The sequence below is a fragment of the Ammodytes marinus genome, assembly GCF_949987685.1.
Source record: "Ammodytes marinus genome assembly, chromosome: 10".
Taxonomy (NCBI): domain Eukaryota; kingdom Metazoa; phylum Chordata; class Actinopteri; order Uranoscopiformes; family Ammodytidae; genus Ammodytes; species Ammodytes marinus.
Window position 1 is genome coordinate 3,607,170 of NC_137214.1, and position 72,089 is coordinate 3,679,258.

The window sequence follows — 72,089 nt, forward strand, 5'->3', positions numbered from 1 at the left end:
GTCGTAGCTCCAGTTTGACCCTAACGCCAGCCTGCAGCTTTAAGACCGTCAATCACTTCCTTCACCATGGCAACCTGTCCTGACAACCAGTCAAAGCCCACCTATGGTATTTTCTTTGTAAGCCTATACCCTTGATTGCACCCAATTGACAATGAAAAATGTCAAATGAAAAAGTACAGAGATTTATGTTCACAAGAAATGGTAACCCAAAGATCATATTACAACTATGACATTAATCTGTTTCCAACAAACACTTACTTATTTATTTCATCATAACATTGCGCCATGATTTTGCATCTTGCTTTTATATCCGTCGCATCCCTGTTTGTTTTCATATAGAGGCTCTGTTGATGTGACGTCACTTCAGGTTCGCATTGGATTATGGGTCAGAATCGGCCAAATAGCATGCTGTTTTCAACACTCAAAATCTTGGCTGGATGTAGTAGACATCCGGATTTTTCTAACCATCCTAAATCTGGCCACAAGAATCGGGACATACTAAATCTTTTTCATACCATACTAAATAGTAGAAAGTATTCTTTTCACTAGTGGTGTAGCTGGCATCTTCAAAAATAAGTGATCTACTCCACTAAAAATACATATCTTCTCAACCTCTTGTGACCAAAATGATGGTTGGACCAAGACAAATCAATGCAGGAATAGTTTTCCTCAAAAAGTAGCATATTTCTTTTAAAGAGAGCAGATAACCAAACTTTAGGAGTGATTCATCTACTTCTGCATATGGAAAAAATTGTTTAAATTGACATAAACGTTTGTGTCCAATCACTGTTACTGAGTATTGAGCTATTCTCATATCATCCATTTATAAAATACACAACGAGATATAACCTTGAAAACCTTAGCTACGTATGCCAACAGGCTGCTAGCAGTGGCTCCCTGGTTGTTTAAACCTGCTCATTGAGCATATTTTACACAACATTGTTCATTATTCTATACTTTGACACCCCCTCCAATACTTATTGCAGAAGTATGACATGTTTTTGTCTCAACTTACTTCCCTGCACTTCATGAATCTAAGCACAATGCACCCTCCTAACCTCTCGTATTTTTTCCTTTCTCTGCCTCTCTCTCTCTCTCTCTCTCTCTCTCTCTCTCTCTGTTTGCACATGTTGCCCTGAAAAAAAGGTCTCGCTATTTTTCAGTGAATAGGAAACTACAATCTAAAACCACACACCACTTTTTTCTGCTGTTTAATTCCCAAACATGACAAAGAAAATTGTGAATACTTCTGATTCAGCCTGAGCTGGCATGGTGCCTGACCCCTGCAGCATTTCGGCTTATCGTTCACTCTTGTTTTTCGCCCCTTCAACCATCCTTCTCTCCCCAACCTTAATCCTTCATTCTTTCCCCTGCGTGCCTGGCCTGTGTGTCTGTGGCACTAGCTCTCTCTCTCTCTTTACCTCACCATCTCTGGCACTACATTGCTCTGCCTGTGTGTCTGCCGGAGGCTAGGAGGAAAAAGAGAGGTTTTAATTAGGTGAACACACACCTAGCTTCAGGGGGAGAACCAGAGATGCCAGGCTGACACTTGGGTGCCCCTGACCCAGGCGAGGAGTGTGGCGATCAGGGTGGATCATCTCATCTTCTATTCCCTGGAGGCCTTGGCACCGCGGCCTCGGCACGGTTCCCAGATCTCTCCGTCTTGTTTGTGTCAGAGCTCCAGTGAAGATTCCCATCAGCAGAGGTAATGCTGGTCTAATAGGGCACTCCGATCCTGCACCGCTGATGAGGACGGGATCCAACGACGCACACATCGCCATTGCTTTCCACTGCGTGTGCGTGTTTGCATGTCTGTGTGTGAGAGTGTGTGTGCGTGTGTGTTTGCATGTGTGTGTGTGTTTATGCCTACAACATACAATTAAAATAAATACACTCATAACTGTTAACCAATTTAAAATTATTATTTTGAATCAGCCCCTCTACACTTGTAACTGTTTTAATTAGGCTATTATGTCTCTCATTCAATTGATCTGAATGTTTTAAATTGTTGTTGTCTGTGTGTGTGTGTGTGTGTGTGTGTGTGTGTGTGTGTGTAAACTTGTTATGTATTCTCATTGTATATTGTGTATCTGTACAAACTCGACGTCATTGTAAAAGAGGGTCACCCCTCAATTGATCTTTCGAGGTTAAATAAAGGAAAATGAACAAATGAATGAAATGAAAATGCGTATGCTTGTCTGTCTTCGAAACATCCATCAGGGAGCACCCCCCCCCCCCCCCCCCCCCTCTCCTCCTGCACACTCTTCTTTTTTTCTATTTTTCCGCTCTCACTTCCTGGGACTTCCAAAAACAGTCCCAGACTATAATCCCACCAGTCACCCTGAGTTTGTATTACATAAGCAGAGTCAAAGACTCAAGTGAGGAGTGTGTGGAGCTGTGGGCTAAGTCTGTTTGCTTTTACCTTAGATACCCCATAGTGATAGTCAAGGGGGAACACTTACATTGTAACCTGCGGTGCTGTTGAAGAGTACTTATATTTTTCTCTCTCATCTTCCTTGCCTTATTCTTGCTCTTCCTTGCTCTCTCTCCCTATCCGTCTTCATTAGCATCACAGTATGGATGTATTTATGCTTCTTGGATAGAGGAGGATGGCCTGTCTCGGGGCCAGTGTGATCAAATGAAAACCTGACAAACACACACACAGCCAGGTCAATATGTGACTCCACTCCACACACACACACACACACACACACACACACACACACACACACACACGCACACACACACACACACACACACACACACACACACACACACACACACACACACACACACACACACACACACACACACACACACACACACACAGAGCTTAGGGGTTTTGTATCTAATGAGGACACTGGTCTGGAGCAGGGTTATCATAACAAGCTCATAGCAGAGTGTGTGAACTCACCTACACACAGCTTCTACACACTGTCCGTATCAAGTGAAAAGGTCCTTTGAAGCAGTAAAGGTATACCATTATCTGGCCTTCAAACTGAAGGTTGGAAAAAAGATGTCAGAAAGATGAAGTAAAGATAAGGTAAGCAAGATCAAGAGATGTGTAAGCAGCACTTTCATATCATGACTCCTGGGAACCTTCTACTTTCTGTTCATGTCAAAGGCTATCAGAGGAGGTCCTTCATGCACACACCAACCTGCTGCAATAATTATGAAACCCAACCATCAAAACTGGGAGTTTTTTTCTGGCCTTGAGAGCTGACAATACAAAGCAATCTCCTGTTACTGATTGCTTTAAGGGGCTGGCTCCTGCTTTGCATGTAAAGGATTGTGTGGCATTCTTCTCAGCTGTTCCCACAAATATTACTTTGTTTTTGGAGAATAATTTTCTTAAAATGGAGACAACAAACGTGGATGGAAAAAAAGTAGCTAGAATATGAATTTATAGTGGGATGATTCACAATGTCACCACCACCCACAGCTACAGACATCCCAGGAGCCAACGCAAAATCCCTTAAGTCATTGTTACACTATATGCAAACTCTGCCCTCTGCCTCACCATTCATTAAGTGGAAGTGTTAATTGTTTATTTAATGGCTTCTCCTATGACCTAAGAGTGACACTGTGGGAGACAGAGGCTAAGGATGGCTCACGTCACCCCCTGTTAGAGAGCCGGACAGGGAAAGTCAATCTCCCTGACCTGGCAGCTGGGAGGCTTAACGAAAGGGACCAGGCGTATGGGTCAGCCCACACTGGCAGTCAGCAGAGTGTATGCATTAAGTCAAACATGGGATCATGTCCTAGTACTTAACAGTCATTGGTCTGATGAGGTCATTTTTGCAGGTATTGTGTAGGGAGGTCAAAATTAATGTACAAGTATTGGACTTTTCCTCTACATCCTGGTCTTGGATGCTGTAGGCGTCACCTTCTTAAAATAATGGCCCTAGTTTTTAGCTTTTATTTTGACAAATTATTTGCCAATCATCAAGTCAACAATTGATGATGCTGGCCACTTCTGGTTAAATCACCTAAATCCCTCAGTCGAAGAGATCATGCGATCCTACCCATGTAGTAAAATGTCTTATGTCAAGAGTGTGAATTAGGCTGTTTTATTTTTGTTCAAGTCGAAGGCGAAAAAAATTACTTAGGCCATTATTTTTCAGAGGGTGAAGATAGTGAACGTTACGGAAAGGCTTTGGCCTGCCACCAGTGGGAAAATGTGTTATTATCCAAAACACTGAGTTGGTGTGTCGGAGCAGTGACATATTGTTGGCCCTACCTCTTTAACTGTCTCCTCCACTATCTCCTAATTCTGTTTTTTTAAATAATCAGCTATAGATCCCTTCGTCTTTGGAAGACGATAGCTGGATTGATAGGACTTAAGCTGGTGAAGAGAAATAAACAGCCAAAAGATCATCATGCACTAACAAAAATGCAAATATGTGCTTTTAAGAGTTCTGATGTAAGCTTATTAAATCCTCCTCCTGGAAGGATTTGAACACAAAGATAAAGTAATTTCAAGTCATGCAGCGAAACAAGTTTCGGACAGAATTGGAGGAGTGCTGGTTGCGATCCCGGTCCATAAACACTGTGTCATGTCTGACCTTTTCCCTCCATCACTGTCACTGCCACTCATGTCTCCATATGGAGTATAAGCATTGTTCACCCGGCAAAGCTTCTAAATGAACAGCAAGACGTGTTGTGTTGTGTTGACAAACCGCGGTGAAAACAACCTTTTAGAATGAAAATCAAACTGCCATTTCCTGCTGTCGACACTGATTCATCGGCACCCTGTCAGTGCAAAAACACTTTACCTGCACACTGTTGATGTTGGTTTGAGATATAAACAAAAGTGAGAACCTGGTGAAGAAAAATACCTTTTTCCTAAATGTATGCCACCAAAAGTCTACTACTTTGTACTTTGCTACACATATTCTAACCCTATCAAGAATCAAGAAAACAAATGACAATTTGGCAATAAGATAGCAAAGACCATCGCACACATTAATCACAAATTGTATCTACAACCCAAATTCCCGAAAAAGTTGTGACTTTATGTAAATATGTGAATACAACAGAATGTGTTAATTTCCTAATCCTCTTCGACATGTATTCAATAAATAAAAATAGAAACAAATCATTGTATTTGTTTAAACTCGATATTTTTTTGTGAATATACAATTTGAAAATTGCAACAAGTTTGAAAACAGTTGGGACAGGGGCATTACAATATTGGGAAAGCTGTAGAATACCTGTTTGGACTCACCTACACATGTTTACTGGTAACAGGTGATATTATCATGAATGGATATAAAGGGGCATCCTGTAAAGTTTCAGCCTTCACAAGCAATATTGGGGTGAGGCTCACCACTGTGTGAAGAACTGCAGAGGAAAACAGTCCAACAGTTTAAAACCAACATTCATGCAAAGAATGTAAGGAGTTCACACCATGTACAATCCATAATGTAATTAAAATACTTAGAGAATCCGGAGATATCTTTGCACGTAAGGGGCAAGGTCCAACATTAAAATGTAATGTCCATGACCTCAGGTGGCACTGCATTAAAAACTGACATGATTTTATAAAGGATATCACTACATGGAACACTTCAGAAAACCATTGTTGGTTAACAAAGTTTGTCGCTACATCCACAAATGCAAGATAAGACTCCACCATGCAAAGTGAAAGCCATATATCAACAACATCCACAAATGCTGCAGACTTCTTTGGGCCTGGGCTCATCTGAATCATGGATGTTGTGTCCTCCGGGCTCCAGAGGAAAAGGACCATCCAGAATGTAACCAATACAAAGTTGAAAAGCCAGCGTGTGTGATGGTATGGGCGTGGGTTAGTGCCCATCGCATGGGTAACTTGCACATCTATGAAGGCACCATTAATGCTGAAAAGTATATACAGGTTTTGAGCAACAGCCATCCATACATAGTCTATTTCAGGGACATACCTTCTTATTTAAGCAAGACAATATCGAGCCACATACTGCATGTATTAATCAAGCCCAAACAACCGCGAGTTCTACCAGCATCCATTGCGGAAGTGAAAAATATTGCAGTAGCAATGGGTGGCCACTACGAGGTGGTACCAAAAGTGAGCAATTTTTCATTGACTCACTTGTTAAACAGGCCGTTTTCACAGTCTTATTAAACCTATTCACGGCCTAGTCCCAAAAACCCTTCTAGTCTATATGTTTAGGTCATGTCTCCATGACAACACTGAGGGGGGGGGGGATTCTTTTCTAGCAGGCTAGTTTTTATTATTTTGGAGGTTAAAATGTATGAATAATTAGGGACGCGATCTCTTGAGTGACAGCTACCCGCCCGTTGTTCCTCACCTCATCTCGGAAGTATACTGTACGTCAACTAGAAGGGCGTATCTCCCTCCCCCCGACGTCACATCAATGCCCTTTTTTTCGGCAAGAGGAGTGAGGTGGAGTGAAAATCTCAGAAGATGCCGACGCGCATAAGTCAGGAGAATTGGATGCAGTTGGAATAACTGAGGTGAACCCGGATGCTACATCCATTTTATATACAATCTATGGTATTAATACAGGTTGGCTTCGTAGGAACAAAGTGCGGGCACTAGACTGGCCTGTCTGCAGTACATACCTGTCTCCCATTGAAAAATGTGGTGCATTATGAAGCACAAAATGTCACAATGGAGACCCCGGAATGTTGAGCATCTGAAGTTGTATTTCGGGCAAGAATGGGAAATAATTTGACAAAAATTAATGTCCTCAGTTCCAAAACGCCTACTCAGTGTGGTTAAATGAAAGGGTGATGTAACACAGCGGTAAACATGCCCCTGTCCCAACCTCTTTGAAATGTGTTGCAATTTTAAAATGTTATATTTTTGTATCTTTACGAAAAAACAATAAAGTTTATCAGTTTAAAGAAATACATTTGATGAATTGTTACTGTCATGTATTCGATACATATCGAAAAAGGATTAGGAAATCATCACATTATGTTTTATTCACATTTGACCTAACGTCCCAACTTTTTAGTGAACATAATATAAGGGTTAAGATGCTATAAAATATTAACACAGTGTAGTGAATATGTACATGGGTTCATTCATTCATTAAGACTTTTGACTCTGGGGTGAATTTCCTGTTTCTGACTCTGCAGCAAAGTGTTGGTGTGACCCCCTCCCCCAACATTCCTCTGTTTTAGCCAAAGCTGTTATCTGTGTTTTCACACCTATCGGTTCCTCTGCTCTGTCCTGACCCAAGACAGGATGTCCCACATGACTCCTGTCTCTTCTGCCATTGGTCAGAAGTCTTTTGCTGTTTTTGATAACAGCGAGTGAGCTAAACAGCTCACCCTCTTTTCTCCACGCACCACCCAACAGACTGGGGGTGCCAGTCTACTCTTTTCTCTTCCACCCACCATCGGTGGTGGAACACTCAAGCTCAGCCTACCGGAAAAGGAGGCTAAGTCTCTCTTCTCCTCGCAACCTCAAGGAAGGAGGTCTGCTCTCTGCTCTTCTTCATGCACCATCCGAGGTGCTGAAGCTCTCTTCTCCTCTCCTCCACCAAGGGAGGTTGGAGGACGCTCAGCTTGGCCTACCAACAAAGGAGGCTAGCACGCTCTCTCCTGCCTTGCTAACCACCCCAGACCGGGGGTAGCTCAACCTTCTGGACCCCGACTCTCTGTTCTCCCTGATCCAAGCCCTACAGCACGGCCTGTCTACACAGCCGTGAAGGTCCTCTCAACCAAAGAGGAACAAGGATCCAACCGGCTGCTCCAAGCAACCCAAAGAGGAACCAGGAGAACCTGGGAACGAACCAAGCTCCCACAAAGGCCAGACCCTTTAAGAGGAAGAAGAACTACCAGAGACAACAACGCCAGTTAGCCCACCGCTACTGAAGAACCAAAGGACCAGTTCATCCGAACTGAATCAAGACCGACCCTGCCAAGCAAAATCCCTGTTCCATGCCAAAGGGTTCAGAACCTCTCACACTGCAACAAACGCTGTGTATCATCATCTGGTATCGTATGAACTTCTGGGCAGTTAGCTTAGCTTAGCAGGAACAGATGGCTTAAAGGACTGTTAACTTGGAAATGTATATTTACTGATTTTGAACTGTTCATTGTTACTTTGTAATTGGGTTTACAATACGGTGATATTACATTGAACTTATTGGTTAGATACCCAAACATTTATGTTGATTTGAATTAACCTTAGGGGAACACACAAGCCCCTTTTACACAGAGATTGCGGCATATTGACGGAACAACATCACTCCAATATGCCGGCTTTGCTTGCTTCTGTGTTATTTACACAGAACCAAGCAACGCCGGCCTGCTGGCGCATCAGTAGCTCCTTTTACACAGCGTTCCGGAATGAAAGAGGTGCTTGTAAACAGCGTCAGGTGTGACGTAAACATTTAGCGCCGCGCCGGTCAGCTGCTTTACAACAACAACACTGAATTGAGAGCAGATGAGTGCTGGAGCTTGCAGTAAGAGGGCCGTATTTTACTGTCCCCACGATGTGCCAGTTGATCTCGCTACGCGCTGAGTCCAACATCACTGGGACAGTTAACCAAACTGACTAAATCAATCCGACCGCTTCACCTCTGTGTGTGTGTGTGTGTGTGTGTGACACAGGTTGGTTGTGAGCGAGTCTCTTTGTGAGGGCAGCGATCTGCCAATCAGACATAAACATACACATACACACAGTGTGTGAAGTCACGTTACTGTAGACAGAAATAAAGTGTGGATATACGCTCAGACTTAGGATAATAATAGCGGCAGCGGAATGTGTTAGCAAAACAATAGCTCTGTGGCTAACAGCTGAGCCGGAGCCTTCAGTCAGCTCGCGGTCGTTCTCTGCATGTCACTCCCCTCTCTGCCCCATTTCAACTATGTCTCTACACTATCACTGGACGGCCACTGGATTTGGAATATTTCGGATTTACCTAACCAGTGACTCTAAGACAGGCTCCACATTCCAGCGCCTAGTCTCTTCAAAACAAATTCATTATCTCGATTCGGCTCTCCAAACCGACCTTGGAGGTATTATCTCTTCTCTCCCCGGGATGTTTATGCAGAAAGACGTTCTACCCCCACAGCTCCTGACATAATCTCCTGTGAACTCTATCTCTGGCTGGCCTCGCAGTTGTCTCCTTGGACTCGCTATACCATCTGGCGCCTGAAGACTCCCGTTATGTCTGGACAGATTTAGATAAACGGAACACACATACACACACGTAGACACATAGCACACACGACCCCTGACCACACAAGCCTTCTTGTCTCCTTTACCCCTCTCCCTCCCTCGTTGCAGAATGGATGCCGCGGGTGAGGCGCCTGCTGGCTGCGTACGCCCCCTGGTGCCTGGGCTGTGACACCTACCGTCCCACAAACCCCTAACCCGTACCTCTGTGCTTATCAACGTGTTCTATTTGTCTGTGGCGTTATCATGTGCTTATTATGCCAAGGTAGTTTTTTGTACTAATCACACACTTCGCACCCATAAGGAGCGGAGTGTGAGAGTAGCATTTTTTTTAACCTGTCTTTCCCTGACGTTCTCTTTATCATTCCTACTTTAAGGGGCGCAGCGCACGCTAGACGACTCTTCAGTGTATCCCTCCTGTCTCCCATGTTTGGTTACTGTCACTCAATGTCTCTTGGCGGGGTATAACTGTAAACAGATTATCGTTGTTCTGAAACATGTACAATGACAAAATAAATCATCTTGAAATAAATCATCTTGAATCAATAAAGCATGAAAAAAAGCCAAAAAAAATATCTTTAAAAAAAATCTACTTGAACTTTGACAATAGCCAATTGACACAGCCTTTGGGGGTAAGAACACTCTCTTGTTCTGTTTTTCTTTCATATTTCCTAAGTGCGGGACTGAAAAAAACAAGAGAAAGATACTCCACATGGCTCCATGATTGCAATGGCTAGAAATATGTTATCATTGCAATCTTAAGCTATGAAACACACACACCCACCCACACACACACACACACACACACACACACACACACACACACACACACACACACACACACACACACACACACACACACACACACACACACACACACACACGCACACACACACACACACACAAGAGTATAGTTCAGGACAAAGTGAATGGTATTAAACCCAATAGCACTAATAATGCTCTTCAAACAAAAGCAAATAGGAAAAGAAAGCCTTGGTAAAGAGAATCCAAATCCAACCTAATGAATTCAAACGTGTGTCTGGTCAACCCTACTGTAGTCATGTACGGCACAATGATTGTTTGTCTCAAGGTGCTAAGGAGGGGTTTGAACACTTAGAGACAATTGTCGAATCCTCTGACCTCAGTCGCCAGATAATGAAGTTCTTATCTTTGTTTAGTTTTTTTTCAATAAAAGCAGATATAGCATATAGCATATTCTATATGAATGTGGTTTTAATTGAGTTTTGCCGTCAAAGGCAACCCTGGGGCTGAATTCTTTCTGCAATAACCGTAACACAGATCCAACTGCGCTATAATAAACAGAAGGCTACCATGACCAGAGCAACGATAAAAGACACGGTTCTAAATCCTCTCAAGCTTAAACAAAAGAACACATAGGCTACATTTAGCCAAAGAGCACATCTGCATTTACACAAGAGCCTGACAAAATACAGACTGAAGGGTGAAACAGCAGCCTTATTTCACAGACAAACATTGTTTTTTTCAGTGTCCACTTAAAGAGATGTAGTACAACATTTTGCATTCACTTTTATAAATTAAACATTAAAAAAATAAACATTTTTTTTCCTGCATCTTATGACACAACAAGGCCCCTTAATCAAAGAAGGGACTAGATGTTACAACTTAAAAATACTACATTCAAGTGCTCCTCAGAGAATCCGCGATGCATTTCCAATGAGAATGTGTTCCGACTTTGAAGATATGTTTTTTAAAGTATGTGTATATTATTGTTCAGAGCGTTTAAACAATATATTGATAGCTGTTTATTGAGTTACATTATGGAAGTCATTTCCCCCTGTATCCTACCATTGACACCTGAAGGGGCTGAACTGGGGCTATGAGACCACAGAGATGGGACATTGCAGATGAACATTCAATACCTGGGAATTATTATTTTAGATGCTACTGCTGACTATCTGTGTAACAATTTGGCTACAATATAGCAAATGTATACTACATCAAGTAGGTTTCCACCAACTCCTGCTCATTATCTTTCACACACTAGATAACTCGCAGTGGCGTCAGTGTCACTCAGTGCGTTCACTCATAATCGGGTAAATAAACAAATAAGACTTCGACAGGACTTGTAAAATGCATGTAAACACCTTTATTTGTCTACTTAGCACACAAATCATCACATTAACGGACATGCAAAGTCGGATAAGAACACCTGGATACCTCGTTCATAGTCGGCATTCCACGTGCATGTATACAGGATCACATATCGCACATCAGAGTTTGTGTTCTGCGCTTGCTCGGAATCCCTGCCAAGGATTTCACAAGGAAGTGGAAGGAGCCGACGTAATAAATAGTAGTGTTGTTGCCGGAAGGGAACCGGACGTGGCTCTAAAACAACTTGTTGAAAGGGTTACAGCGCCACCTAGCATAGCGGAGTCAGCTATGCTTCGGCCATTTATCCGATTCTTTGAAAGGCCATGTATACTCAGACAAGTGACACGGTCAGTTCGAGTGGCAAAATCGGTATATGGCTTAATTCAATCAAGTTGTCCCATGGAAACGCACTGATTACAAGATGTAAACATTTTGAATATTTATATCAACTTTACTCTGTTTTAAAAGCCCTTCAAGAATCAGATGACTTATTGTCATGAACATACTAAGCTTTTTTTTGTAAATGGTAAAAATTAAACCTACACAGAAGCACTGCTTGAATGAAGTAAGCAAGCTGAGCACTGGCATTAAACTCAGAGCTGCCGCTCACATTATCAAAGGCAACTTTTTGGATTCAGTGCGTGACTTAGGTTGCTGCGGTGTGATTAATTTGTAGGATTTATTGGACGCCAAACCCCTGAGCCCTCCATTTTTCAAAGGCTCTTAAAACAAAGGCTCTTGTTCAAAAGTCATTATCAAGGCGTCAAACTGATTGTCAGTAACCCAGCTGCTGCAATTCTAATGACTATTCACTGTTTAGCAAAGTGAATTTAGAAAACTTGTGTATTATAGCCACCTGTGTCCAGCTTGGCTATTAGGGGTGTGCGGAGACGTCATTATCTGTATCTGTATCTGTTCAACCAACAAAATTATCTGTATCTGTATCTGTATCCGGATACACAACAAGAAGTGGGCGTGGCGTATACCGGAAGTTTCTTTTACATTATAGCCTACATTAAAGGAAGTCACACCTAAATTGATTTTCTAAACTAATATTCATTGTCAATGCAATTGTTGTCCCTTCAAAGCATCACATTGATGTAATGTTGACATATAAGTCAAAAAGTCAGATATATTTCTACCTTTTCATCTCTCTCTCTCTCTCTCTCTTCTTTGTTCTCAGAATACGAAGAAATTCAGGGAACGAAAATATTGATAAATAACAGCCCAAATATGTGCATAGGCTACTCACTGTTAGTAAATGAGGGCCAGTGTTTTACTTTTAACTTAATTAAGGTATCCCTTTAACTGGGGGAAATACAGCTGTATTTCATGATTATTTTTTTATCTCTATCTCTCCCCCTCCCTCTTTTTTTACTTTTGTTTTACTAAACTAAGATTTAGGAACAATATATGTATCAACGTACCAATCTCATAAACCCTAAATAATATGTTAGCCTTTCCACAAAGCCACATTTTAATGTGTCAAGTTTGCAGTTTCCGATTTTATTGTATAGGTCCTGAAGTAGGCCTAGCCGTATACGCATTGATTGACAGCTGAACAAGTACAGGTCCTAAACATCAGTTTGATGGAAACGTTGTGGTGTTTGAAAGAGTTTAAGCAGTAGGCCTAGTGAATGTAAATACATCGGGGAAGGGCTGACGGTGACTCGGGGTGCAGCATATTCCATCGGTTCGTCTCTTCTCCGCCACGGCAGCGGAGGAAACTCACATAAAAACGGCAGCGAATGCGACAGGTAGAACCCTCTATTCAAGGGAAAGGGCGAACGCGCTGCGTTTATCAGTGGATAAAAAGAGAGAGACCACGGGTCACGGGACGCGCCAGGTCCTCTCATGTCCACCGCAGAACAGCTGTTAGTGTCATTCTACCTGTTGTGTCATTGAGGCGGAACGCGCTGCGCCAATTAGGCGCATAATATTTAAAAAAAAATCCCCGAATAATAACGGGACTATTCGGAAATGATCCGTATCCGTATATAACTCATTATCCGTGCTTATCCGAATACATATTCGGATTCGGGCTCATCCCTATTGGCTATACACATATAGATAATACACACACTGTATATTTACCGGTATATGCATATTATAGAGATATAAACACAATAGCTAATTGAAACATGTGCACACACACACACACACACACACACACACACACACACAGTAGCAGGTGCTCTCTGTTGGATGTGGATGAAGACAGATGAGTGCTGATCATTCTCATTAGAGCAGTGATGAGCTCCCGCGAAGACATACACCTGGACCAGCGCACACTTGGGGAGACAAAAAGAGTGTGTGTGTGTGTGTGTGTATGTGTGTGTATATGTGTGTGTGTGTGTGCTTAAATCAGACAAGGCAAAGGAAAAGATTACAGAGGCAAAGAGACAGACATAAAAGAGAGCGAGGAAGAGAAAGGCTAACTGCATGGGAGCCGCCCAGCACATAGACACATGCAGAAAGGAGATAAAGCAAAACTCTTTATCAAATAGCACATATGTAGTAGATAGAAGAAAGCGTTCTACCGATAATGGGCCATGGTTAGTCCGCTTCATCTTTCTTCCTCATTGCATGATATATTTCCTATCACTATCGCTACATGTGGCTTCATTCTACAACCTGCAGCCTTTCTCTCTCCACGGGAATACACACACACACACACACTCACACGCACACTCATTTAACGCCTATGAACCTGTTTTCTGAAAAGGCACCGACAACTGCATTGAAAACCCCTGTTTAGCATATACGTCATTGAAGCTTATCTCTGCGGTATAATGGTCACAGTGGGCATGGCTTGGTTTGTTTTCCAGAAATACTATGCAGTGGGAGGAAAAACTAAATTGTGGACACCATCTGATCCAATCCCTAACCTTACTTAATGAAATATAATGTCCCATGTCAGCCGTTGCATTGAATGATATACCATTTATAATAATAACGATGCATACTGTGTGTGAACTTGTAGAGCGACATGCTTTTCCCCCCTGTCTGTTGGAGATGATATCAGACATGCATGTTGTTGTAGCATGTAGTATAATACAGGAGGCAGATTGTACATCCCCCTCACACGTACATCTTCCTCCTGTGTGTGTGTGTGTGTGTGTGTGTGTGTGTGTGTGTGTTTGCCAGATTGATAAGAGTGGGCGGGACAAGGTCGGATACAGGTAAACCTCAATGCTTTGTTGATTGACGGATGCTGTCATCCAATTCCATTATCTTTGTTCCTACACACCTTGGAAAGTTACTAATTTAATCTTGGCCTCTGATAGGATGTAATTTGGTTGAAAATAGGGACCTTTATTATTAATTCCAGTCTAATTCCCAGCCACTGATGGGTAGAGGAACTTTCAATACAGGGAGAAATTACAAAGGCAAGGTGGAAACAGTGGATAGGACCGAACAGAGATGCATGGGAGCATGGATGCGGAAAGCTGACATTGTTAGCTTCAGTATAGCCTGGATACAGAAACAAACACACACACACACACACACACACACACACACACACACACACACACACACACACACACACACACACACACACACACACACCCACAGACACAGGCCTCAATGTGCCAGACGGCATTTATGCAATGCAGCGGTGGAAAGTAACAATACACTACAGTACATTTACTTACAGTTACAATAATTCACACAAAAAAGCATAGAGAGAAAGTGTAACGTAAAGTAAAATTTGAATGCTTCCTCCACCACTGATACAGTCCGCAGACATATCGACACACACACAAACACACACACACACACACCCACCAACAAGCAACATTTTTACTCATATATTGAGCTGCAATCTGTAGACTGGACGTTATCTGGTGACCATATAGATGTCAGCACAACACATAACTTGAGAACATCATCCAAAACGCTAAGGGTTCCCGAGAGAGAGAGAGAGAGAGAGAGAGAGAGAGAGAGAGAGAGAGAGAGAGAGAGAGATATAACACCCTTCTCACAGTGAGAAGACTATTCCCCCTCTTCCCTCCTGCTATAGGGCCCTGCTATTTCTGCCTTCAGTTAGTACACACCAAAAGACTGAAACAGCTATTTAAGGGCTGACATGTCACACATATATATTAAATAGCATGCATCACTATCACTACTGTTTATTATGCATTATTATGTTAGATAGCAGTTATGCTAGCATTGCTCTCCTGTGTTTCGGTGTATGTTTGTACTTCCATATAGCTCTCTTTTCAAAGGAAACAGCAGTAAGGGGAGTAATATTTGAAGGACACATCTACAATCTTGTGGTTCATACCTGCCCCCTTGCCGGTCTTTAACTAATACTTCAACCATTCTTTTTTCTTCTGCTCCGATAATGACAATTGGTTGGTGTATACAAGCTGTTAGGGATTTCTGAATTTGGTTATTTAAAGTAATACTTTAAACAGTAATCTACCACTTTTACTGCTTTGCCCAAAATATCAAATACTTCAGAAAAAAATTAGATGCTTTTGAAGAAACTCTCCCTATACCGCCTCACCTCCACCATGCCCCCTAACCACGTCTCTCCCCCCTGCCCCGGGACACTCCTCTCTCTCCCCCCGTCACATCCAGCCTTCCGGGGATAAAGAGAAATAGAGGATCAGTTGTGCTCAGTGACCTTTGGAGGTGGCCTTCAATCTAAAGGTAAAGGCAGGAGGAGGCAGAGCTTAGAGGAGATTTACAGGGGGCTGCTGCCTACGGGAGAGAGAGAAGAGAGATTTCCTCCCCATGTCAATCCTCCAGAGGGAAAAGAAAAGAAGGGGAGAGAAGAGAGAAATGTATTTCCTGAGACAAATGCGATAGATAAAGAGCAAAAGAAGAACGGTGAGCAGAGGAGAGGAGAGAAGAAGTATATACCTGCTGGTCACAGTGGGGCAGTGGTCAATTTGCAGCACAACTGGAGGGCTGTGTCCACTGAGAGGAGATGACAGATGCATAGATACAGTATAGGATTAGAGAGATGCTAGTGGAGAGGAAGCATATCATGAAAGGAAACGGGGAAACAATATATAAAGAATATCCTTAAAAGACACGCTGCAAAGTGCGCACACAGAGAACTGAACAACAGAGGTTGGACTTTGTTTGGTTGTGTGTGTGCACATTTTGATTTTGTTGTGTGTGTGTGTGTGTGTGTGTGTGTGTGTGTGTGTGTGTGTGTGTGTGTGTGTGAAAATCAGGCAGCCTGTCCCGGCCTGCAAAAAAAAAAAGGAAATGTGTTGCAGACGAGCTGATGACTGATAATTGTGACACTGAGTGATGGCTCTCATCAGCAAAAAAGTATCTTCCAAATCAATTGACCCCCCCCCCCCCCCACTCCTCCTCATGAAATGCCACCACATTGTAGAGTGGGGCATGACTAGCCTGAATTACAATCATTGACCTTGACAGGCTTGCGGTAGACAAAGTGCAGCGATAAGAACCGCAGGCGGAGAAACACATTCTCAGCATTGGGCCAGATGAATAGGTGATGCCTGTCAGCTGATCTCATCTGGGCTTTGTCTAAAGAGGCAAATGTGCTGCCTGTGTGTGTAATTGTTTATGGTACAAAACCAATATTTGTCTTTTACACAAATATACAGATGACTTAACATCATTGTAATTTTACTTTTCATAAAAAGTGTGTTTTTATTCTGCGCCAAGAACTATTTAGGTAAATGTAATAATTTTTTCTTAATAGGGTGCTTTCAATGGTTGTGTTCCGAATCGCATACTTTCTACTATATAGTATGTAGAATTTTTTTTTAGGATGTCCCGATTCTTGTGGCCAGATTTAGGATGGTTAGAAGTACCCGGATGTCCTACTTCATGCGGCCAAGATTGTTAGTGTAGAAAACTGCATCCTATTTGGGCGATTCTGACCCACAATCCAGTGCGCACGTGAAGTGACGTCACATCGACGAAGCCTCCATATGAAAACAAACGGGGATGCGACGGATATAAAAGCAAGAGGCAAGATTAAGGCGCAATGTTATGATGAAATAAGAGAGTAAAGTATGTCCCAATAGTATGCATACTGCATCCTAACTAGATTCTTTTTATTGTCGTATGTAGAATAGAAAAAAGAAAGAGTATGCGATTCGGAACGCGACCAATGTTTACGGCTTTTTTTCTTAAATTTTGAAGCTTAAAAAATGTAATATAAAAATAATCATATAAGCTTTGCCTCACCTTTATGTGCTGAATAATAGTATTCAAATGTAGGTTTAGAAAAACCAACATGTTGACAGTGAACGTCGTCCAGCTGTTTAGCTGAGCACAAGCAAAATACACATTCACAGAATTTAACAGGAAGCCCAGTCTCCTCTCTCAGTCTCCATGCGCCTGCTCCTTTTTAATAAACATTACGTAACAATATGTGAATTTGTTCATAAACAGGAGTGGCTGGCATTATCCACTTCACATCTTCTAGGAGCTTGTCTATGTTCCCACAGCCCGATGGTCCCACATTTCAAGTAATCTAACTATATAATGGAGAAAAGTATGTCTGTGTGTGTGTGCCACTCCTATTCTAACCTCTCCCTGTCCCCTTACCCTAACCGGCCAGCTGAGATGCCTCAACCTAGTCACCATTTTCAGGAGCATAGGGATGTGGGACCATTGAGCTGTGGGAACATAGGGATGCCCCCCCTCCTCCCAAATCTTCCAATGTAACAGAAGCTTGCTATTTATTGGCAGCTCTCCTTATCTCAATGATAATTGCTAATGTTAACATGGGAATAGAATATGAACTTTGCTACAAATTTGTTTAGTTTAGCCCGTATTTGACAGCAGGCGTATGGGTATGTGAGCTCACCCGCCAGCCCTCGCACTTGCATGTAACCGAGGTAATCGCTTCGTCGCGGGTACGGCAGCAGAGGGCAAGGCATAATAATAGTCCATCACAAAGCAATACAATGGCAATGCAGAAAACAACAATATGAGTTCAGCAATAAGCTATGAACACCAACAGGCTACTTCTTCTACCACTTGTTTTGAGCTCAGTTGTCGAGTGACTTGCTCTGAGGTGTTGTCCGCTCCTCCACGTACTTCACCCAGAATTTCTGAAAGTTAGAGGGGGAAGCAGGGGGGAGAACTCCCACTCCTCACCGACAGGCGACTGATACACTCGGGCGTTACTTTGTTATTTGTAAGTACATAACTCAAAAATATCAATAACAACACATGGTTATGTCATTTTGTGAAGTTTTAATGCAACATCTTTACATATTATACTTTAAACAAAGACATTGCAAACACAGGGGCGGCAGTGGCGAAGTGGGTAGGGAGTTTGCCTCTGGAGTGCAGGGTCGGAGGTTCGATTCCCCGCCTACCCACATGTCGAAGTGTCCCTGGGCAAGACACTGAACCCCAAATTGCTCCCGATGGTTCAGACAGCGCCTTGCATGGCAGCTACTGCCATCGGTGTTTGAGTGTATGTATAAAAATGTGTATTGTGAAGCGCCTTGTGACCCTGGTCTGTGAAGGCCGCTATATAAATAAAAGCGTACTTACTTACACACATACAGTATATATTATTTTTAAGGTCTTAAAATTAAATTGTATTGTTTCCCTTTGTTATGTAGGCCATAACGTTCTAAACAGTGTAATTTCCGATGGCTATTATCTATCTTCACAGGTATCAATGAGATGCTTTTGTGAAAATCTATTATGCTTGGTATCCTAAGGAACGCTGGCCTTGAGGTATAATAAAGCCTGTTACATACTCCGTGAGAAAGAAAAGAACAAAGTCTCGGTGACAGAGCTGCGAGAAGCAAATTACTTGTTCAGCTGTTCTCGCAGCTTGTTCTCGACACATCGTCCGGGCCAAACTTTCTTCTCGCAGCTTGTCCGAGAACTATTGTGTGATTGGTCAGTCTGAAGTCAATGAGGAAAACAGCTAGCGCTAGTTTGGCACTTGAGTTCTTGTGAAGTATGAAATGTCCAGACCAGAGAACTTAGTTCTTGTTCTTGCAGCTCTGTCAGCGAGAAGTTTGTTCTTTCTTCTTGCGGAGTATGTAACAGCCTTAACACACTGAGTACAGGGCAAATCCTGTTTAATGTTACATTATTGTCAAACAGCAGACATGGGGGACTTGAGTCACATGACTTGACTCGAGTCAGACTCGAGTCGCAAATTTGAGGACTTGAGACTTGCTTGACTAACACTGATAAAAGACTCGACTTGACTTTGACTTGGTCTTCATGACTTGAGACTTGACTTAGACTTGGGACAGAAGACTCGAAATGACTTGAATTTTTAAAAGTTAGATTACGTTAGAAATTATGTTTTATTTTGAAACATGATCGGGTGATTTTACAGTGCAATGCACGCAGTGCGCTGCACGGACAAACAGCGTCAGCAGGTCAAAACAGGAGCAGCAGTCATGGAGGCGGCTAGACCTTTCTTTATATGTCCATGGGCTAGACCAAGAGTAATTCACGTGAGCCTCCCACACGCTTATAACCCAATCACAGTAAATATGTAGCGCCTTCTTCCCTTCCCTTTTCACGTTGTAACGGCCCCGGGAAGTCTTGTAAAAGAGAACGAAATTAACGAGCATTTCCTGCAGCGCTGCTGCCTTGATAACGCACGCTTCCTTATCGAGCGCCCTACCTCCACGGACTGTAGGCTTTATATAAGCATCTCTGTGAGACAAAACAGCGGTTATGAATATGATGCAGTTCAACCTTCCACGTTCACCGGCTCCTTCCGACAGCTCACAGCCGCCGCACCGACAGCACAGCAAACTGCCCGTTATGACAGTTCGCCCCCCAGTATGAAAAATAAATTAATCGGGATAAATCAAAATGTGATCCTGCCATGAAATAAAAGGTGATATGATATTTTTACCATAGCGCAGATCCTTGCCCTGTTTTATTCTAAATGCATTATGGGCATTAAGTGTCTGTTTTGTGTAAGTAGGCTATCTGTTACTATTTGCCTTTCTTGTTTTCCATGTTAAAAGTAAGCTACTTGAAAATTTAAAGTAGCTTAAATGTGGTTGAAAGAAAAGGAAATGTGCGGTGTTGATCATATGTGATAGATAAGGGGTCGCTATTGCGATGCAGACATTATGAGATTCGGACCTTTGCTGTAAGAAAATGTTGTCAACTGGACCCATTTCAATTTTAGTTGAAGACCCCTCGGTCAGACCAAGAATAATTCAATTGTAGTTCAAGGATGATGTTGTCGATGACGGTATGAAGAAGAGAACTGTGAAATGCAGGTCTTTTAAATGTAGAAACTGGGTTAGATAATATGATTTTTGTATGACTTGACTTGTGACTTGCTTGACCTGAGCAATGACTTGACTTGTGACTTGCTTGATTCTCACCACAGTGACTTGGACTTGCTTGAGACTTGAAGGTTATGACTTGAGACTTGCTTGTGACTTGCACATTAGTGACTTACCCCCACCTCTGTCAAACAGTGAGAAGAAACTCAAGACACAATGCATATGCTGCCACACGAAAGACGTAAAGGGTTGAGAGTTGTACTATGATAATCAGCGACAGACATTTGCCAGAGAATCAAATGTACATTGGTCTGTAGTGTATAGAGCATATCTGACTTCATTAATGAGAAGACATTATCTAATTTGCAGAAACATCTAAATCAGCAAAATCTTCCAAGAGGTGCTCATTGTTTTCTGTTGTATCTCTGGTGGCTCAAATGTGGTGTATTTGCCTTTGACTTTTTCTGATGAAAAATACACATGGTTGGAAAGACAGCTAACTACAGAGAGAAAGAGAGAGAGTGGCAGAGTTTGTGGATTATAACACTCTGGAGAGGCCTAATCAAAAGTAAAATGGCCGGCTTAAGGAGAAGGAAACACAAAGAAAGCTCCATAATTACCAACAGCCACTCTAGGCACACAACCATTTAATTGGCAGTTAGGTTGTTCTGTGAAAAGGCACAAAAGAACCAGAGATAATTTATTAATGGGGCCCTATTAAGTCTGAGGATCTGGCATTTAGGGCCTTGCATGGAGCCTAACACAAAAAATATAGACACAACACACAAAGAAAAGCCTACACAGAGAGACGTACACACACACACACACACACACACACACACACACACACACACAGAGCTTAGCAAGACATACCCTGGCTGTCCATTGTCCACTCTCTCACACACACAAATATGTCTGTTTCTCTAAACAGCCTTCACAGGCACTATTCACTGCTATGAAAGAAGTGCGTTTGCTTCCACTAGTTCCGCTGTGCTGTCTCTCTGCCCGTTACAACAGATACCCACAGCTTCTATTTCTGCTGGATGCCGGAGCTCGCCGCATCAATTCAGCACAGAACACATCGAGAGAGACAGGAACACAGAATTTTCAGAATAAGACACACCGTGTTCACTGCAGGTAATACTCTCAAAACAGAGACAAACACAAGCATGTATTGTCCACTGTTCGGAGGGGAACAATAACCTTCCGTCAATTTGTTGTTGTGTAAATACCACATACAGAATCATTATCAAGCGCGATCGGGAACTCCTTGGTCTCGCGACTCCAGCTGTCCGGTGGCGTTGGCCGTGCCCGCTTTGAAAACGGAGCCGGTGGGTGATGACGGACGTGGACGCACGAAAACCGATGCTGTGCAGTAACTTTATTCTAATACAAAGCAGCTGCAGTTTGTGTAATTTCAGATGCTTATAACTGTTTCCGCACGGGCATGTGTGAGCCTCAATATCACATCTATTGAACAGCAGCACACGTCAAAACTGACGCTAGATCAAATATAGCGTCATCATTTGAAGCTTAGGCCCTGACAAAGCGGCACTATTGACGAGTTGGTAGTTTGAATCTGCCGTACAGAGAAGGTATTTATAGGATTTTTTTTTTAAATATGTATTTAGTTGACTCAACAGTGGCAACACAGTTGAATAGATCCCCCAGCTGCTGATCTCATAGTACGTGAATGTGCCCCTGACATGTGGGATGTAGCAAAGTAACTATCAAGTCACCTTCAGTAATGACCTTTCGTTCTTTTACTGAAAGCTAACTAAGAGTTGCTATAGTAGAGCTTAGAGTCTTTACATGGGGAGATGTAACAGCAATCTCACAAAAACCCAAGCAGACACACAACACACACACGGCAGCTCCTGTCTGGTTTAGCAGCTGCGCCTGGTCAGTGCCGTGGGCAGAATCTGTAAAAATGACACTTGAGGACATTCTCTTGACACTTCACTGTGTTATCTCAGAACGCCACCATGTTGATTCAGCTTCAGAAACAGGCGGAGGACAAGGAGGAAGGAAGAGTCTGGGAGGAAATGAAGTGTGATGGGGCGCCGCTATACAGTACATACAGAGAGAGAGAAAAAAAAACATCCTTAACACATTATTTGTTGCCCTTTAATTAGTTTGGCATAAACACCTTAGGGGTATACTACGAAGGGAGATTAAGGGCTGAGCGAGGTCTGTTGAGTCTAAAGCCAACAGTATTTTAAGTATCACGAAAGGTGGCTCTCTTTCTACCTGGCTAGATCACCGTGGTAACAGAGGCTGCACGGCTAACCTGCCCAGACCAGTTTTTGTTCCAGAGTTTGAGTTTAAATTCGGCTCTTAGAGCGCTGCCCTTTGAGGAAACTACACCTTTTTAAATCCCGCGGTCCTGACTATATTGTCTGAGCGATACATTCTCACGGAGGAAACTCGTTAAATAAGTAAACTTATTGATTAGTAAGTTAATGAACGAAACGAAGCCGTGACATAAGACTTACAGCAGAGTGAACTGTAACATCGCGCAGCGGCTTTTTGCCACAATCATACAGTTATTGATGCAGAAAATGTAAAATAGCCTAGTATGTAGCGCCACTCTATGCTCTCTCCTCAAATGATTTTAGCTGGCGATCTACACACACTGGCTCTTAATGAAGCGTTATATAAAATCACAAGTTGCAACATTATTTCACTGTAGGCTTCTTTCTTTTCATCAGTATCGATTACAGTGGGGACGTGACAGGTGACAGCTGTCACAGTTCGGACATCGCTGCAGACTCGCAGGTTAAGCTTCTCACAGTAGATTCATATTTGTCCGGAAAATACAGACTACAGGTTTTGTATCTAGGCTATTTATTTAATTGGTATTTATAAGATTAAGATTAAGGGCTATTAGCCTAAATAAAAATAAAAATTGTATTATGTGGCCCAAAACTAAAGTGATTTTCCACATATGCTATTCATTAGGGGACAGTGTCGGACTTAAATCACATTATTAAGTGTAGGACTATCAATTTGGCTAAATGGTGTAGTGTTTTAATCCGAGTTCAACCTTTAATTGCTTTATAATGTCACGTTACGCACTGCGAGAACGATCTGTAAAATAAATGAATCAATTCAGTAGCCCAATTTTCTGACAGCATTCCACTCTCCTTATTTGCAGTAAGAGTTTTTTTTTCGGCTCTCTGTTTTCTGCTGTTCTGTGATCATTCAGACTGACACTCTTCCTCTTTAGTTAAGTCAGCGACACACTTTTTTTTTACTCAGCTGCTCTCAATCAGTCCGTTTGTGTAAAGTTAGCGGCACAAGATCAGTCCATTTTGTTCAGAAGCAGAGTCAAATGACGGGTCAAACGCCTCCTTTCATGGGGACGCGCACAGAGCCTGAAGCCGAAACACTCGTTCAACATACAAGGTTGAAAGACAATATTTGATTACATTTTTAAGATTAGGGTTTGGAAAACAACAGAGTTTAGTGCAGGATAAAAAGAGGGGAAAAACTTTTGCTGAAGTCCCCAAAGTGACATTATCATGCCTTCATTCACTCCTCCTGGTCTCTTACTGTACAGTCAGTCAGCAATTATTTCAATTATAAAAGAAATTATTTGCAAATAAGGAATCCTGCTCATATTCAGAAATTATCCCTGCGTTCCAAATCACATATAGTCTTTCTTTTTACTACACATACTTAAGAACAGAAGAGTGTTAGGGCCACGGGAGAGGGTTATACAGATAAGGAAGATTTTCTTTTCATTATGTCGAGAAATGTCCACAATAAAGACGAATACTCCAAAATGCTATTGGAGTTAGTTGGGGGCATTTATGTATTTTCAGCATACTACAATTGACTTGCATGTATTGGGACATCCTAAATCTTTTTCTGGTGTACTAAATAGTAGGGAAGTATGGGTATTGGAACGCAGGGTATATTTTTGTATTGCTCTCAACAAGCCATAATTATAGCAAACTTCTTGGCCAAACACACCAGCAGGACGTTATCTCTTGTGAAAACATTTATCTTGGTTAATCATCTCCACTGTGTTGTGTGCAGCTCAGCAATCTAAGGAGTTAGCTGCTTTTGGATTAGGGCCCTCCTGCTGTGTTCCAGTTTTATCACAACCACCACACTAGATCCTGGGTACGGTCCATGGGGTGTTAGCCCGAGCACTGAGTTCAACCCATTGCTTTTTGTTGGGTAAGTGACAATATCTGTAGCTCTGAGCAACACATCCGTCTCGATACATACATCTGATAGGGTCTTAATCTCATAGCATTTCAAGCCATTTCATTCATTGACATTGCTATTTATATACATTCAAAAAGTCATCTGTGCGGCACTAGCAAATATGTTGACCTGTCCTCCATCTCCAGCACCGAATGGCTTGTACTTAATCATGGTTTTCCTTATAAGGATATATATATATATATATATATATATATATATATATATATATATATATATATATATATATATATATATATATATATATATATATATATATATATATATATATATATATATATATATATATATATAGAGGCCACACCTCACTGGGGAAGAGAAAATGTCCGCCGCAGGATTCAGACATGTCATGGAGCCTGTCAGAGAGGTTAATGGTGGGGATGGCTGTCATTTTCCCCAGGCTTAGATGGAGATAGGTCATACACACATATTCTTTCTGACCACACAAGCTTGCTCGCTCGCTCTCACGCACACACGCACATGCAGACACACATACACACACACATGCACACACAACCGCATGGATACACGCGCTGGTGCAAAACGATGGATTGTCAGGGAAGTGAGTGAGTGATGCATGTTACCCTGAGTGTTTCTGACAAGCCTGAGCAGTTCAGGGAAAACAAGGCCATGCTGCATGATTGCTAACTGACATATGAATATGGCACAGGCGGGACTGGATTGCTGGTTGGCTGATGAGTACTCGCCGTGCGTGTGTGTGTGTGCGTGTGTGAGTGTAAGTGTGTGACAATGCACCACCACCTGCCTGCTACATACCCTCAGTATTCTCCCCAAAGGCACTCAACCGCAGTCCTTTGGGGCTTCCCACAACGCACGTCCGTATAATTGGCCCCTTTATTGCTCTTCAAAGTATACTGTATATCAGAGGGAGTTCATGTTTGAATATGCGCATGTGTATTACCGAGACCTGCTGCTGCTGATCATGTGTCGAGAGGGGATAATTATAATTTTTCATATGGCTGCAGTACCCCCCCCCCCCCCCCCCCCCCACACACACACACATACTTTTCCCCTCAAGTTCATTTATTTTAAGCCTACATGACCACTGCTGTGTTGTATGTTGAAATATCTCTCTTGGCCAGTATCTCCTCATTAATCTGTGGAAAGACCTGCACCCCTCCCCTCTCCTGCCATCACTCATCCCTTTACTCCCACTCCTTCATCTCTCTGCTGCTGTTAGGGCTGCTGTGTGTGTGTGTATGTGTGTGTGAGTGAGTGTGCGTCCATGCTTGCGTGTATGTGTGTGTGTCCCCACATGTCTGCAGAGTGGATGGAGACCAGCTGTAGTAGCTGTCAATCACATTGCCAGGAGATGAGATCTGGATGTTCAGAGCACACGCCTATCTGCTTCTCTGCAGATATGAGGGCTGCAGGGCGGGGAGGCTGTGTGTGTGTGTGTGTGTGTGTGTGTGTGTGTGTGTGTGTGTGTGTGTGTGTGTGTGTGTGTGTTCCCATAAAGCTTTAATCTCATATATAAATCAGGTCTAGGTTGTAGAAGGAAAATTCACCTCAACTCAATTGGACGTCGTTCAATAAGATTCGATTTTTTGCCCATTTGAATTCTCCCATTGTTTATTTATCACAAAATATAAGTTGCATTATGAATACTTTTTTAATACTTGATGTACAGCTGCATCTACTGACATTTTATCAGGATTGTGATATTATCATAAATTGTTAACATCTTGTTTCATCCTCACACAGATTATCAGGGGGACATTTTCATTGAAATAAGGTTTACTCTGTAACAGATGCAACTTGAAATGAAGCAATGTACAATACTTGTGGTAACTAGAACCACCAGCTGGCGGGTATATTTCTCCGTGAGGCATACAACTGCTGAATGTCGAAAGTGCAGGGGTGGTAGGTCAATGTTACATATAATGATAACCATAATGCCTCTAATAGTGTGCACACAAGATTTGAAGTCAAATGTGATCAGTTTATCCTTGAGTCATGTATGGCGCTCACAACACAGAAGGTCACAGCGACCCTGACCATGGACCTCCAAAATCTGAAGAGCTCAAGTCCAAGTGTGAGTTTGTGCAAAGGTTGAAGAAAATCCCCCGTTCGGTAGATTTTGCGTTTACCGTTGACCTCCAAAATCTTATCAGTTCATCCTTGAATTAGATTGGACATTTGGGCAAACTTTGAAGAAAATCCCTCAAAAGTATTCATGAGATATCGCGTTCACAAGAATGGCCCCGGCCTTCGGCTATCACCCTCGCTTATAAAAAGTAGGCTACTCTTGTGAATGTAAATTATCATTTTTTTGAAATACAAAAAAAGAAAGACTTTCTCATAGTAATGATTGTCAATTTGTTTGTCAACTCCATCTCTGGTGTTGAGTTAGGTAAATTAAGTTTACTTTATTAGTCAATAACTACATGGACATTTGTATTTTCCCATATCGAGTGTGTGAGGGCTGAAATGTAGTTGTATTGATTGTTAAAAACTCAGCTCTATCATAATAGTTGCTTGGATTAACAGGAAGAGAATGAGCCAATTCATGTCTGTTCTGTTATTTAATAATCTGTGAACTAGATTTCAGGGCAAACATCCCTTTTTAAAGACAGGGCCTCAAAATCAGATAATAATCAGGACTTTCAACATGCAAAAACACAAAACATATTAATAGTCAAGACCAATTGCCATAAATTGTGCCTGGGGCTCTTGGTAGCCCTTAACGGTCTGGGGCCTTGGGCTAGATACCCGGTTGTTAAATATGGCCTTGGTGAGATATGATAGCACATTATAAACCCACCTCATCACCAATCAGCTCCCGGTATAATCAAAATGTAAATTGATTGGGCTCATAATGAGGGGTTTGCCTTTACATCTAATGAGAAGTACTCAGAAGTTGAACCGTGGTTCGAGAATCTTTTCATTAACATAAATATATTCAAATCAATTAATGGCTTGGATAGGATATGTTACAAACAGACAAATGGGAAAACAAACGGGAAAAACATTCCCTGCGTTCCAAATCACAGAAGAGTTTTAGGGCGACAGGAGAGAGAAAAAAATCAGATAAGGAAGTTATTTTTTCATTGTGTCGAGAAATGCGAAGAATAAAGACGAATACTCCAAAATGCTATTGGAGTAAGTGGGGCATTTATGTATTTTCAGCATACATCAATTGACGTGCATGTATTGGGACATCCTAAATATTTTTCTGGCATACTAAATAGTGGGGAAGTATGGGGATTGGAAAGCAGGGATTGCTTCAGTGACAGTCTGACATTGAAACAATGGCGGATGTTGAGAATCACCTTCAATTCTTCTTAGGAGTCGCTGACAGGACGTTAACCCTTGATTTTAAGTTGGCATGAAGATATTTGTAATATAACTACTGAAAGTCATTGGATGGTCTATGCATGAGCCTTAAAGCAACACTGCCTCACCGAGTCATGCTGCAGGGTTAGTGAAGTGTAGCAGAGCAGGTTTAAACGGGTTAACATATCTTTAATGGCATATAATCGCATTGACACCAGTGCCAAACCTGTCAGCTATCACAATGAAAACTCTTCAAATATAATACATATTGGTATTACTTTAGAAAGAGATTAACTCAAACCCAGATGTGACCCCATCCCTCACTCTGAACCACAGTGTGTGTGTGTGTGTGTGTGTGTGTGTGTGTGTGGGTTGTGTGTGTGTGTGCATGTGCTACCATTCATACAATATGCGTGTGTAATGTCAATCCGCTCTATTCACCCTACACTTATCCTTCATCCCCTCTGCACCCAGATTTAACTGTTGAACAACCCTCCTTCTCCCAGCCGCACCATACCAACCCCTCCTCACACACTTTTTTACACCCCAGCACTTAGCCAACCCCATAGATCACACACATCATAGGTTATCTTTCACAAAATGCCCGGCCTTCCACGCTACTGTCTCCAGCTATTGCTTCACAGTGCCAAATTGGAGCAAGTTAAAAGAACATGTGAGATCTTTTGAAGAAGAGAAGCATGACATAAACATAGCTGGGGATGAGAGAGAAGTGGAGGGGTGTTACATGCCTCCCTCCTTCCCCCCTTCACTTCCATTCCCGACATGTGCATAACTCTGTCTCAGAGGAAGCTCTGCTGCTCTTAGATGTTTGTGATTTGCATGGATTTGAAGCAGAGATGGGTTTGGATTTCCAGGACACTCATGACTGAACGTGACCATAGAAGCATGCTGGCTTAAAAAGGCTGGCTCTTTGATAAGATGAGGTGAGGGGAAGAAGAGAAGCAATGTGATTAGAGGCAGAAGTCTCTAGGCCAGGGCTATTCAATAGGCGGCCCGGAAGGAATATTTACTGGCCCCCGCCTTGACTACCGACCGACCCCAAAAAAAAAAACATCGTCGTTGAAGATGTGTAAGTGATGATCACCTGAGTTTGTTTTGTGTGTGTATATATATATATATATATATATATATATATATATTGTTGTAAAGGGCCGTTGGTTAGTTACTACAGCTGTTCACGTGAGCAGCCAGTGTTAAGGTATGGTCATGCTCTCGGTGCATGCACTCCTCTCGTGCATCTAATTAGAGAGCGAGCGGGTGATGTAGTTGCCTAGGGAACAGTGTGACAGCGGACTTCAGCGCGAACGGCCTGGGAGAGTTGGCCGTGTGTTTTATCTGTTGATTATTCCGGTATTGTGTGCGTTCATATACCTGTAAGTACTTTTTCCCTTTATGCTTATGTAAGGGCATTTTATGATGACTCAACAAAAATATAAACGCAACACTTTTGTTTTTGCTCCCATTTTTCATGAGATGGACTTAAAGATCTAAAATTCATTCCAGATACACAATTGTACCATTTCTCTCAAACATTGTTCACAAATCTATCTAAATGTGTGATAGTGAGCACTTCTGCTTTGCTGAGATAATCCATCCCACCTCACAGGTGTGCCACATCAAGATGCTGATCTGACATCATGATTAGTGCACAGGTGTGCCTTAGACTGTCCACAATAAAAGGCCACTCTGAAATGTGCATTTTTGTTGCTTTATTGGGGGTCTGGGGACTCCAGTCAGTATCTGGTGTGACCACCATTTGCCTCATGCAGTGCAACACATCTTCTTCGCATAGAGTTTATCAGATTGTCAATTGTGGCCTGTGGAATGTTGGTCCACCCCTCTTCAATGGCTGTGCGAAGTTGCTGGAGACGGCTTATGGTGGAGAAATGAACATTCAATGCACGAGCAACAGATCTGGTTGACATTCCTGCTGTCAGCATGCCAATTGCACGCTCCCTCAATGCTTGTGGCTTCTGTGGCATTTTGCTGTGAGACAAAACTGCACGTTTCAGGGTGGCCTTTTATTGTGGACAGTCTAAGGCACACCTGTGCACTAGTCATGATGTCAGATCAGCATCTTGATGTGGCACACCTGTGAGGTGGGATGGATTATCTCAGCAAAGCAGAAGTGCTCACTATCACACATTTACAGATTTGTGAACAATGTTTGAGAGAAATGGTACAATTGTGTATCTGGAATGAATTTTAGATCTTTAAGTCCATCTCATGAAAAATGGGAGCAAAAACAAAAGTGTTGCGTTTATATTTTTGTTGAGTGTATATCGCCATTACTAGCGGTTTTTTGTTCTTTATAATATGTTAATGGAATGCCAGCGTCGGAACGCCATTATGTAACATATGAACGTGACGCATATTATTTATGAGCCTGTTCTGTTGTCTTCTACTACTAGTTAAGTATCTCCCCCTGCTGGTAGGATGTTTAATTGCTGCCCATACAGTCTTTGGTGCTGCCACATAGTGAAATTCATTGCACTATTAGATCATAATAATTTCACATGATCGATCATCGATTAATCATGCCCATCCCTAGTGTGCTTTAAAAGAAATGTATGGTTATCATGAATGTGAAAATTACATGATTATTTGTTTTCCTTGTTTTTACCTCTGAATGAAATCCAGGGTAGAAGCTGCCTCGGGCTGGTATTCAATATTGAAGACATAATAAGACCCAAAGAGGACCGCCAGGGCAGAAGTGAAGTCCATCTGGAGGTTGGTTGGTGTTATAAACACCTTGCCCTCCAAGGCCAGCATCCATTGCTTCGCTGAGAGAATGGAATCTCCTAGCAGAGATATGTATGTGTTAAACTTAAAGCGACCCTTACCTTTGTTGCATTTTTACACTTTTTTTGGATGAGGTTAAAATGGTATTTATAAGGTAATTACACTCTAGAATACATTATAGACCCACCAGGAGTAAAAACAAATGATTATTTCAATCTCATAATATTATGTGAAAAATTCAACCAATCAAATCGTTCGGTCCGAACGATTTGATTGGCCGACAGATCTGTCTGTTTGCCGTCTGCTTCTGTATGGCGCAGTCGGCGTGCGTCATCAAGGCACGTCCTCAACTAGAGGGTTTGTTTTGATTCCACGGCAGCATGGACCAGCACGGCAGACAGTAGCGAGTAGCGAGTGACGATGGCAGACCAAAGTGAGTCACCGCGTACTACTACTGACAAAGCGGCTCCGAAGGGAAAAAACATAAGTTTAGCAGCAAAGGCCAACAAAAAAAAGAGCTCGATGCTGCGAGAGTGAAAACTAGAATCAACATCGGCTCTGCTTTTGAGCAATGGAGGCAACTTATGAAGCAGCAGCCCGAGCTAAAGATGGATGAAATGGTCGCGGAGTTTCTGCTGGAAAGGTATTTTAATTTTGCATAACCTAACCTACAACATCATATAACCTTACGATTGACTATTTGATGCAGACACTTACCGGAATCACGTTTAGCATAATGCTAACGGGCCTACCGTTAGCTCCAGCTAATTAGGCAGTTTGCTCGGGAAATAAAGAAATATTCTCCACTTATAGTCTTCCTCACCGTTTTACACAGTCCCAGTGTGCTTTAAATTGTTTTGGCTCATTCACACACACATTCATACACCGAAGGCAGCAGGGTGCCAACTGTCCATGTGTGTAATAACATAGTAGGCTAAGTGATATCATATCCGTGTTTGTCGCTGTTTCCATGTTCAGTACAATGTACAGTTTATCATAATTTAACTTTCTGCTGTTACAACCCGCCAACTCACGTTGATATTTTTGTGTGCATGTTCATGTTTGTGTTTTAGTTACGGAAAAACAACGTAGGCGCCAGTAAAACGTGGTTTCAAGATGCCTCCTCCGCCACCATTGTCCACCATTGCCAAATCTTTTTCAGAACGGTAAGCCTTGTTTGTTAATGTTATCGTTTGCCCATCAACGTGGATCACACATGCTTTTGTGTTTTGCGATGATGGCGTGAACAAGTAAATTGTTAAAAGTGACGTTATTGGTGTGAAATCAAACCTAGAGCTTATGCTAAACAGTTTCCCTACCCCCATCAGAACATGATAAATGTAACTGATGTTTCCAGAACAATATAAATCATCTCTACTCATGTGCTGTGTGGTAACAACAGCAACTTATCTAATGTTGTGAAAAATGCCCATTATTTATTTCATGTATACATCTGTAGAGAGGAGGATTTCTCTGTTCATGGAGTGGAGGGTTTGGACAGCTGTTCTGCTGAGACCTAAGTTACTGCTATGTAAAGATGGATTACTGTATTTGTTTTCAAAAAATATTTTAGAAATGTCATATTTGTTAGTTATCATTCTAAAGCAAACTTATTTGTTTTTCAATTTCTAGGCCGGCCTCCAAAAAGGCTGCTCACTGTTACTTGTCTGGAAGAAGGATAACTACAACCACTTTTGGTTCTGCTGCAAGGCAGAAAATACAGTGGAGGATTTCTGGGTATGTTTTTCACTGTAATGTGTATAAGTAAGTGTATTGTCTATGTATTCAAATTATACATTATAACAATTACATATTAATTTTGAATTGCCTATTCAGGACATGTGGACAGGATTGCTACACCATGTCACCGGAGAACACCAGTGGGGACTTGGCAGCTGTTACCATGGCCCATTGGAGGAAAAAAGCAACAAGGAGCTTATTCCTAAGGGAAGCACTGCACACCACAAAATCACAGAACTGATCATGGATGAGAGGTGGTCAAAGACAATTCCAAAGTTTAGGTAATGAGTCAGCCTTCAATATTTCAATATAGCTTTTGTTTGGATGTGTTGTACTAGTAACATTTATTATTGTACAGTACATACAATAATGGCCTTCTACAGAATGTCAAGAAATGCAGCTCTTGTGTACTTTGGGATAATAGATCGCCATTTAGTAATAATCATTTTTGTTGAAGTTATGTAACCAATCATATATTTAATTTTTCCTCCCTCTCTGATGCCAGGTCCACTGGTACCCTGGAGTGTTTTCATGCACACATTCTGATGTACGCATCAAAACGAAACTCCTTCGTACCACCTGTGTATGCGGCCCAAACACTTTTAGCTGCCCTCGACTACAATGAACATCGCAGGCAGATGGCAAATACAGGTATGTTGATGTTTAAAACACAAAAATTAATAATTCTGACTCCCCCGTGAAGAGATAATCAGTAGATTTTGTGTAATTGGTTGCTGGTCCAAAAAATCATAGCAAAGCAAAAACCTTTACAGCAGTCACTTTTAAGTGTGGCATTTGCAATAAATAAGATTACACAGCTGTGCAATTGTATTTTTGTAAGGTATAACCCCTAGTAGTGAGTGTTGTCAGATTTTTAGCTTTTCCACATTGAAGGGGCCCACCAACCTACTGGTCATGCCGAAGTACTGTGTCTGTATGGTGGTGGGGGAGTACCCCATGAGGAACATGTGGAGTATTCAATTTTCATTTTACAGCTCTTCATGCTGCACTCTAAAAAGTTGGTTGACCACTGACAGGGCCTACCACCTCATGTCATAATGACATTTTTTCCCCACTGAGCTTGACATGGTTGTTGAGGGTACAATGAGTTTGAAGTCTGAAGTCTGTTTGAACATTTATTATTTGAGGAATTCAAAATACACTCTTTATATACTATATTGTTCCTTGATAGTCTATATATATTTTGCTTATTCTCCTTATGAAGTGAAACCCATCTAATATCAACTTACCACATTTGTATTTGTTAGTAACTGTACTTTTTGTGTCCTCTGTCAGCTATCACAAAATGTTCAACAAAAAAGCGGTGGCTACTGTCTGTACATAAAGAAGGTCAAGAAGAGTTATGAGTACATAAAAGACCTCCAGTGTGCCATCATACACTGCAAGTTGGACCGGTTGGCGGCAGGGAAGGGCATGCCTCGGAAAAGAACGATGAGACCAGATGACCCCCGACGACTTGGGACTCTCAGTGGTGTCCCTGCACCATTAACGGAACAAATATTGGAGACTCAACGCAGCAGAGGTCGTGGTGAGTCGACATGTGATTGTGACACCTACTGTTTTTTGTAATAACATCTCTCATTGGAGAAGGAGCATAACTTCTCCTTATACTGTATGTAACCTGTTAGATTATAAGTGTCCATAAACGCATTATCGGTAGAAGATAAAGTTAAATCTTTTTAGTAACCTGACTTTGCAATTTTGTCCAATGTTATATTTTGATTTTTATTACTCTCTGTCAAGGTGAACCACTCTCGCAAAAGTAGAAGACAACCTGCACCAACCAGGGCTTGTCCTCGCATCAAACCTGCCGTCTTGTCTGGAAGGATAACCGGAGAACTCTGGATCTAAAGCAATATTTTCAAAGTTTTGCCTTATGTCATTGGTTTCCATAATGTACGATATTTGTCTTTGGGATCACTGAATTCCCTCGGTAACATAAGAAAACATTAAAACGTTAAAATCAAATTGATTCTGAAGTTCATACAGAATATGTGGAGAAATTAAACTAAGGGGCATTCTGTTAGCATTCAGTTGAAATTCAAAGAATACACTTCCTGTGCTGGCATCAAGGGAAAAGAAATATTATAATATTAAGATTTTCTGCACATCAGATGTAATGGTGGGAACGAAGCGCAGGAGCAGCAATAAGTCGTGTGTGATTTTCTGCATAGTGTAACCAAAGCATAATAAAAACATATGATGTAAGTAAAGAAAATGGCAGTTTGACATTTTTAAACTGCATTGACTTGAATTGACTATAAATGAAATTTCAAAGATGTAAATCAACACAACAGAGTAAACACATATGTATTTTTAATTTAAAAATATGGGTCAATAACTATGACATATATACAGTAATAAGACAGTACTATGTACATAATTCACAGGGCAGGGTACACTGTTGGCCTGATGTTTTTTTTTTTTTTTTTTACGTTGTGGAAAACCACGGCCCCTGCCTTTCATCCCCCTGCCATGGCTTCCTCTGCCTCCACTTTCAATCCTTGCTTTCTTCCTCCTACTTGAGGTGCCTTTGCCTGGAGAATCATCATCATCTCAATATCATCATCTCTCTCTGTGAAAACTTCAAGGCTGTAGTCAGGATCTAATACACTGTCGTCCTAGAAGCACCAACATGTAAAAACAAAGACAGAAAATGTTTTACTTTATAATAATATCTGGGTGAAGATAGAGACATAGGAACACTTTCTGAAAATACATGTTTTGCATATATTAATTTTTTTTACTATAATTCATATCTCTGTGAAATTATTATGCTGATAAAGCTAAAATTCTAGATCAAAAGCATAGCAAAATGTGTTTCCAATGTCTCTGCCAAGTTTGAATATTATGTAGCCTAGTGAGGCAGAGCAAAATCACAACAATTCATGTTATTCGCTGTATTTACACAGAACACATTGTATTTATAGCTTTGTATTATTTGGCTGCTGGTTATATAGGTTTTTGTCATACGGGAATAATAGTGGTAGTGTTGTATTCATCTGGAGCTAGCTTTCATATAAGGTGAATAGAGCATCGGAGCATTAGAAATGGAAATGTGTACAGTGGGTTGAGTTTCTGACGCTATTCAGATTTTGATATTTGATAATAACATGCTTGGTGTTGGAGTTGTGTTTGGTCTGTGTGAAAATGATCTATATGTGCTTGTAGAGGAGTTTCTTCTGTTTAATTTGATGTGCAGTATGACTTTTTCTACATAATTAGGGCAGTGTGTTATTACTCTTGTTGTGGAGAACTCCCCAGGGTCCCACATGTTGGACCACAATGTCTATTTATTATAAAGTTCAAGCTTTCGACATTGAAGCATAATGTTTTGAACAGAGTGATAACGTTAACCACGCGCTAGCCGTTAGCAGACAAAACCGTAACCGACGTTACACTGAAAACAGAACAGCTGAGACCGCTTATGAGATAACATTAGCGTGTTTGCAAAAAAAATGTAGCCTATGATAACTAAAAAAATAAAGCAAGTAAATAGTGAACTGCATAACAACCATTGAACTGAAAAATATATATGTGTAGGCTTATGTATATAACTTACCGGTGCTTCTGAATCAGAATCCATTGCTTCGGTAAACAAAACTCACGTGCTTGCTCGGGGGCAGTAGTTGTAAGTCTGCCTGTGTAAATAAAGTTTTTTCAAAACAACACCGGGGATGGGAATGACGTGGACCAATAGGGGAATGAGGGGGTGGGGCATTGGAGGAAGGCGGGATATTTTGAATGTGCTGTAATTCTCAAATGCAGGATGGGTGTGAGTCCCTTTAATTGTTCACAAAAGTAATTACATATCAGAATTTAATAAATAATTTAAAGAAGAATATATTGTATATAGAAAATGTACATCATCATATATTGGTATAAAATAGTTGTGGGCCGTTATCGGCGTTAACGTGCTGCGTTAACGCAAAACTCTTATCGGCGATAAAAGAAATATCGCCGTTAATCTCTTATTCCACCTCCTGTTCGGCTCAGGGGAGATGGTTCCCTCCAGGGCCGATGGCTGTTCGCCGTCAGGGTGAACCCCCTTCCGTGTGTTCTCTGGTCGGGTAATAATAGCCGGGGGCCGTTGTTGACACTTGAGGAGCCTTTATTGCAGGAGCGAAGCTTCTCTCACACACCCGCCGCTCTCTCTCTCCATCACTTGCCCACAACACACACCACCTGGCTGCAGGATAGCTAATGTAACACTCAGCGCCAAACTCCCTTCACAAATCTGTCTATTCAATGTTTACTTATGAGTGTATCCATGTACGTAACTCTGACATGTACATAACTTAATTTATTGTTAATAATATGGTCTGTCTATAAATTCGGCATATGATTAAAGCATCTAAAAGCCCGTAATCATGTTAAACGTTTACTGTTTTTAAGTTATTAATGCCACTCGCTCCCGCAGATACACAGCAGAGGGAGGTCTTATATTCAGCCATTGCTAAAGGGAGTGTTGTATTATGGAACGGCCGCTGTGGTACGAAATTCCAGTCTCAACAATGTTTCCTACACGCAATTATAACTCTAGCGTCTACAGCCCGTTGTTTTCATGTAGTGTAACTTGTGTAATGTGTTACATTATTCAGCTGTTGCCGTGATGTCGGCTAACGCTGATGCTAATGATAACTATCTCTCCGTCGCACAATAGACTGTAGGTTGGTGTTGCAGCCAGCTGTTAGGTGAAGCGCTGTCCCACAGGTAAAAGCCATGGACCTATAAAGCCTGTCCAATATTCACTCTAGTCCACCTTCTTGAAAAGTTTATAAGGACTTTATTATTTATGTAAAAATAATATTTAATGTTTCACTTGAAGCACAAAATTAATGGCTTTATTTTCTGTTATAGCCTATACCCAACAAATTAGTTTTTTCGTTTTTTTAAGCACAAAAAACAGTGCAATGTTGTGATTTTTAGCCTTATATCTGATTAAATTGTTAGAATATTATTTGTTCGCAATAATTAGACACTCGTTCTGATGACGAAATGAAAGCCACCTGGCTTGAGAAACACGTTCTCAAAGACTTACTTTGAGTCATTAGGGAGCACACACATATTATGAATGAATTCAAATGAGCCATTTTAATCTAGATTAATTCCAAAATTCAATTAGATTAATCTAGATTAAAAAAATCTAGATTATGAAAAATGCCCACCTCTAGTATAAAATAAAATAAAAATAAAAAGGAGAAACAATTGCCAAAAAAGTGTATATTAGAAAACACATTTTATATATATGTTTTTTCTTTAAAGGATTTTCTGGTCTCTGGGAACCCTTAATGATTGTTCAAGTGTAGCATGGCGTGCTGGGAAGGGAAAGCTGGGTCTCTGCGTCTGCCTGAGCGGTGGTGAGCTATATGAAAAAGTAACACAAAAGACAAAAAACAGTACTTAGATTCAATATTATAGTATCTAAATAAACTGTACGTTATCATGGCAATAACATAAAACAATTACTTACATCAGCTAGTATAAACACAGTCCTCTTTTTCTTTGAAGAAGGCCATCATTGTCAATATGGCAGCAAGGCAGGGGTCAACATATTGCTCTTTTGACAAGTCTGCGAGGACTGTCTTTATTTCCTTTCCCCAACGCAGCAGCTGTGATTTGAAGAATGTCATTACCCTCTTCCCCTTACTGTCCATGGACTCCCTCAGCCTAGCATCCAGCTCAATCCCTGTCAGCTGGTGGAAGTGATCAAGGAGGAACCTATTTTGGAAGAGGAAGGGCCATTCTTTCCTCAATTGCTGCATAGCTGGCAGCATGTTAATCTGGCGACGTTGTGTCTCGAAGGTAATCTGCACGAGTTCCGCTACTCTTGCCCTGTCCGCTCCTCTTTGGCCCTCGTGGCTGAAAATTAGCTTGAGTTCCTCTTTTTTATCGTGAAGAGACTCCTTTGTCTCTCCCTCTGGGAGAACGATTGGCTGCCAATTAATGCAACCATAGGAATCGGTTTTGGCACATTTTCTGGCTGGCTCACTGTTGCCAGCAGTGGCAGCAGGAGTCACAGCAGGCCTTCTCTCTTTTCTAATTCGAGCCAGGGTGTTGTTTCGATTTAAATTGTCGACTCTGGACTTCAACTGCTGACAGAGCGTGTAGTGGCCACTCCCCAGCTTTTCACCCTCTTCTGTCCTGTCTTGGAGACTATTGGGATATTGACCTGTGATGTTTTTTGCAATGCTGCCACACTGGCTGAGGGTGGGGTTAAGGCAATGCTGCCTTATTTCATCCACTACCATTCTAACCATATGTCTCCTGTCCGACATATCGGGCGTCTCTTTGTCATTCAGTTTCCTCCGAAGACTGGCTCTAAACTTCTCTAAGGGTACTCTAAATGATGCGGTCCAGTTGCTGTTTCCAGCCGGAATCATGGGGGAGTACACATCTGTTGTTTCCAGTTCTGAGACTGGTGTCAGGGTCAGTATTTGTGAGAGGTCTTGATGGGTGATAGTCGTCATTTGTTGGCTGCCTTTATGTACAGATAAAGTCTAATGTACACTTTCTATATCAAATATTTACATTCATAACCACATTTTGTTTAAATTAATTGGTTAATTTAGTTGGTAGCCATGTAATAAGTGTGATAATGTATAGCGAACGGGTCACAATTCAAGGTGAACAAGATATCTCTGCATACAGATCCTGTTAGTATTATTGTGTTGTTTTGCTCAATTTTTTTTTAAAATGCTGAATACATTAGATGAAACTAATTATATATTTTTCTTCCATCTACTACAGGCCAACGCCGGTGACCTGACCCTTCAACAGGGGTATTAGCAGGTGCAGGTTCTGTTCCAGGGTCTGGAGCTGTGTTCCAAAGGATACGTCGCCGTATCCTTTGGAACACAGCTCCATAGTGGGGAGAAGTGGTCTGCCAGCGACGTGGGCGGACACCAGCTTCATCAGACTCTTGACCATACACCCTAAGTGGCAAGCAGAGCCATTGGATGGAGTGACCCGTTTTCTATACATTATGCCTCACCTCTGTTGCTGAATTTGTGAAGAAGTTTCCTGCAATCAACAATTGAGAGCAGGTGTTTAATGTCATCCTCTCTGATAAACATCAGGTCGTCTGCCTCCCTCAGACCCATTGCAGAGAGACTTTCTACAAGTCTCCCGAGAGTCTCGCCATCAAGATGGGGGAGGGTGCCACGTATGATGTCCTCCATCACTCGTGACCTAGACAGACAGAATGGTGGAGAACAGCAAGATCGAGATCAAACCTCCTATACACAGGCAACGGGTAATAGTCAGCAAGACTGTCAGCACATACACAAACATACTGAGTCTCACAGCTATGCTGTAGATAGTGCACCCCAAGGTCCAAAACTGGAACTGACTGATACTTTTCCGAAACAAAATACACCTTTTCCTGTTTGACTATTATTAGAGCAATCTTACCCAGCACATAGCCACTGTCATTGAGATTAAGAACAACAGTCATGCCCTTTTTGTATGTTGTGCCTTTGTACGTAGCACTTGCTGTTTCCATTGTGGTGTCTTTTGTTAACCCCCTGCACGTCACTGCTTGCTGAATCGCTACATTGTACATTTGACTATCAAATGCATTTGCCTGATCAATTTGGAGAATGGGAGGAAAAATGTTCCCACTGTGCAGGTAGGTGCCTTTCTGCTAGAGTGCTACCGAGACGTTTGAAGTTGCGGAGTTTTCGTGATCGCTGCTTAAAATATGTGTGCTTACTCTCAAAGCGCAATGTCCAGAGGCGAATGAGAGGACCAAATTTTAAGATAAGGTCTGGGTAGTGGAGTAGGTAGTGGTGTTTTGGCTTTGCTGATTTGTCTGGAAAAAGAGACACTCTCGAGTCTACATATTCCCTGATTAGAATGTTAAGATAGGCCACCTGCCTGGCATGGATTTTGGGTGCACAAATTAGCTCCACTATCTCCCTGAGTTTAATGCACAACAGCCAGACTTGGTCTTCCAGGGGATTCTTTATTCGATCACCAATTAGAATTGGGAGTAGCCGCAATAAACACCAGTTCTGAGCAGCACGCCCACCCAACTTTTCCCCTTTTGGCCTTACATCGCATGGCCGGTTACTGGCATCACTTCCTTGCAACTTTAGATATGCTCCTATTCAACTGAGCATACGAAAAGTGTTTTTGAACAGACACCAGGTTCTCAATGTACAAATGGTGGAAGGCCTGGTTGGCACACATGAAAATGTTTAAGTTGGTTGAAAACTGAGTCAAACTTCACACCCTCAATCATGACTTCCTGACCCTTGGACAACTCATCAACACAGTTTTCATAGGTTTCTTTTGTCCTTACTGGGCCAAGCTTTGTGGTCTCTCGTTCAAAACTTTCTCTATCTATACTGCAGTATCGACAAAAGTTTTTGCTTCTGCTGAAATTTTCTGTGAATCCCCCAATAGAATGTGATCCCAGGTTATCACTTATGATTGCTATCACTGCCCCCTGCAAGGTCTCACCACTGTTTAAAGTAATGCCAGATTCCTCAATCTCCTTTAGATCATCTACTAGGGTAGAAAATACTTTTTCTTGGCCAAAATGATGAATATCAACTTCCCTGCAAAGAAGCACCAACTGCACAGAGTCTATAGCGGATCTATTATGTGGCAGTATTTCACCCAGTGTCATGTAAACAGCAAGGAGCTTGTCTTGCCTGATCCAAGTGGGTTTGCAACCTCAAAAGCATCCTGATATAGTATGATTGAGACAGAGGATGGTGCTTGCTGTAACAGGGTGTTTTCTCTACAGTTCTTACCATCGTGCACATCCTCTAACACATGTGGGGCTCCCGCAGAGTGCATCTTTGCAGCATTGTACTGTTCCCAAACTTTAGGGTTGCTCAGAAGTGCTTTTAAAGTGTCTTTAACTGGCACATACTGGCAGAAACGTTCTTTACCATTAGGATCAATTCCAAGATAAACCTGAGTTGGCTCAACGTAACTGAAATTACTCTTGCAAAAAGTCTTTCTAGTTTGATCTGAGCGAAAAACACCCTCATTGTGCATCTTCAGTAGATTTTCTTTTGATAGGCCATCCAGTATTTCATTGATTCTATCTCTGGGTATCCCAAGTTTTTCTAGTTCTTGACTTATTATAGTCAGTATGTGTGCCATTCCATTTGAATTGATTGCTTGAGACTCTCCAATTAGAGCTGAGATTGTTGTGGCTGGCAAAAGCATCTTAGCTTGCATTCTAAGATAGAAGAGCGCTAAGTTTGTCAGGAATACATCTCCATCTTCTTTGCTTGAGAAACTCTCCCCAACTTCAGCAAATTCTGCATGGTCTAAGCCATAATCATTTCCATCATCAGGATTGTCGGTATTATCACCAGACACTCCGCCGGCAGAAGCTGCTTGCTTAGCTGAATGCTTTCTGCTCACATGTGAGAGGAAAGAAGACCTCACCCTGAAATTCTTTTTGCAATTTTCAAAAGGGCATTCAATTTTCTTGCCATCTCTAATGTGCCATTTCAAATGTTCACATAAGCTGGAAAAGTTTGTTGAGGTGAAGGCACATCCCTCAATATGGCAGGTCAGATCAATACATCTTAGAGACCTGCTGACAGCTGGTTTGGGCTTCGAGTGGTTGTGATACATGTGAATCTGAAGGGCAGTGGCAGTCCTAAAACTACAAGGACACCCAACAAGCCCACAAGAAAATCTAAAGTTAGCAAGATTCCTGTGTTCCTTGACATGCCTAATAAACACAGTGATAGTCTCTGCAGAGTAACAACATTGTTTGCAAGAGAAACCCATTTCTAAAGATCCCTTCTTCAATGTATTTTTTATTTATTCACATCGTTTCCTCAATTCCTTATTTTATCTCTTGTTTAAATGTTTCTAATTAATCCATGTTTTTACTTGTTTTATTTACTCTGAATTGAATGTGTTGATCAGTGATTTGTTGGGGGGGGGGGTATTATTCTGTTTCCTTAATTTATTTAAATTTTATATAGGCCTACTGTACTGTAAAGCCCTTTGTGTTACCTTCACTGTGTTTTAAAAACAACTGTGCTATACAAATAAAGTTTGATTTAATTTAATTTGATCATATGTACTTTCAGTTTTTTTACGCTACTTTTGTGTGTGTGTGTGTGTGTGTGTGTGTGTGTGTGTGTGTGTGTGTGTGTGTGTGTGTGTTTAGTGGGGCATATTACAACGATGGGCCGAAGTTGGAATCCTGAAGATGGTCTTGGTCCAACACAATGGCACAGCTCTCAGCTTATGGACAAAAAGAAAATAACAGGACAGCCAGTTAAAAAAAGACAGTTAACAATAATCTTACATGCAGAAAGGCAAAAGTACACATTTCGAACGAATAGTTCTAATAATATACTGTGAATTATGCAGTTATGCTTCAAATCTCTATCACATAGCAAAACATCAAAACGTGACAGTGTACAAAGTATGAAGGATGGTCCTGGCCAATGACATGTTTTTCTAAAAGTTGTTTATCAACAAGGTTGTAAGTAACTTCTGGCACATCTGTCAAAATAAATGTGTTCAACAACTGTTTACTGAACACGAAGGGAGCAACATATTTCACCTTTATTTAACATTTAAAGAAGTCACAAGACATTGAGCTATTCAAATCATATTCATCTTTTAAAATTAAAATATGTCTGTCCTTTTCTATCTCTCCATAGTTATTAGTGTAACCGGTGTATTAGTTATATTTCACCAAAAATCCTTTTATCCCTTTAATTCATTGTTTTTCCTTTATGCACGTCTGAGTAAAAGTAGGCTATATTTGTATTGAGAGCTTTTATTTTAAGACATTAGCCTCGTTTGAGAGCGAAACAGGAAGTGACGTCGCGGCTCAGACCTGCGCAATTTTGACGCAAAAACTGTGCGCTCAGCAAGACGTGCGTCATAATTGCGCAGGTCGGAGCAAGACGGCTCCTACTCAAACGAGGCAAAGGGTTGTGTGACCTCGTAGTGACCCCCGACGTCACTTCCTGTTTCGCGCTTCAGTCGGCGGATTGTCATGCTGGAGAATGCACGGTGCTCCTCTGAACAAGTCTTATAAAAGTGATGAAACACGGTAAAACTTGAAACGAATATGTAAATAATATCCCTAGGAGGTTGCAGTTTCTCCTAATTGGCATAAATATGCTCGGTTTACTGTGTAAACGTACTTCTATATTCAGTACAGCAGAGCCGCGGCCTTGGTCTGACTCTGGACCTATAATATGTCCAAGGTCTCGACCTACCAGACCCCACGGAAACTGCACAGTAAGTCTGGTGTTCTAATGTTTTTAGACTTCTAAATTAGTCGCCATAATAATTTCAATGATGAGAAGCAACATGTGGTCATTTATCGTAAGGCAGTATAGCTAAATCAGTAGCTAACAGGACATAACGGCTAATGTTCGTTGGGATCCTTTATTGTAAGACGTGCCATTTTATAAGGCATAATACAGTATTTTGCTTGGAACGTAATTAACTGTTAACCTCACATACGAAGGTTGACAAATTAATCATTCCACTAATCAGTTAAAAACCATACTGGCGCTAGCCGGGGACATAAGTCAACAGAATATAATGTTAGCATGTGTCGACCCACGATAGAGTATTTTGTGTATTAGTGGATAATAGTCAGATCCAAATAAATACATGTGCACGTTTTCTCCTCCACATGTCTCAGTCAACAGACTGGCCACACGGCAGTTGCTGTTTCTGAATACAGAACCGTAGAAACAAGCTGCCCATTGTGCAGAGGATTTTTTTTTTAATGTGTTAAATGGTGCAGCTCCATCTTGTATGATAATAATTGATATCTGCTTGTTAGGCCGGGGTTGTGCCGAAAGCTCTGACCCACCAGAATGTGTGACCCTAGAGGGAGCTTTTCTTATGGATTAACCCAGTCTCTCCTGTCCCCCACATACATACGTGCCAAACCATGCCCTTGCTGACAACCCTTCAACCATCAACCCCCACCTCCAGCCCACATTGTCTTTTGTCTAATTCAAACTAGTCTCCTTGCTACCTCAAATATAATGAATTCATTAAAAGAGACACTGTCTCACTTTACCCCACAGCATTTGTCTCACTTTACCCAACTGCCACAATTTGAGAACAAACTACCTCTCTCAGCAATTCAGGCTAATCTTCAGTTATCATCATCACATGGTTTCATATGTTGGTAGTTCATCAACATGTATGATATACGTTTTTCTACCTGAATCAATTTGCTTTGGCACAACAATCGATTAAGTTGACAGCAAGAAAATTTACTTTTACATGCAAAAAAGACATTTTTGTGAAAAAAACATGCTTACAACATCACCATGAGGTCCTCTTTTTCATGGCAAAGGGGAAATGAGAGGGGCTTAAAAACATATATCTCACATGACCAGAAATGTGTTCCATTGCCTAGATACAGGGGCAAGGCAAGGCAAGGCAAGTTTATTTATATAGCACAATTCAGACACAAGGAGATTCAAAGTGCTTTACAGGGGCAAGATTAAAATACACAATACACATTAGAAAAGCGAAATGAATAAAACATTTAAAAGCGAATGAATAACATTTAAAAACTAGAACTGCAAGCAGTTGTGGACGGGGGCCAAGCCGTCCCGTGCGACTCGGGATCGGGCGTCGTCGTCCGCGGCGCCGGCCCCTCGCTTCACGGAATCCGGGGATGTAAAGTTTTTGAATGTGGGATGTTCGGTTCAGGAGTTATAGACCAAAAGGCGAAGAAATGGCAGAGAAAGATGCTGAAGTGTGTTTTTGGCGGCCCCTTTTGGAGCAATTTAAGGAGAAAGTAGAACCAACAATAGGACAAACACATGTGTGAAGTTTGGTGTCAATAGGATGAATCGTTTTGGATTTAGGAGCAGTTTGGTACAAGGTAGCTAATGTGCAAATGTTGAAAGTGCTACCGTTTGGTCTTCCGACGGTCGTAGAGAAATTATTTAGTCAACTTTTGTTCGTGGGAGTCCATAGAGCATAATGCTTTTGGTTTCGTCCGAATCGGATAAAAACTGTAGGAGGTGTGTGTTTTGGTGACTGACACAGTTTTTGCGATGTAGCGAAAAAAAATCCCACCCGCAAATGTGCGTGGCCTATCTCAAAAGATGCAGCTGACTTGCGGGCATCTGTGGATGTAAAGTTTTGGACTGTGGGATGTTCGGTGTGGAAGTTATAGCCCCAAACGCGTTTTATTTGCGTTTTGTGGTTTTGGCGCCCCCTGTGGATGACATTCGCAAAACTGCGTTAGATAGAAAGATGTAGCTCAATGTACCAAAGAAGTGGATGTCAAGTTTTTGAATGTGCGATGTTTGGTTGCGGAGTTATGAGCAAAATCAAATTGTCTACCTCTCCACGTTTTTGAATTTTCCCGCCAAATAGTTCGAAACAGGAAGTGAAAGTGCAAAACTAATTTGTTGAATAAATCCGGCATACATAGGAATTTCTTGGCCAGATTTTTTTTATAGACTCAGGTATGCCCCATGATAGTCTCCCTTAAGTTTCAAGAAAATTCCCTTTTTTTTCTTTTTCGGGGGGATTTGCGCGAATGTTTGAAGCGCTACCGTTTGGTCTTCCGATGGTCGTAGAAAAATTCTTTATCTTACTTTTGCTCGTGGGAGTCGGTAGAGCATAATGCTTTTGGTTTCGTCCAAATCGGGCGAAAACTGTAGGAGGAGTATGTTTTGGTGACTGACACAGTTTTTGCGATGTAGCGAAAAATTGATATATACGCAAATGGGCGTGGCCTATCTCAAAAGATGCAGCTGACTTGTGGGCATCTGTGGATATAAAGTTTTTGACTGTCGGACTTTCGGTGCGGAAGTTATAGCCCAAAACGCGTTTTCCTTTGTTGTAGCGCCACCTAGTGGCCGGGATGTCTGAATTTTTTTGTATGCTGAGAGACCGGGGCTCTGAACTAGTGATGCAAGTGGCATGTCCCAACCCTTTACGGTTTGGGCTGCAGCACCACTTCAAAACATGGAAGAATAATAATAACTAGAACTGCAAGCAGTTGTGGACGGGGGCCAAGCGTCCCGCGCGACTCGGGATCGGGCGTCGTCGTCCGCGGCGCCGGCCCCTCGCTTCACGGAATCCGTAGATGGGAAGTTTTTGAATGTGGGATGTTCGGTCTGGGAGTTATTGACCAAAATGCAAAATAATCACAGAGGAAGATGCTCAAGTGGATAAGGAGATGTATTGTTTTTGGGTGCTCCATTTTGTAGCAATTTAACAAAATGTAGAACTAACCTGAGAACAATAGGACAAATACATGTGGAGTTAGTAAGCGGAGGTCAATAACCAAACATACCTTGTCAAGTCTGGGCAAAAGATGAACCCTCAATCAGCGTCAAAGCTTAAACCAAATTGCTTTCACCTTCAGTCTAGCGCCACCTGTAAGAAATAAATGACTGACTTTGCTTTACCAGAGCCCCGTTGGCCAGCATGCTTCCAGGTCCATCCAGACAGCGGCCTGAATGGACCTGGAATCAACACTGTGGACACCTCTCACGACGTGGACGTGGGGTTGGGTTTTGAGAGGCAAAACTGGGAAAAAAACATGTTAGTAAGTAATACGATATGATGAAAATGATTGATGAAATAGTAATTCAAGTAATAAACATAATCTTACCTTTTTGTCTTGTGCCGATTCATCGCTGACGGAGAAGTTGTTGCCATGTGATTGTTGCCATATGACATATTTTCTTAATTTTTCAATTATGTTTTGTTATTATTTACAGATACACACTAAGTCTCCATTGGGTTTTATACTCTCTGCAGTAAAGAAATCCACGTTATTGACCAGTGCTTTGAGGATGGAAAAAGGAGGAGTGGATTGCCACTGGATCAAAGATATGGCAAATTTACATTTACTGTGTCCTGTACTAAGAGCAATATTGTACTTTTGCATCTAAAGTTTTACCTTGTTTGTACTACTATTTTAACATGTTCTATACATTTAATCTAAGTAGGAAAAAAATGTCATGATTGATGGGAAAACCTTTATACATGATATAAATATGGTAATAGCGGAGCACTAGCTGCCTAGTTGGAATGTCAGGGAAATACATTCGTGATAGCTGTAGTAGGTAGATAGTATATTTAGCTTAACATGCTCGGGATTAATGTCTTTTATGTAAACGTGGTCGATTAGTGTTGCATTATCTGTGGTTGGTAAAGTTACTATTTGGATGTAACCGTGCTGCTGCATAAAGTTTTCGACAGATTTGGAAACTAGAGCATCGTCATTGAAATCCCCCATTATTATTTTACCCCCTGAAAGTTGATTCAATTGGTTGACTACAGACGCGAGGTTATTTTTGAATAATCCTATGTTGTAAGAGGGTGGTCTGTAGAGCACTATCACATTGTAATTTGTAGGCTGAACATTAAAAGTAATGGCTTCTAAATCAAGACACGGCACATCTAGAACGTCACAAATGATGTGGTCCTTGTGATAGAATCCGACTCCACCATGCTGTCTTGTCGCTAAATTGTGGAACACCTCCATGTTACTGTATGAATTGGATCTTACTTTATGATGGAATGTCCACCCAGGCATTGCAATGTCATTAACTGGTGTGTCATGTTGTAACCATGTTTCTGTAAGGCCAATGATGTCTGCATTCAAAACTCTGTTATCATGTTTTAAGTCTTCTATGTGTTCATTTAACCCTTGAATGTTGTGTAGGCAAACTTTGAGAGTCTGACCGGTGTGTGCTAATGGAGCTTGAATAAATGTTTCCATTTTTTCTATTGAGTCTTTAATTTCCTCTCTCGAATATATCGCAGTGGCTTTAAAATCTGAAATAATAAGATTTTCTAAGGAGGTTACTCGACTTAGGGCCACATACGCTTGGCCTGCTGAGAAGATTTTTTTAAAGGACACTACCGCTCTATCTAAAGTCAAACCCTGTACTTTATGTATAGTGCAAGCCCAGGCTAGGCGTAGTGGAAATTGACGTCTAACGCCACCGTTTGTTACTTTATCTTCCTCAGCAAATATTGGAGTTGCATTTTTAAGTTCTGGCACTGAACATGGACATTTTACTCTAGCTTGTCGGCCTATTTTGTCATCGTCAAATTTGACATAAATGTTTTTAGGAAAGGAGCTGTTTCCATCAAGTGTGATTTTACAAACCGTGCCAAACACTCCGTTAAGAAGACCGTCGGAAACATCTATGTTTTTGATGAGCATAACACGAGCCTTAGGACCCACACTTAGTAGTCTACTTAAGTATGATGCTCTATCTAAAGTATGTGCACTTGTTTTGGTAAGTTGTCCTGTATGAGGATTTTTCTGGAAGTCTTGAGCCTGTATTTCAACAATATCTGAGCCTATTTTGTGCAACATTTTTATATTGTGAATTTCTACTGCACTGTTTGTTGCAAAAATGTGAAGGTCCTCTGTGAATTCGCCCGTGCCTGTCTCACGTTGTTTAATTAAGGCCTCATCCTGCACATTAAGTTTTTCCCCTCTTTTATGTTTTCTAAGTCGATTTAGTGTCTCGGCGAAGGCTCTGTCTTTTTGACGCATTATTTCGGTTAACTCAACGTATTTGAAATTGTTATCCCAAAGGTCAGTCACCGCCTGCTCCTTATAAAGAGGTGTTCCTTTAACTGGTGGTAGCTGGTAAAAGTCCCCCACGGCAATAATGGAGACATTACCAAATGCGGAGAAATCTCCACACTGCTTGATTTGCCGAAGTCTGCCATGGACATAAGTTAAAATTTTATGGTCAACCATTGAAACCTCATCAATTATTAAGATATGCAAGTCTTTGAGTTTGGCGCGCAATGTATTAATTTTTTCCTCCCGCAGAGGTTGGTATGGCAAGGAAACGTTAATGCCGATAGCGAAGCTGTTGTGTATTGTACTCGCATTAATATTGTATGCTGCTACACCAGTAGGTGCTGTGAGTAAAACATGTGTATCATCTGGATTGCTTGACATTCTTGCCAACAGTCTGCATGCCTCGTAATACACAGCTTTGATTAAATGCGATTTGCCTGTGCCTGCTCCTCCTGAAATAAATACGCGAAATGGGGCAGGATTTTTCCCATTAACTTTATTGAGGCACCACTGTCGTACTTTGTAAAATATTTGAACCTGTTGGTCATTTAATGTGCGCATGATGTTTAAAGCCTGAGATCGGGGAATTCTTAGTGCTGCAAATTCAATTGAAACTTTACTAGCTGGGTCTGATTGTAAGTCAGGAATGTCTTCCCTCTCATCAGCAGATGGTCGATTGGCGGCAGCTATTTCGTCTAAACTTTCATCGCGCTCCAATTCTGTTTCAGGACAAAGATCTGCCCATGCGTCTTCTTGAGTACCAATTTGCTCTACAACTTCTTGACATCTGTCCAACTCCTTTGCTTGAAACTCAAATTGTGATCTGTTCAAGTCAATAACTTCTTTAACCGAAAGGGTGTCATGGTCAATATTGGTGATACTACCAGTTCTATAAAACTCTTCAAAACTGTTGTACTGATTTGGCTTCAACTGATCGGGAGAGTAATGTGGCAAAAACAGTTGCATCAAGCTTTGGTAGTGCTTTTCAGAGTTTTTGATTTCTGAAAAACGAGCGTACCTAACAACTGCGACATCTGTCCTTGTCCTTGCTTTAACAAAACCGCTATTGTTGTTTAATTTGATGGAACCACTGCTTGACTTCTCAATTCCGTATATGTCTCTGTACTTGGACGCAAATGTAGCTATACAGATGTCATGAAATTCAGCGCACTTGGGCCTATTTTGGTATTTATCGATTATATTTGTCATCCAGATTTCACTTTGTGACGTGCCTCCTTGTTGTGATTTTTGTTGGATGAGATTGAGAGGTAGACTCATGCGGGTAATATTATCGCCAGTAGGAATGAAAGTAACTTTTCTTGAGCCTTCTTGCAGTCTCATGTTTGTAACCCTATATACACTTTCCTGCGCGGATATTTCTCTGTTATGGAGGAAGACGCTTCCCAATTTGTTGAGTGCCTGTTTTGCTTCTATATTTCCGTGGGTATTTATTTCGTTTTGGGTATGTTTCAACAATAACCCCATTTCCCGTTCAGCTTTAGAAATGTACGATATTATATACACTACGCATGCAAACGCATCACAAACAAATTGGATATCCAGGTTGGCGTTCCAACAGCGCAAAAGGTCTTTGTTATATTGGTTTATGTAAACGTCCGAGGCTTTTCTTTTCAGCACAACACTATTTTTATTTGTGGTTAATCGGTAGGCTGTCTCAAATGTTTGCTGATTGATTCCGACATGATCAAACAGTTGATCTACAGTGTCAAATGTAAGTTCTGTATTTGAAAGCGCTTCTTTAACTCGTTCTAACACAGCTTTTGCCTTACGTTTATCAGCTTCTGCCTTTGTTTTTTCTTCTTTAGTTTCTTCGTGCTTTTGCTCGGTTTTAGTTTTGCAAATGAATGTCTCGTTGCTAGGAGGACGTGGGAAATTAAACCTGCACAGTGTGCCTCTCTTCTTACAAGATTTTGTATGTTTGGAACTATGTTTTTGCACACTGGAAACTACCTCAAACATTGGATCGGTTTCAGGGGGAAGGCTACAAGTGACGTATTTATCAACAAAGTCTATGACTTCTTGGTCGGTATTTATGCCTATTTTAGGGGCATTCTCAACCCAGAACAGACAATGTGTATGGGGAGAGCCTCTTTGCTGGAACTCGACGCGATAAAAGTAATCGACGATTTTACCAATCGGGTTGGCCGGGGACATGAGAACCTCTTTTAAGAAACAGCGGAACCTTCGATCAAACATCCTTGCGGCGGTAACGGGATTTGATTTTAGCAAACTGCATTTTTGAGACCAATCTAGGTCTTTTACATTGGCTTTTATGTTTTGTGATTTTACAAAAACCTCCATTAGTTCTGTCCAGCGTAAATCTGCAGATGAAAATGAACAGAACCATGTAGCGACACCTAATTGACGCACGGTAGCCATTAAATTCTTTTGACAAGCTGACCAAAAAACTGGTGTACCCCTGATTGGTTTTAAAAATTTGTAACCCATGTCGCATTTTAAAAGATTTTTAACAAAGTCCGTGTTTGAAAGATCGGCAGATGTAATTTTAATGTTTTCCCCTCCTTGATGGCCTTTACGCAATGCTATAGATACATTTGATACTACTTGATGGACCTCAGACAAGTACTGGGCATAAAATATATAATCTAAATTGCTGCTAAATCTACCATCCGCATTAAGTATCCTTGTATTTAGATATCTACTTAGCGTCAGTTTGTGTGGCCTATCTTCATGGAAAGTCCCAGTCCCCTTTGGGAAAAGAACAGGGAAACACTTTGCCTCATTGCTAGTATCTGTCAGCAACCTAATGGGACTGTTACCTTGTGCAGGAGCCACTGACAAAACACTGTCGAAATGCTGATCCAAAACTTCCTGTGCTATATCTATGGGCTGAAGACAGGTGTCCAAGTGAACTCCATACTGCTGGCCAACATACATGTGATCATCTACATCACCGTCTTTTACCTCATCAGCATTGTCTTTCGTTGTAGCTATTTCTTTAATATGGTCCGATTTGATTGTATCTGTGGCTATGTTACTAACCCCGGGAATGCATTTATCCTTCTCTAGGGGGTTTTTCCAAACAGTATTAATGTGCACATCTTCATACCATTTATTGTTGGATATTAAATTTTCTAATGCTTGATGGATATTTTGCGTTTTCACATACTGGTACTCGTAGTGGCCCTTGTATGTTAATTTTCTTTTTAATTTGATGGGGAGCATTAGATCTTGACTCTCTAACCGAGGAAGAATCGAGGTAATTGACTCGCAGTTTGAAGGGACGCAAGTTACGGCTCCACTTACGCCGTGTTGAGCGCCTTTCGGGAGGGGTAATAGCCGCATAAAAGGAATATTACGGGCAACCAAATGTTGTTCTAAGGAGTTTAGTCTGCGAAGCTCCTCGGGAATAGGATCTAACCCCATGTTATTGGCTACACTCTCTTGAGGAACTGTTCCTTTCCGGATTTTACCGTCGCAATTATGGCAAATCCACAGTTTGCCCGCAATTGAGTTCTTTACTTTGCAGTGTTTATCACAAGTATCATTGCATTGGTGGAGGTACTTAGATGTGATGCATTTTTCTGCTAGTGCACCAACACCTGAACTCTTATCTGAGTATTTAGATTGTTGACAGTGAATAACTTGATTTGCAAACAATAATCTATGGCAGACACTGCAAATGTATTCTGGGCCATGTTTGACCTTTTCTTGGAACTGCTCGATAACAAAGTCTATGTTTTGCTTTTGTAATTTTATTTCAGATTGTTTGCTTACATTGTAGTCTAAGACACTAGCACGATGATCAGGATTGTCTGCATACTTTTGAACACTACTTGCTTTCTTTTTGGCTTTATACAGTTCATCTGAGGCGTACTTTTGAGCACTACTTGCTTTAACTTTATCTTGAAACTGTTCATCCGAGGCGTACTTTTGAATACTACTTGTTTTAACTTGAGCTTGAAACTGTTCATCCGAGGCGTACTTTTGAACACTACTTGCTTTAACTTTAGCTTGAAACTGTTCATCTGAGGCGTACTTTTGAACACTACTTGCTTTAACTTTAGCTTGAAACTGTTCATCTGAGGCGTACTTTTGAACACTACTTGCTTTAACTTTAGCTTGAAACTGTTCATCTGAGGTGTACTTTTGAACACTACTTGATTTAACTTTAGCTTGAAACTGTTCATCTGAGGCGTACATTTGAACACTACTTGCTTTCCTTTTGGCATTATATTCACTGTCAGTATTATATCTGTGCTTGGATTTTAACAGTTTGGCTTGCCTAAATTCAGTATCCTCTGCATATCTTTTATGTCTTTGTCCTTTGACCTTATCAGTACATTTGCGTGGTGTAATTACACTTTTCGACATTGCATGATGCATTTGATTAAAGCTAGTCAAACTAACACATGTAAGACAGTTTATTTCTTTGACACATGCAATTGGTTCATAATGAATTTCATTGCAGTGATTTAGATATATTGCTTTTCTTAGATTATCCCCAATGTTTGCCCTAAACTTTATCCATTTCTGTTCACTAAATGTGTAAATATCGACACAGAGAAAATCTGCCGAAGCTTGAATTTCAACCTCTGTTGCCCATGATCCAACATATTTCATTTTTGAGTCCCTGAGATATTGTTCAACAGATAAAGATTGTTCTCTCAGACAAGTACTGTAAATACGTGGATTATTTTGTATTTGCTTGACTGCAGCCTTTCTAAAGGCCTTGTGATTATTTTCTATACCACTAAATATCGACGAAAGACAGCGAAAGAAGCAATTGCCATCGCCTTCTATGGGTGTGGTTTTGCATGGTTGGGGCTGTTCCATTCGAAAGGTTTGTACAACAATATTTTTATCTAAACTAGGTACGATATTAAGTTTAGTGCAGATTCTGTTTTTTTCGCCTAATGTCAATCCTTTGAATGTGATATTAGGGCTATCTGTTACAGAAAGTAAACAAACATCTGAATCGTCGGTGTTTACATTGGTGTCACATGTGGAAGTGTCGACTACAGGCTCCACAGTGACAGGGGAAATAGACGCGGTTACTGCGAAATTAGTCTTATCCGTTACAGAAATTAGGCAGACATCTGAGTCACTGTCAACAGTAGTGTCACGTGTAGAAGTGTCGGCTACAGTTTCCTCAGTGACAGGGGAAGTAGACGTGTTTACTGCGAGATTAGTATTATTTGTTACGGCAGTTAGAGAAACATCCGAGTCACTGTCGGTATCAACACTCGTGTCATGTGTAGAAGCGGATAACGACGTGTTTACTTGAACAGCTTTCACAGCTGTGACTTCGAAAGATTTGTTTGGGGCATTTGGATCATCTGCGTATAAGGAGTTGACGAGGATGTTGATATGGTTTTGTAACTCTGGATAACTATTATAGCGTGCTACTATGCTGGTTCCATCCGGTGCAATCGAACCCCAGGTACTGCGTGCATGTGGATCAAAGACTGCGAAATTGGTTTGACCTTGCCTGAAAATTGCGCATATGTTATGTTTTAAATTAAGCAACGCTGCGTCTGCTTGTGACAGTGCCACCCCAATAGCATCCTGCAAAGGCATGGCCATTTGATCTAAAGTAGGGTCATATTGTGTAACATCAATATCTCCAGGGATAACATCGAAATATTCCAAACTGAATTGTTTTCGGTTTAATACGCACTGTCTGGGTAGCTCGTCAATGAAAATATAGCCAGTGGTGTTGGCTGAACTGATAGAGTTTTCTGCCAACATAGTTGTGTACAACCCATCTCCTTTTTTTAATACTTGATTAACTTGTTTTTTTTTCCATGTGAAAACGCTTTTTGTGACATTGGACATGATTGCTGCAATACTATTTGTTGCACACTGCTTTCCTGCATTTGTTCCGAATCTTTCATCGCTCTGATCAAACGATCCTTTAATACACCCGGGGTTGTCAAAACTCACGTGACCTGTTGTAGGAGGCCTGGCAGGGGCAACATCACACTCTTTCCACTCCTGGAAACAAAACAGACAATGAGGAGAATGATCTTTGGTGGTTTCCTTAATAGTCAAGTTCAGTAAACGAAGGCCTTAACCAATAGTTTACATTGGGATCATGCAAGCCATTCATAAAAAGGGCACTTAGAATTGAAACATATCCATATTAATTTTGGTGGTGGTTTTTTATCTCACATTTTTTTTTACAATTATTTACCTCCTTTTGAATAACCGGCCACTCCTCATCACTCAGAGACTGGTCGTCCCCCTGAGGTCGGTTCAACTGTAATGACAGAGTAAAAACATGTGAAGATAAAACATTGTAATCAGTAAACAACACATAGAACATAACATAACACAGATAAATAATATGCTCCATCTTTTACCCGAATTTCCATACCACAAAAATATGTGCATGCAAACATGATTTTTTTTAACGTAAATAGTATTTGTTAGCCAAACTTTTAAACCTATCTTTATTGTATTCTTGTGTGATCCATTGCTCTATTCCTAACCGTTCCTTTAATATAGTTCGTCTTTGCCTGTGGCACAGTAAGATTTCCTCCAATGGCATATCAAGTTGCAATTTTGTTTAAATCTAAACTGAAACAAATGCTATAGAACAACATGGATGGTAGTATTGATCAATACTGCACGCTAAAAACTGAATGCGTGCAAGCACGTCACAAGTGTTTATGCAAATTACCTTGCTTGTATGCATGAAAACACTGCTGTCCAGGAACGTGGGATCGGCAGCTTGCACATGACGGGGCGGAGGCACCAGCTTTGAAGGTTTCTCAGTTGCTGGGATAGTCAATGCCTGCACAATAATTATATCATTAGCAAAAGAAAACCTAGTATGCACAGAAAGTTGGACTCTCTAGTGAAATGTTCCTGTGTTTCTACCAAAAAACAACTACATAAATAACTGAACAATTACAAACCTCAGGTGTTGCCCGCCGTCTTTCAGAGACAACAGGTGTCTCATGTGCTACCTTCCGTTTCTATAATAAGGAAGAGAAAATACATTGTAAAACGAACATTTTGAGATATGACAATTATAATCAATGTTATTATCTTTAACATCTTATTGCATGCCATTCAAGATTACAGGCACTAAGAATATATCTAGGCATCACCAACAGTTAATATTAAAATCACACAAATTACCTTTGTACTGCCGTTCCCAACGTTTGATATCACAGGGCTTGCAAGGCCGGAAGGAACAACGTCATCCATTGCAGCCAACTAAATGAAAAATTAACATAAAAAAATGAATGATAGTATTGATGCATACTGCACCCTTTAAATTGTATCTGTGCAAGCAAATGATGGATGTGTGTGTGTTGTGTATCCAAATTACCTTGTTCTTACGAGTGAAAACACTGCTCGCGGATGGCACACGACGGGGAAGCATAACCTAGATAGTAATACAAATTAAAGCATTTAAGAAAATAATTCATAATAAGAGTATTGTTAAACAAATAGCTTTACCACGTAAAAATTACCAACCTCACACTCTATGCATTGTGAAACAAATCTAATCTACTTGTCAAAAAACATCTACCACCACAGCCGTATTTTGTACCAGGAAATAACCTGTCGCTCAATATACTAATGTATGGAACGATACATTTCATTCACAGTATTTTACAATCGTCACAAACCTCCAAAAGAGTCGGCCACTCTTCAGCACTCAGAGACTGGTCGTCCCCCTGAGGTCGATTCAACTGTGATGACAGAGTGGATGGCACACGACGGGGACGCACAACCTTTGCCCGCCGTACTTTGGAGAGCGCAGGTGTGCTCCGAGGTGCCACCTTCCGTTTCTATTATAAGGAAGAGTAAAGAAAGCATAACATTTAATGAGATAGAACAAATGAGCGTGTCATATGAGATTACAGGCACCTTTAAAACATGTATACATTCAACAACAGATGATATTAAAATCACCTTTCCACTGCTGTCCCCTACGGCAAAATACACAAGGCTGTCCAGGTCGGAAGGGAACTTCTCATCCATGGCAGCCAACTTTTCCATACTGAAGAGTACAGGGTTCAGTACGACAGAGCAGTCCTTAAGAACCACCGGGGGTGACAAAACCTAATAAAATGAAAGGCAAAAAAAGGGGCATTGATAATTGATCTTGTCTTGTAGTCAAAGTATATTACATGAAACGACGAATGTACTCCTTATACTTTAACCTTCTTCCAGCTATAAAACAAGTGTACAAACCTCCTGTGGAAGGACTCTCCTGTCAGGTGTGCTCCAGTCCTGAAACGGTTCCCAATTTTCAGGCTGGCTTCGCTGTAATAAAAACATAGGGAGAAATATGTGTTCAATAAGTGTAGCCTTTCAATACAATACAGTACAATGAGTAAAGATTAAAACGCATCAAAGTGTATAATTCTCACCTTGCCGCGTCGTCCAACTACTGTCTCTTTGAACGGGTCAAGAGGAGGACGAGCCACTTCTCCCTTCACAACCAGGGTGGTTGTGAATGATCTCTCCGGCCGGGGAGACCTGGGAGGAATCACAAGCGGGGGTGTAACGGGTGGGGGCGTGTCTGCCTCCAGCTGCTGATAGCAGAATTTCCACAGCAACTGCACAAAGATCGGCATACCCTGGTCGTCACTCAGGTGAATCTTTGAAAATGAGAAAAACAAAGGGATATTTAATTTTTTAGATAAACTGTTTTGTTATGAAGAAATGACTGGATGAATTTGTAACATTTGCCATTAGTTATAACAAATCTACTTACGCCATCTCGACTCCACAAGCCATGGGAGTCCAGCGGGAAATGTTTCGCAGTGTGGCAGTACTTGACACCTGCATAAAACAATTATTAAAACCTTTTCTATATTACGCATGATGGTAAAGGTGACTTTAGAATTTTAACATACCATGTTTGGTTGCCACTTGGTGAAATCGCTGCCTCAGGAATTCCTGGGGGGCCTGCTCACTGGCAATACGCGGTGGGAAGTCTAAGACGAACACCTGAAAAGCACAATGGTTTTTGATTACACACTATAAGTTTTTCTTAAGTAGTCTGTCATGAAATAAACGTTATTCTGTATTACATAAAAAAGTAACATACACCAAAATAATATACATGCAACAGAAAAACTACCTTAGGAAAACGATCGCAGACTGTTCTCAGGAGCCGGTTGAAGTCCTCGCCTGCAGTGTCAATGCTTGGAGTCGCGGTGATGTTGTTCGAAGGGGCCAGGAGGCAGACAAGATCAGGGATGATTGGGATGTCTGCATTCAGGAGCTCAGTTCTCAGCTCTGATGCAGCGCCTCCCGGGGTGGACATGATTCCGAAGGACAGCCGTCCCTCAGGGATCGTCACAAAGCCATCTGCAATAGCCCGCAGATGGCTATCCCCAATAACAAGGACAACCTACAACAAAATAGAAATTTAGACATTAACATTAAATAAAAACCAACAAAAATCTAATATTTTATTTAAAAAAAAATGTACAACAGTATTACCTTTTTGTCCAACGACTCAGCTGGTAAAATCAACTTATGGCATTTCGTGGTGAAGAGGGAAGCCGGCCATCGCTTCACAGCATGCCGTCGGCCAGTTCCACGAGCTACGATTAAAACAAATTTCACACAAAAGGAACAATTAAAAAATATTTACAAACTGTAAACTTGCATACCAGAGAAGCTGGGAAAAAAAGGTTACAAATCATGAAATAGGAAAAAAACAGTGCATACATTTCACTCTATTACTTACTTGGAACAAAAGCCTTCGACTCCACATGTAGAACTTCATCGACTTGGCGAGCAATCCACAGCTTCTTCGAGGCCTCAGAGCGCCTTGCTCCCTTAAGCCGAGGCATCTAGAATGTATAGCAAATGACTGCATTACTTCATTATAATAATATAACCATACGTTCTTAAAATGTGTCCTCAACCAAGCACCAAGCTCAATTTGCATTAAAAAAAAGCCAGTGACTTTGACACATCAGGAGAGACCAGTGTATTGATTAGGGAGCACGTGACATAGATACACACACAGATATGGCTATTCTTAAATTACAGAACAGCAAAAAATAGTGTGGGAAAAGCTAAGATAGAATAAGAAAAACTATACTTTATTGAACCCAGCAGTGAAACTCTGAAGCTACAGAAGCCAGCATACACACAACACATATAGGCCTATATATGTATATCCCACCTCTAGATAAAAACATACATAGCTAAGTTGCCAAAGTGGTTAAAAAAGCCACACACACACACACACACACACACACACACACACACACACAAAGACATACACACACAGACATACACACACACAGACATGTGAGCCGCTAACATCATGAAAACAACACACACACGTCAGTTAATTCTCCTCGGTCTTGCCCTGACAGTCTCAGTCGCTGAGTATTTATGCTTAAATGATCTAAATCACTTTTGTGGCATAGCAAGTATGTTTGTTTAATTTCTGAATGTGTATTTGTAGCTTAAATTCGGCGATGCTAATCGCGGCAGCGTTCACAATGCATTGTTAGTTAGCATTGAAGCTAGCGGGCCTTTTCACACACACAAGCCACCGGAGAGAGCGCAACGTCATGACGTCACTGTAACTGTGTGTGTACGTTGCTGCTCTTGTGGCTAACGCTAAAGCTACCGCTATCTTTAAGCACAACAACAGCGGCGAATACGTGTTATTTTTACATGTGCTGGCTCTTGCTTTGCTTTCTTAACCAAACAGGACCCATACAGCGTATGCTCTCCGACTTTTGTGGCATAGCAAGTATGTTTGTAGCTTAAATTCGGCGATGCTAATCGCGGCAGCATTGACAATGCATTGTTAGTTAGCATTGAAGCTAGCGGGGCCTGTTCACAAACACACACACACACGCCACCGGAGAGAGTATGGACCCGGTAAGAGAGCAACGTCATGACGTCACTGTAACTGTGTGTGTACGTCGCTGCTCTTGTGGCTAACGCTAAAGCTACCTCTATCTTTAAGCACAACAACCGCGGCGAATACGTGTTATTTTTACATGTGCTGGCTCTCGCTTTGCTTTCTTAACCAAACAGGACCCATACAGCGTATTCTCGCCGGTCAATTTGATAGCTACGTTCGGTAATTATGTTATGTTTACTTCTGGTAGTAGCGGTGTTTTTAAATATGGCGGGCATGAGGTTTGAGATGGTCTGGTTGGTCAAGATAATTCCTCCCCCGGCCGCTGTTCATACCTCAAACGCTGCTCAATGCTGTAGTATGAGTTGCACCGGGTTTTACGGCCCGGAGCAGGCTCTCTATCGGTGTGAAACAAAAACACTGTCTCTAACTCCGAACTAGCGCCGATTTTGCGGCGGTGTGAAAGGTCTAACACACGTGAGCTGCTAGCATAGCATACAACCACAGACGCTATCAGTATCAACTTGTCTTACCGTTCCGAAATGAGGTCGCTGCTGTCTAGAAAACAAGCTGTGAGATACAGATATCTCCGTCCTCCTTCTTGTCTCGAAAATAATCCTTTTTGTGTGTTAGTTTAGTCTGTGTCTCTCTTTCTCTCTCTCTCTCTCTCTAGTCAGACTTTGCATTTACCGGGGCAAACACAAAATCAGTTTGAAAAAGACTTCCCGGGGTCTATATAGTGCCGGCACGTCACTTCCGGTTGGAGAGGAAGTGACGTTCTCCTTCTTCTTCTTGTATAGTGTTTTTTGGCGGTTGGCAAACAACTTTTAGATGCATTACCGCCATCTACTGGTAAGGAGTGTGGTATAATTGACACCCTCGCTTCAAAAAATAAAGTAAAATAAAATAAAAAAATAATAATACTACTTCAAATAAGAAGCTATATTTTCAAAAACAAATTGGGAACCCTAAGACATTTGTCTTCTTTTTTCACCACAATTTGGTTAATTTACTTACACTGTTAAAATATTAAATAAATATGTAGGCTCACTACAGTTCAATTCAAATGAACTTTATTGAGCACTGTGTGTGTTTTGAACATTGTTTTTTTTAATTAAACCCCAACAAACAAAACTAATGAAACAAATACATCAAAACTCTGTATGAAAAAGAAATATATATAGTGGTTTCTAGGAAACCGTAGAATAAATTGGAAATGTGACCATATACTGTATTTAAGAAGAGCCATCCATTTAACTCATGGTTTGTTTTTGCCTTTCAAAGTAAAATTGCCATGATCCAGGTGTTTTGATTATTGTGTTTGAGAAATGATAGACATGTTGAAAACCATTTGACACATACATAGTGCATTCAGTAGGTTAAAAAATAAGGTAAAATAACAAAAACCAAAATAAAAGACAAAGCCTATACATCCAAATATAAACAAAGATAGTAGTGCCAAGGTAAGATTGTTAATGAAGAGAAAAGGCCAGGGTGTACACATGGGTTTTGAGCCTTGATTTAAAGGCAAAAATGGAAGGGGAATCACATTTGTCATGTGGCAGTTGATTCTACAAGGGCAGAGCAGCTAGTGCAAAGTACGTTTCTGAGAGTAGTATCATTGGCATGGCTGTATACGCTGGTCACCAAAAAGAAAGTGATCGTCTACAGTAGCTCAGAAGAGACAGACATCTCCATTCCACTTAACAGCACCACTGACAAGAGTTCAGATGGCCAGAAAGATGATGATGGTGTCTTAGTCATTGTGAGCTTTGCAGGCAAAACCACCAAGATCTGCTAGACCTTCTTTAAGAAAATTGACTATATTAATGTTTGAAGCACTGGCGTTTGGTCTTCCGGTGGTGATTAATGTGTCTGAAAAATGATAGACATGGTAGAAAACATTTGACACATGTTTCAGTGATTTGGTATGATACACTTTGTGTCTATATAGTTAGCACAATGTCAGCCTTTAACTGCTGCATCATGCTTATTATCAAAAGTTCTGGGGTTGGGGTGATTTGTGCCAGAATTCCTGGGGTGAGTTATAAATAAGAAAGTAAGTAAAATGTATCTTTAAAAGCACATAACAGTTTGCACTTAAGTGAAATGTATCTTTAAAAGCACATAACAGTTAGCACGTATAACAGTTTGCACTGTCCAAAGTGATGTACATAGTGCTTTCAGTAGGTTAAAAAATAAGGTAAAATAACAATAACCAAAATAAAAGACAAAGCCTAGACATCCAAATATATACAAAGATAGTAGTGCCAAGGTAAGATAGTTAAAGGAGGGAAAAGGCCAGGGTGTACATATGGGTTTTTAACAGTTTGCACTTAAGTGAAATGTATCTTTAAAAGCACATAACAGTTAGCACGTATAACAGTTTGCACTGTCCAAAGTGATGTACATAGTGCTTTCAGTAGGTTAAAAAATAAGGTAAAATAACAATAACCAAAATAAAAGACAAAGCCTAGACATCCAAATATATACAAAGATAGTAGTGCCAAGGTAAGATAGTTAAAGGAGGGAAAAGGCCAGGGTGTACATATGGGTTTTTAACAGTTTGCACTTAAGTGAAATGTATCTTTAAAAGCACATAACAGTTAGCACGTATAACAGTTTGCACTGTCCAAAGTGATGTACATAGTGCTTTCAGTAGGTTAAAAAATAAGGTAAAATAACAATAACCAAAATAAAAGACAAAGCCTAGACATCCAAATATATACAAAGATAGTAGTGCCAAGGTAAGATAGTTAAAGGAGGGAAAAGGCCAGGGTGTACATATGGGTTTTTAGCCTTGATTTAAAGGCAAAAATGGAATAGTAGTGCCAAGGTAAGATAGTTAAAGGAGGGAAAAGGCCAGGGTGTACCTATGGGTTTTTAGCCTTGATTTAAAGGCAAAAATGGAAGGGGAATCACATTTGTCAGGGGGCAGTTGATTCTACAAGGGCAGAGCAGCTAGTGCAAAGTACATTTGTGAGAGTAGTACCATTGGCATGGCTGTATACGCTGGTCACCAAAAAGAAAGTGATTGTCTACAGTAGCTCAGAAGAGACAGACATCTCCATTCCACTTAACAACACCACTGATGAGAGTTCAGATGGCCAGAAAGATGATGATAGACTTTGTCATTGTGAGCTTTGCAGGCAAAACCACCAAGATCTGCTAGGCCTTGTTTAAGAAAATTGACTACATTAATGTTTGAAGCACTAGCGTTTGGTCTGCCGGTGGTCGTCGAGAAATTATTTAGTCAACTTTTGTTCGTGGGAGTCCATAGAGCATAATGCTTTTGGTTTCGTCCAAATCGGGCAAAAACTGTAGGAGGTGTGTGTTTTGGTGACTGACACAGTTTTTGCGATGTAGCGAAAAAAAATCCCATACGCAAATGGGCGTGGCCTATCTGAAAAGATGCAGCTGACTTGTGGGCATCTGTGGATGTAAAGTTTTTGACTGTCAGACTTTTGGTGTGGAAGTTATAGCCCCAAACGCGTTTTATTTGCGTTTTGTGGTTTTGGCGCCCCCTATGGATGACATTCGCAAAACTGCGTTGCATAGAAAGATGCAGCTCAATGTACCAAACAAGTGGAAGTCAAGTTTTTGAATGTGCGATGTTTGGTTGGGGAGTTATGAGCAAAATCAAGTTGTCAACCTCTCCACTTTTTTGAATTTTCCCGCCAAATAGTTCGAAACAGGAAGTAAAAGTGCAAAACTAATTTGTTTAATAAGTCCGGCATACATAGGAATTTCTTGGCCAGATTTGTTTTAAAGACTCAGGTATGCCTCATGATAGTGTCCCTTGAGTTTCAAGAAAATCCCTTTTATTTTTATTTTTTTAGGTATTTGCGCGAATGTTTGAAGCGCTACCGTTTGGTCTTCCGATGGTCGTAGAAAAAAATCTTTATCCAACTTTTGCTCGTGGGAGTCGGTAGAGCATAATACTTTTGGTTTCGTCCAAATCATGCGAAAACTGTAGGAGGAGTGTGTTTTGGTGACTGACACAGTTTTTGCGATGTAGCAAAAAATGTATCTATACGCAAATGGGCGTGGCCTATCCCAAAAGATGCAGCTGACTTGTGGGCATCTGTGGATATGAAGTTTTTGACTGTCAGACTTTCGGTGCGGAAGTTATAGCCCAAAACGCGTTTTGCTTTGTTGTAGCGCCACCTAGTGGTTGGCATGTCTGAATTTTTGTGTCTGCGTACCAGGCACGGACCTGGATAAGCCCGACAAGTGGCATGTCTTCACACTTTACGGTTTGGGCTGCAGCACCACTTCTGCGCGACTCCAAATAATAATAATAATAATAAGAATAATTCCTACTAAATCAATAGGGTTCCATGCCCCGCATTGTCATGGAACCGCGATGCTCTGCATTCCGCGGTCCCTTGCCCTTCTCGGGCTTGGCCCCCTAATAATAACTAGAACTGCGAGCAGTTGTGAACGGGGGCCAAGCCTCCCACGCGACTCGGGATCGGGTGTGGTCGTCTGCGGCGCCGGCCCCACGCTTCACGGAATCCGGGAATGTAAAGTTTTTGAACGTGGGATGTTTGGTTTGGGAGTTATAGACCAAAAGGCAAAACAATCGCAGAAAAAGATGCTCAAGTGGATAAGGAGATGTATACTTTTTGTGTTTTTGGCGCCCCATTTTGGAGCAATTTAACGGAAATGCAGAACCAACCTGAGAACAATAGGACAAACACATGTGTGAAGTTTGGTGTTAGTAGGCGAAGGTCACAAACCAAATATACCTGTCAAGTCTGGTCAAAAGATGAAGCCTCAGCCAGCGTCAATGCGTAAACCAAACTGGTTTCACCTTCATCGTAGCGCCACCTGTAAGAAATAAATGACTGACTTTGCTTTACCAGAGCCCCGTTGGCCAGCATGTTTCCAGGTCCATCCAGACAGCGGCCTGAATGGACCTGGAAACAACACTGTGGACACCTCTCACGACGTGGACGTGGGGTTGGATTTTGAGAGGCAAAACTGGGGAAAAAAACATGTTAGTAAGTAATAAGATTTGATCAAAAGAAATGTATGAATTAGTAGTTTAAGTAATAAATATAATCTTACCTTTGGTCTTGTGCCGATTCATCACTGGCTGGAGAAGTTCATGTGATTGTTGCCATACAACCCATTTTCTTAATTTTAAAATTATGTTTTGTTTTTATTTACAGATTCCCACAAATGTCTCCATTGGGGTTTTTACTCTCGGCCGTAAAAAAAATGCACAGTATTGACCAGTGCTTTGAGGACGGAAAAAGGAGGAGTGGATTGCCACTGGATCAAAGATAGCTAAAATGTACATGTACTACGATTTGAATATGTTCCATAAATTTGATATAAGTAGAAAACAAAATGTCATGATTGATGGGAAAACCTTTATACATGATTTAAATAATGGAATAGTACACCACTAGCTGCCTAGTTGGAATGCCAGGGAAATACATTCATGATAGCTGTAGTAATTAGACAGTATATTTAGTTTAACATGATCGAGATTAATATATTTTACTACGATTTGACTATGTTCCATACATTTGATTAAAGTAGAAAAAAAAGTCATGATTGATGGGAAAACCTTTATACATGATTTAAATATCGGAATAGTACACCACTAGCTGCCTAGTTGGAATGTCAGGGAAATACATTCATGATAGCTGTAGTAGGTCGACAGTATATTTAGTTTAACATGATCGGGATTAATGTCTTTTATGTAAACGTGGTCGATTAGTGTTGCATTATCCGTCGTCGGTGAAGTAACTATTTGGATGTAACCGTGCTGCTGCATAAAGTTTTCCACAGATTTGGAAACTAGAGCATTGTCATTGAAATCCCCCATTATTATTTTACCCCCTGAAAGTTTATCCAATTGGTTGACCACAGACGCGAGGTTATTTTTGAACAAGCCTATGTTGTAAGATGGCGGTCTGTACAGGACGATAACATTGTAATTTGTAGGCCGAACATTAAAAATAATGGCTTCTAAATCAAGACACGGCACATCTAGAACGTCACAAATGATGTGGTCTTTGTGATAGAATCCGACTCCACCATGCTGTCCTGTTGCTAAATTGTGGAACATCTCCGTGTTACTGTATGAATTGGATCTTATTTTATGATGAAATGTCCACCCAGGCATTGCAATGTTCTTAACTGGTGTGTCATGTTGCAGCCATGTTTCTGTAAGGCCAATGATGTCTGCATCCAAAACTCTGTTATCATGTTTTAAGTCTTCTATGTGTTCATTTAATCCTTGAATGTTGTGCAAGCAAACTTTGAGAGTCAGACCTGTTTGAGCAAATGGAGCCTGAATAAATGTTTCCATTTTATCTATGGAGTCTTTAATGTCATCTCTCGAATATATCGCAGTGGCTTTAAAATCTGAAATAATGAGATTTTCTAAGGAGGTTACTCTACTTAGGGCCACATACGCTTGGCCAGCTGAGAAGATTTTTTTAAAGGACACTACCGCTTTATCTAAAGTTAAACCCTGTACTTTATGTATTGTGCAAGCCCAGGCTAGGCGTAATGGAAATTGACGTCTAACTCCACCGTTTTGTACTTTATCTTCCTCAGCAAATATTGGAGTCGCATTTTTAAGTTCTGGCACTGAACATGGACATTTTACCCTAGCTTGTCGGCCTATTTTGTCATCGTCAAATTTGACATAAATGTTTTTAGGAAAGGAGCCGTTTCCATCAAGTGTGATTTTACAAACTGTGCCAAAGACTCCGTTAACAAGACCGTCGGAAACATCTATGTTTTTGATGAGCATAACACGAGCCTTAGGACCCACACATAGCAGTCTACTTAAGTATGATGCTTTATCCAAACTACGTGCACTTGTTTTGGTAAGTTGTCCTGTATGAGGATTTTTCTGGAAATCTTGAGCCTGTATTTCAACAATATCTGAGCCTATTTTGTGCAACATATTTACATTATGAATGTCTACTGCACTGTTTGTTGCAAAAATGTGAAGGTCCTCTGTGAATTCGCCCGTGCCTGTCTCACGTTGTTTAATTAAGGCCTCATCTTGCACATCAAGTTTTTCCCCTTTTTTATGAGTTCTAATTCGATTTAGTGTCTCGGCGAAGGCTCTGTCTTTTTGACGCATTATTTCTGTTAACTCAGTATATTTGAAATTATTTTCCCAAAGGTCAGTCACCGCCTGCTCTTTATAAAGAGGTTTTCCTTTAACTGGAGGTAGCTGGTAAAAGTCCCCCACGGCAATAATGGAGACGTTACCAAACGCGGAAAAATCTGCGCATTGCTTGATTTGCCGAAGTCTGCCATGGACATAAGTTAAAATTTTATGGTCAACCATCGAAATTTCATCAATTATTAAGATTTGTAAGTCTTTGAGTTTGGCGCGCAATGTGTTGATTTTTTCCTCCCGCAGAGGTTGGTACGGTAAGGAAACGTTAACGCCGATAGCGAAGCTGTTGTGTATTGTGCTCGCGTTAATATTATATGCCGCTACACCAGTAGGTGCCGTTAGTAAAACATGTGCATCATCCGGATTGCTTGACATTCCTGCCAACAGTCTGCATGACTCGTAATACACAGCTTTGATTAAATGCGATTTGCCTGTGCCTGCTCCTCCTGAAATAAATACGCGAAACGGGTCAGGAATTTTCCCATTGACTTTATCGAGGCACCACTCTCGTATTTTGTAAAATATTTGGACCTGTTGGTCATTTAATGTGCGCATGATATTTAAAGCCTGAGATCGGGGAATTTTTAGCGCTGCAAATTCAATTGAAACATTACTAGCTGGGTCTGATTGTAAGTCAGGAATGTCTTCCCTCTCATTATTAGACGGTTGATTGGCGGCAGCTTTTTCGTCTAAACTTTCATCGCGCTCCAATTCTGTTTCGGGACAAAGATCTGCCCATGCGTCTTCTTGAGTACCAATTTGCTCTACAACTTCTCGACATCTGTCCAACTCCTCTGCTTGAACCTCAAATTGGGATCTGTTCAGGTCAACAACTTCTTTTACAGAAAGGGTGTCATTGTTACTATTGGTGATACGACCGGCTCTATAAAACTCTTCAAAACTGTTGTATGGTTTTGGCTTCAACTGATCGGAAGAGTAATAAGGCAAAAACAGCTGCAACAAGCTTTGGTAGTGCTTTTCAGAATTTTTGACTTCTGAAAAACGAGCGTACCTAACAACTGCCACATCTGTCCTTGTCCTCGCTTTAACAAAACCGTTACCGTTGTCTAATTTGATGGCACCACTGCTGGACTTCTCAATTCCGTATACGTCCCTGTACTTTGACGCAAATGTAGCTATACAGATGTCTTGAAATTCAGCGCACTTGGGCCTATTTTGGTATTTATCGATTATACTACTCATCCAGATTTGATCTTTAGAAGTGTCTCCTTGTTGTGTTTTTTTTTGGATCAGATTGAGAGGTTGACAAATGCGGATGATATTATCGCCGGTGGGAACGAAAGTTACTTTTCTTGAGCCTTCTTTCAGTCTCATGTTTGTTACCCTGTATACACTTTCTTGCGCGGATATGTCTCTATTATGGAGGAAGACACTTCCCAATTTGTTGAGGGCCTGTTTTGCTTCTACATTTCCGTGGGTATTTATTTCGTTTTGGGTATGCCTCAACAATAATCCCATTTCCCGTTCAGCTTTAGAAATATACGATATTATGTACACTACGCACGCAAACGCATCACAAACAAATTGGATATCGAGGTTAGCGTTCCAACAGCGCAAAAGATCTTTGTTATATTGGTTTATGTACACGTCTGAGGCATTTCTTTTGAGCACAACACTATTTTTATTTGTGGTTAATCTGTAGGCTGTCTCAAACGTTTGTTGATCGATTCCGACATGATCAAACAGTTGATCTACAGTGGCAAATGTCAGTTCCTTATTTGAAAGCGCTTCTTTTACTCGTTCCAATACAGCTTTCGCTTTACGTTTATCCGCTTCCGCTTTTGTTTTTTCCGCTTTAGTTTGTTCGCGCTTTTGCTCGGTTTTACAAATGAATGTTTTGTTGCTAGGAGGACGTGGGAAATTAAACCTGCACAGTGTGCCTCTCTTCTTACAAGACTTTGTATGTTTGGAACTATGTTTTTGCACACTGGAAACTACCTCAAACATGGGATCGGTTTCAGGGGGAAGGCTACAAGTGACGTATTTATCAACAAAGTCTATGACCTCTTGGTCGGTATTTTTGCCTATTTTGGGGGCATTCTCAACCCAGAACAGACAATGTGTATGGGGAGAGCCTCTTTGCTGGAACTCGACGCGATAAAAGTAATCGACGATCTTACCAATCGGGTTGGCCGGGGACATGAGAACCTCTTTTAAAAAACAGTGGAACCTTCGATCAAACATCCTCGCGGCGGTAACGGGATTTGATTTCAGTAAACCGCATTTTTGTGACCAATCCAGGTCTTTTACATTGGTTTTTACGTTTTGCGTTTTTGCGAAAACCTCCATTAGCTCTGTCCAGCGTAAATCTGCCGATGAAAAAGAACAGAACCATGTCGGGACCCCTAATTGACGAACCTGGGCCATCAAATCTTTTTGACAAGCAGCCCAAAAAACCGGGGTCCCCCTGATTGGTTTTAAAAATTTGTAACCCATGTCGCATTTTAAAATATTTTTTACAAAGTCCTTGTTTGAAAGATCGGCATATGTAATTTTAATGTTTTCCCCTCCATGATGGCCTTTACGCAATGCTATAGACACACTTGATACAACTTGATTGACCTCAGACAAGTACTGGGCATAAAATATATAATCTAAATTGCTGCTAAATCTACCATCCGCATTAAGTATCCTCGTATTTAGATATCTAGCGAGCGTCAGTTTGTGTGGCCTATCTTCATGGAAAGTTCCAGTCCCCTTTGGGAAAAGAACAGGGAAACACTTAGCTTCATTGCTAGTATCTGTCAGTAACCTAACGGGACTGTTACCCTGTGCAGGTGCCACTGACAAAACACTGTCGAAATGCTGATCTAAAACTTCCTGTGCTATATCAATGGGCTGAAGACAGGTGTCCAAGTGAACTCCATATTGCTGGCCAACATAAATGTGATCATCTACATCACCGTCTTTAACCTCGCCAGAATTATCTTTTGTCGTAGCTACCTCTTTAATATGGTCCGATTTGTTTTTATCTGTGGCTATGTTAGCATCCTCAGGAATGCATTTATCCTTCTCTAGGGGGTTTGTCCAAACAGTATTAATGTGTACATCTTGGTACCATTTATTGTTAGATATTAAATTTTGTAATGCTTGATGAATATTTTGCGTGTGCACATATTGGTATTCGTAGTGGCCCTTGTACGTTAATTTTCTTTTTAATTTGATGCGGATCATTAGATCTTGACTCTCTAAACGAGGAAGAACCGAAGTAACCGATTCGCAGTTTGAAGGGACGCAAGTTATGGGTCCACTCACGCTGTGTTGAGCGCCTTTCGGGAGGGGTAACAGTCGCATAAAAGGAATATTACGGGCACACAAATGTTGTTCCAAGGAGTTCAGTCTGCGAAGCTCCTCGGGAATAGGATCTAACCCCATATTATTTGCTACACTCTCTTGAGGAACTCTTCCTTTCCGGATTTTACCGTCGCAATTATGACAAATCCACAGTTTGCCCGCAATCGAGTGCTTTACTGTGCAGTGTTTATCGCATGCATCATCGCATTCGTGGAGGTATTTTGAAGTGATGCATTTCTCTGCTAGTGCACCAACACCTGGACTCTTATCTGAATATTTAGTTTTTTGACAGTGAATAACTTGATTTTCAAACAATAATCTATGGCAGACACAACAAATGTATTCTGGGCCATGTTTTACCTTCTCTTGGAACTGCTCGATAACAAAGTCTATGTTTTGCTTTTGTAATTTTATTTCAGATCTTTTGCTTACATTGTAGTCTAAGACTCTAGCACGATGATCAGGATGGTCTGCATACTTTTGAACACTACTTGCTTTAACTTTATCTTTAAATGGTTCATCTGAGGCGTACTTTTGAATACTGCTTGCTTTCTTTTTGGCTCTAACCTGTTCATCTGAGGCGTAATTTTGAGCACTACTTGCATTAACTTGATCTTTAAAATGTTCATTGGAGGCATACTTTAGAACACTACTTGCTTTAACTTGATCTTTAAAATGTTCATTGGAGGCATACTTTAGAACACTACTTGCTTTAACTTGATCTTTAAAATGTTTATTGGAGGCATACTTTTGAACACTACTTGCTTTAACTTTGGTTTTATATTCAGTGTCAGTATCATATCTGTGCTTAGATTTTAACACTTTCGCTTGCCTAAATTCAGTATCCTCTGCATATCTTTTTTTGTGTTGTCCTTTGACCTTCTCAGTATATTTGCGTGGTGATATTACATCACTTTTTGACATTGCGTGATGCATTTCACTAAAGCTAGTCAAACTAACACATGTGATAGAGTTTCTATCTTTGACACATGCAATAGGTTCATAATGACATTCATTGCAGTGTTTTAGATATATTGCTTTACTTATATTTTGCTCAATGTTCGCCGTAAACTTTATCCATTTATTTTGACTGAACGTGTAAATATCGACAGAGAGAAAATCTGCCGAAGCTTGTATTTCTAACTCTGTTGCCCATGATCCAACATATTTCATTTTTGAGTCCCTGAGATATTGTTCCACAGATAAAAATTCCTGTCTCAGAAAAGTACTGTAAATACGCGGATTATTTTCTATTTGCTTGACTACAGCCTTTCTAAAGGCCTTGTGATTATTCTCTATACCACTAAATATCGACGAAAGAGAGCGAAAGAAGCAATTGCCATCGCCTTCAATGGGTGTGGTTTTGCATGGTTGGGGCTGTTCCATTACAAAGGATTGTACAACAATATTTTTATCTAAACTAGGTACGATATTAAGTTTAGTGCATATTCTGTTTTTTTCGCCTAATGTCAATCCTTTGAATGTGATATTAGGGCTATCTGTTACAGAAAGTAAACAGACATCTGAATCGTCGGTGTTTACATTAGTGTCACATGTGGAAGTGTCGGCTACAGGCTCCACAGTGACAGGGGCGATAGACGCGTTTACTGCGAGATTAGTTTTATCCGTTACGGAAATTA